General features: G+C 39.5%; 1 protein-coding gene and 1 long non-coding RNA gene across 6 annotated transcripts; both read right to left on the bottom strand.

The window, feature by feature from the left end:
- Positions 1-28,332: 28,332 nt before the first annotated feature.
- pcdh10a (protocadherin 10a) lies at positions 28,333-50,728 on the bottom strand. 4 transcript variants are annotated; one of them, XM_065254412.1, is made up of 5 exons: positions 47,739-50,727; positions 46,372-46,430; positions 45,647-45,753; positions 33,784-34,101; positions 28,333-29,265 (listed from the first exon to the last, which is right to left on the bottom strand). In XM_065254412.1, the coding sequence occupies exons 1-5, from the start codon at positions 50,226-50,228 to the stop codon at positions 29,246-29,248; spliced, it is 2,994 nt and encodes a 997-aa protein (XP_065110484.1). In that variant the 5' UTR covers positions 50,229-50,727; the 3' UTR covers positions 28,333-29,245. The 4 variants fall into 4 exon arrangements, 3 of the variants coding, with proteins under 3 accessions (XP_065110484.1, XP_065110485.1, XP_065110483.1); XM_065254413.1 differs by having other exon boundaries at positions 33,944-34,101; positions 47,739-50,726; XM_065254411.2 differs by lacking the exon at positions 28,333-29,265 and having other exon boundaries at positions 31,610-34,101.
- Positions 50,729-68,110: 17,382 nt separating this feature from the next.
- LOC135735500 (uncharacterized) lies at positions 68,111-69,601 on the bottom strand. Of its 2 annotated transcripts, XR_010527618.2 has the most exons (4): positions 69,065-69,601; positions 68,903-68,987; positions 68,759-68,830; positions 68,111-68,677 (listed from the first exon to the last, which is right to left on the bottom strand). It is a non-coding gene; the product is annotated as an uncharacterized lncRNA (long non-coding RNA). The 2 variants fall into 2 exon arrangements; XR_010527617.2 differs by having other exon boundaries at positions 68,903-69,601.
- Between the last annotated feature and the right edge of the window lie 2,488 nt (positions 69,602-72,089).

Below are 72,089 nucleotides of genomic sequence, written 5' to 3'. Positions count from 1 at the left end.
AATACAATGTGTTTGGTGGTTTATGGTTAAAAAACACATTATTTTCCACAAACCATACATTTTTGTAGATCCAGATTTCACGCATGGATTTGAAAAGCTCTGTGTCCTTGATTGGCCATAAATCTGTACATTGTGATTGGCCTGAATACCTCTGATGTCAGCCGGAAATGTGACGCTCCTAACCATGTTTAAAAGATTCGCTCACAATGCAATGCTAACAGGAGTTAACTTACAGGCTGTGAGTCCAAGCGAGATGAATTATGATAATGTCGGTCTTGTCTACATCACCAATTCCAGGAAGTAAACTGTTGCCTACAATCTGTGTGTTTGTTGTAGTCCAAGAAAAGAGATTTATGTTGGAGACGATAACTCGCGTCATCGTTTACTTTGGGATTTGTACCTTTTGCATATCGTTCACATGTACTGATACACACCTACACACCAAAGAAAATTTTGAATCTGACCATTGGTGCTTTTTAAAGCGATACTTCAGCCAAGTGTCCAAATTACCCCATCATTTAGTCCAGGGGTGGGGAACCCTGGTCCTGGAGGGCCACTGTCCTGCGTAGTTTAGTTCCAACCCTAATCAAACACACCTGAAATTAATTTCGAAGTAGTCCTGAAGACTTTAATTAGATTTTTCAGGTGTGTTTGATTAGGGTTGGAACTAAACTCTGCAGGACAGTGGCCCCCCAGGACCCAGGGTTCCCCACTCCTGATTTAGTCACTCTCAAGCAATCTGAGATAACATATGTCTATAATCTTTCAGATGAACACATTTGGAGTTATTTTAGGAAATGTCCTTACTCTTCCAAACTTTACAATGGTAGAAAACGGGGATAACGGGTGCATCCCTCATTCACAGAGGTAGTCCGCACGGCTCCAGTGGGTTACTAAAGGTCTTCTTCCAAATATCCAGCCTGATCTCACAAGAATTCGTACATATTTTACGCGTTGGCTAATGAATGAATTTGAAGTTAATTGTGCAAAAACGTATGGTTCTCATAAAAAAACTACAAAACCCAACCCTTAACCACACCCATAACCTTGCACGTAACCCCAACGTCAGAGGGTTCAAGGCAAATCGTCCAAAAACGTATGAATGTGGTCGTATGAATCAATACGAATTAGCCAACTTGTAAAAAATGTACGAATTCTCGTGTGATAGCGTTGAAATATCTATATTTTAAACTTTATAAACTGTAATAACTAGCTTCCAGTAATGTCGTCATTTTGTATTCAACCGATTTACGAGAGAGTTTTCGGTGTAGTGAGTGTTTTGGTTGCCATAGGTTTGTTGCGCAGTGACTCTTCAGAATCACGTTTGTCCAAGATGGCGTCGTTACCGAAAGCTATAGTTACTATAGTTTACAAAGTTTAAAATATGGATATTTTTCGTACAAAATCGCATTGATTATTCGCCGAGGAGCCTAAAGGAAGGGTCTAATGGTATTTCATGCATTCTTACTTATAAACACAATTAAAGGGTTGGATTCCTCAAATAAACATGGGAAAATAATCATTTGGACATATGACGGAGTAATCCTGTTCCGAATGCACTCCATCAAGGGGTCATGTAAGTTTCTGAAAGTTTTTTCTACTACTTATTCTGTTACATAACAGAATCCATATATGGGCACTTCTCCCGGAATAGCGCACACACACACACCAACCAAGAGCCGACATGACATCATTATCACCAAAGAAGTTTGTTTTTGTTTGTGAGGGAAATTTAAGCTTGATTAGCTCCCCAAAGAACCCAAAATTTTGGGAACACTGGATGCAGTTTGTTCTTTTTGAGGTAAAACAATCGGTCATAAGTCGCAGGCAGTAAGTAAAACTACAAAAAAAAATTTTTGTTGACAGTCTCCGTGTACCTGTAGTGGGATAATGTTTTTTTGTGTGATGCGTGCTCTTGACTCACTCCGCCCGCGGTACACCTCCAGGAACTCTGCTTTTTCAGAAAGTAATGGTACAGCTGATCTGTCTTTTATAAATCTAATAAAACGAAATAATCTTCTGAGATATGAATCATGCAATACTACACTGTAGGTACTCAAGATTAACATAAGATTAGCAGAAACAGGGTTATGTGACCTTTAACCTAGTTGAATTACCAAACAAATTAGAGTTGTGCTGCAATTAGTACAAATTGACTTTTTTGTACTTTTTGTACAAATTTTTTTATTGTTTGGGTTTTGGTATGTTTATGACGCCTTTACATTGAAGCACAATTGGTAAACTGTAGCTTCGTGCTTGCATTATAGCTTACAGAACAAGCACGTTTGTTGTCTCATTCTCGGGTTTAAGACTGTTGTTTTGAATTTCTTCTGCTAGCAAATGGTAATTGATCATGTGAAAACGGTTATTGCCTACATTTTGTCACTGTTAGCGGAAACGGCTATAATTTTGCCCTTAGTGTTTTAGTGCATGTTTTTGATACACTTTTCTTTTTCTTTTGTATTGCATTGAAAAGCCTAATTAAAGCAATATTTCCAGCATAATTTCTGCAGCGCCTGTGGGATGCTGTCCTTTAATATAGAAATTCATTTTGAGACAACCCTCAGTTAAAAACTTTACATTATCACAAAGGCAATAGAATCCCAACGAGCTAATGTATAGCCACAGGATGTAAACAATATAGTCATTAGAAAGTGTGGAAAAAACAAAGTCATATACAAAGTCATATCCATGTCATAATTTTTTAATATCCTGCCATGACGTCAACGTCAAAAAATAAGCTCTGTTATTGGTTTAAAGACACCAATAAGACATGCACTGTTTACACCCATCCACAGAAATAATAATAATAATAATCATCGGTGGCGGCCGTTGACGTTCGATGCAAAGTTTGTCACAACATGTATGTAGCCCGTCATGTGTGTGGTTCCTTTTTTCAAAATATGTGTTCTGCGCAACGAGTGATCCTATGTTGTTTTTATCATAAACGTTTTTTAGGCGTGTGCAGCAGGCACTTATTTTGACAAAACATGTGATGCACATGGTTCACAAGATGCAACAAACTAATATTTTGAAAACGCAAGCAACACACGAGACACTCCAATAAAGGTATTTTGAATTTGCACCCCTCACGAGCCGCCACTGATAATAATATTAATAAACTATAATAGTAATAATAAAATAATAATAATAATAATAATAGAACTGTGTTTATGAGTGGGCTACAAGACAAACATTTTGCTTATGTTTACCTTCAGAACATTTCCACACAGGTTAGCATTTAAATGGTTTTGTTTAAACCATCTTTGTTCTGGGTGTGTATTTGTGTTTTGAGGTGTTTTTAGAGTCTTGACCCTCTTATCTTCATTCAAATGACATGGGTCAGTGTAAATGTTTTGAGGTAAAGATAAAGGGCTTATAGTCTGGTTCACAGGGGCATTACGAGGGGGGTGAAGGCATCTGGCCTATCAGGAGGCTTTCTGGCATTCTGGTGCGACGGTCGAATCAGTTCCCCGACAAGGTTGACCTCACCTGGCAAATTAAGTTGAATAAATCGGATCTGAGGCTCAGTGCCTCTTTGGGTGCCCCGAAAATTGAAACACGCAGTGGAGTTGTCACCAACTGGACACGCATTTGCAAATATATGGATACACACACACATACACGGAGCTATATTTATTTTCAATTTCTTTGTACAGGTATTTTTTCAATACATATTTTTTCAAAGCAGCTTTATAAAGGATCATTCCCGGTGCGCAAAATGTGACAGCGGCAAAGAAAACACCCTGAAATATTTAAAGTGCACCTATTCATTGCTAAAAAACAACGTTATTTTGTGTATTTGGTATGTGTTTGCGTGGTTTATAGTTAAAAAACTACGGTGGCCCTGAAGTGCAAACCACAACAACAAATAAAAAAACACTGCAACAAATTAAAAAACAACAACAAATTTAAAAAACACTACAGCAAATTAAAAACCACTACAGCTAATTAAAAAAAACACTACAACAAAATAAAAAACAAATACAGAATAAAAAACACAACAGCAAGTTAAAAAAACACTACAGCATATTAAAAAACACAACTACAAATTAAAAAACACTTTTAATTTGCTGTAGTGTTTTTTTAATTTGTTGTGGTGTTTTTTAATTTGTTGTTGTTGTTTAGTAATTTGTTGTTGTGGTTTGCACTTCAGGGCCACCGTAAAAAAACACATTATTTTCTATATAACGTACATTTTTGTAACTCCAGATATACAGCTTTCCTCAAACGCTCAGATTTTGTACAAAACTCATCGATTTGAAAAGCGCTGTGTCTCTGATTGGCTGGCTAATCTGTACATTGTGATTGGCCTGAATTGGCAGGAAATGTGACGCACCTTACCATGTTTGAAGGATTCGCTCACAATGCAATGCTAACAGGAGTTAACTCACAGGTTAAGCAAGAATTGTTGTATAATATTTAGCATGCTATCGCATTCCACATATGTCTTTAATATCTTCCAACCTTAGTCAACATACTGAGAACAGATTTGTGGTATGATGTAACTGTCATGACTGGGAAACAGGAATCAGGACGCAAGTGCAGGGTTCACCATGAAATAAATAACATTTAATATAAAATGAACAGAAACAAAACACGAGGAGTAAAACAGCAACACAGGAACATCCAAAATGTGACACGGGGAACAGACAGGGTAGTAATGACAATGACAATGATCCGGCGACAGGTGAGAAACAGACAGCAGTATAAATACACAACACTTAACGGGGAACAGGTGTGATGAATCAGTCCGTGAATTGTCCAGGTGACGTAATCGGAGAGACAAACAAAACATGACACGGATCACCGTGACATGACCCCTCCCTCTAAGAGTGGCTACCAGACACTCACCTAAACAAAACAAACACAAAAGTCTGGTAGCGAGAGTCCAAGGGAGGGGTGGAGGGCTTGGGGACCCTGGCGAAGCCGGCAGCCGCCGGGATGAGACCAACAGGAACGGTAGGCCGGACTGCGCCAGGAGAACCGGAGCGATCGCTCCGAGAACCGAGGCAGACGAATTACCCCCCTCCTGGGAATCGCCGACGATCAGCTGCCCCCGGAAGTCATCTCCCATCCCCTCGCGGAAACGGAGACCCTCTCACGGTAGCCACCCCGGGGAAATGATCGGGCGTGGTCCGTTCCGGATCCCCCTGCGAGCAGGATGGTGGTTCTCCGAGGGACCGTCGACGACGACTCAACCGTTGGGGGACCGCCTGGGCCGATCCTCCTCCCGCATGCTCGCAGGAGCGAGCGATCGCTCACGGTGGTCCCCAAGAGACATCGGGGCTGATGGGGAACGAACCCCGATGTCACTACTCCCCCTCGACGAAACTCCTGGGGGAGCCGCCCTCCGTGAACCCGCTGCGTCCAGTCTGGCCGGATCATTCTGTCATGACTGGGAAACAGGAATCAGGACGCAAGTGCAGGGTTCACCATGAAATAAATAACATTTAATATAAAATGAACAGAAACAAAACACGAGGAGTAAAACAGCAACACAGGAACATCCAAAATGTGACACGGGGAACAGACAGGGTAGTAATGACAATGACAATGTTCCGGCGACAGGTGAGAAACAGACAGCAGTATAAATACACAACACTTAACGGGGAACAGGTGTGATGAATCAGTCCGTGAATTGTCCAGGTGACGTAATCGGAGAGACAAACAAAACATGACACGGATCACCGTGACAGTAACATGTAAAAAATTGACTGAAGCGAGTGCAACAAAAATGTCAGACACATTCTTGCCTCCTAAATGGAAGCTTGTTTATTGGCCTAATAATTATGAAGGTGAAGGGTCTCTTTCTCTCTCGTTCTTTCTTGTTTTGCTTCTTAAATTGTTTGTCCTTGCTACCTCTCTCGCTCCCTATGGGAGGTTTAAATGTTTGTCCTTGCTTCCTTGCTCTCTCTCTCTCTCTCTCTCTCTCTCTCTCTCTCTCTCTCTCTCTCTCTCTCTCTCTCTCTCTCTCTCTCTCTCTCTTATTCATTGGCCTGGCAGTGTTTCTGTATCGCTAATGAGACAGTCCTGTCCTGCCACAGCAACTTACTTCTGGCTAACCACTAATGAGCAGTATGAGGTGCTCCAGTTGTTTATTTACACCCTCCCTCTCTCTCTTTCTCTCTCTCAATGTCTCTCTCTTCAGCATCACAAACCTTGCAGTGGTTTAGTCGAGGTCAGAGGGGGAGAAAATAAAGGAGGGTAAATAAATGATAGGGTAGGTGGAAGTGCCCCAGGAGTGATTATCCATGAGTCCTCAAAGATACAATCATTTCTGATTGGCCTGCTGAGATTTTCCTCACGAAAAGGTTTTCCGCTGTGTGTTCTACATGTGTTTACTTCTTGTGCCCACCAAGAGGCAATAACTCATGTATTTCCTTAGCTTAAGGGCAGAACCGCTTCTGACGTTGGAAAATTAATTTGCCAAAAAAGTTCTCCGGGCATAAAGGAACCTGTTTCTTGTTGACTGCAAAATTTTAAGTGATATTGTCATAATAAATTAGACTGGAAAGTATTCGTCTGTAAAGTGTGTCACTGCTTGAGTGAACATGTGCAAAACACAACGTGAGCAATAACAGACAATTGCATTGATGTACAGTATTTGGCATTGATGAAATGCTTGCTCTGCGATTAGTCAACACAAGCCAAATTGGTCCATTTATTACATCGTTCTGAATGTGTGTGCACCGTTCCTGGTTTAAAAATATAGCAGAAAAAATTGTATCTTTGAATGCTTTTAAATTCCCCATGAAATCAGAATTGAAGTATTCAAGCCTTCAGTATGAATGTGTTAGCCTTACACTGCAATAAATGACTTTCTTACTTAGTATTTTTGTCTTGATTTCAGTACAGATATAAAAAAAAAAATGAAATAAAGTATTTTCTTGATGAGCAAAATGACCTAAGAAAAAGTCATTTTTTATACAAAAAAAATCTTATTTAAGTAAACTTGTGCTCCAAACAAGCAAAACTGATTCAAGCTGATAGAAAAGCAACTTTGACTGAAATAACCACTCGTTACAACCGAGGTATGCAGCAAAGCATTTTTGAAGCCACAACACGCACAACCTTGAGGCAGATGGGCTACAACAGCAGAAGACCCCACCAGGTACCACTCATCTCCACTACAAATAGGATAAAGAGGCTACAATTTTCACAAGCTCACCAAAATTGGACAGTTGAAGACTGGAAAAATGTTGCCTGGTCTGATGAGTCTCGATTTCTGTTGAGTCAGAATTTGGCATAAACAGAATGAGAACATGGATCCATCATGCCTTGTTACCACTGTGCAGGCTGCTGCTGGTGGTGTAGTGGTAAGTTGAAAAAAGTAACCTAATTGAAGTAATTTTTTAAATCCAACTTTTTAATGTGTAAGAGGCAACAAAACTTTAAAATCTTCACGTAACCTAAAATAAACAAAAATTAGCCTTCATGAATATATCTCACCCAGTGTGTACTTGTGAATGTATATTTGTGTTTATCACCTACTGAACGGTAGCATATTTATTCAGCGTTGCTGTAGGTCTGTCTCAAGAACCTAATGTGTGTGCGTGCATGCGTGCGTGTTTGTTTTGTGACGGCATCCCAGCACTTTCTACTTCCAATGCAAATGCATGTAGTATATGCATGAAATGATTTAACCGCATGCAACAGATTGCGAGTTGCCCAGCAGTTTACCCACCCCACAGTTCTGCTGTTCCCTTTCAGTCGGTCACTACGACGTCACGTCGTGACCGACGAATTGGGAACTCGCTTAGAGAGACCAATCTGCTTCGAATACTACTAAAACGCCAATGAACTTGGCATTGAGATATTTGCATAATGCTGGCGCCGCCCCGCCAGGTGCGTATATAAGCAGCAGGTGCAAATGAGGAAATTAGCTTTTTATCGCTTCGAAAGCCGGCAGTATCTGCTACTGAGAAGCTACTCTACTCTGGTGGGATTCGATTGCTGAAGTTGGTTGGACTAGCAGTACCACAGCGGACGCTTCGCTTAATTCCACGACTCTACATCTTTATTTTTGTTTTGAGTTTAGTGTGTGCGTTGCCTTCCTGTGCGCTCATCAACTAAGCATCTGAGTGAATTTCCCTAAAAGAGTGATACGAGAGAGCTTTGTGCCTTGTTAAAGGCAGCCACTCTCTCGTATATCCGGACATCAGCGTCCTTTTCAGGATGGCTTTTCGTCCGTGCGATCTTGGGTGCGGCAAGTACATGGGTCCGAAGGACGGTCACGAGCGTTGTCTTTCGTGTTTGGGCATCGAGCACGCAGAGGCAGCGTTCGCTGGGGGTAAGTGTTCTCACTGCGAGAACATGTCCCTTGTGGATTTGCGCAGACGGTTGTCTTTCCTCCGGGAAAAACGCAACCCTCGTCATGCGAGTGCTGAACGCCGCCACGGTGCGGCTGTGAAGCTCTCAAAGGACGACCTGCGCATCACTGTGCTGAGCCGAGCGGGGGATTCGTCCTCAGGCTCTCAGCCTTCTCGTCCACAGCCGGTTGATGTGCCGATGGAGACTTCAGCGTCGTGTTCTACGATGACTCTAGAATCCATCGTGCCGCCCTCCGGGTCCACCGACGCCGCAGCATCCGAGGGTGGGCCTCCTCCCCCTGACGTGGACCCCGACGCCCTTCCTCCCTCTGGTCGGGTTGGGACGCCGGAGTTCGATCCAGAGATGGTGGCCGTGCTCGCTCGAGCGGCGGAGACCGTAGGGTTAGAGTGGGTTCCCCCCCCTCAGCCCGAACCGTCCCGCCTGGATGATTGGTTCTTTGGAGCTGCCCGGGTTTCACAACCCTCTCCACCGGTGCCTTTCTTCCCCGAGGTGCACGAGGAGCTGACTAGAACCTGGAAGTCGCCGTTTTCCATGAGATTACGGCCGTTTCAGCCCTCCCCCCTCACCTCCCTCACCAGCGGAGCCGCTAAGGGTTATACGGGGATCCCTCCCGTGGAGCGCGGTGTCGCGATGCAGCTGTGTCCGGCACACGCTCCCTCTTGGAAGGACCGCCCAACCCTCCCCTCTCGTGCCTGCAGACAGTCCTCCGGTTTAACGGGCGCTGCCCACCAGGCATGTGGAGAGGCGGCTTCAGCCCTGCACGCAATGGCGTTGCTGCAGGTTCATCAAGCGAAGGCCTTGAGGGATCTGCACGAGGGAGGACACGACTCGCCTGTCCTTTCGGAGCTCCGGGCTGCCACTGATCTGGCTCTTCGCGCTACGAAGGTGACAGCGCAGGCGATTGGTCGTGCCATGTCCACGATGGTGGTCCAGGAACGCCACTTATGGCTATGTCTGGCTGACATGTCGGAAGCGGACAAGAACAAGTTTTTGGACGCTCCAGTGTCACAGGCTGGCCTCTTCGGTGAGTCGGTGGAGTCCTTTGCCCAGCAGTTCTCCGCCGCCCAGAAGCAGACAGAGGCGATCGCACAGATCATGCCCCGGCGCAAGCGACCTGCATCTCGCCCTCCAGCGCCGGCGGGCCCGTCTGCTCCTCGCCGAGGGCGCCCTGCGGCGGCTGCCTCCACCCCCCCCACTAGAAGATCTTCCAGGCCACGGAGGGGGAACAGCCGTCGACAGCCCGCCCCGCCCGCCCCACCCGCTTCCCGTGGCAAACGGAAGACGAAGCGGCCCTGAGACGGGCGACCTGGGATTGGATGGGATCACTCTACGGGAGACGGTGATGGCATCGCTCCCTCCACCGGTAGAGGGCCGGGTGGAGAATCTTTGGTTTCCTTTTGTTTCTGTTCCGCCGGCTTCTCAGCCGGCACCCACAAAACCACAAAAAGAGTGCATTCCTATTCCTCCCCCAGGTCTTCAGAGGATCGAGAGAGATGTGAGCGGGCATTCACATGCTCTTCCTCCCTCTCCTCTATCGCCAGCGGGTGTTCTGAGGAGTTCCAGCTCTCCGCTGAGGAGACGGGACCACCAGCACCCTCCTCGGAGTCTGTGCTCTCCGCTGAGGAGACCAGACGACCGTCACCCTCAGCGGGCTCAGGTCAGTGTCACACACACACATACTGTAGATACTTATGCTGCCTCAGCAGACGTACCGGCAGTACCACCTGTCCCGTTCAGCCGCCCCACCGCGGGTACCCCGACAGTGCCGTTAATTCCCCTCGTACGGTCCCTGGGGGCGTGGCTTCAGCTTCCCAGCCCGTCTCGTTGGGTTTTACGCACTGTTCGCCTCGGTTACGAAATTCAATTCATCCGGCACACACCCAAATTCTCGGGCATTCGTTTCACCACGGTGAAAGCGTCCGATGCACACGTACTGCGTGCAGAGGTCGAAGTCCTGTTGGCGAAGGACGCGATCGAGCCGGTCCCTCCAACCGAGATGAGATCGGGCTTCTACAGCCCGTATTTTATAGTACCCAAAAAAGGCGGCGGGTTGCGACCGATCTTGGATTTGCGCGTTCTGAACAAATCTCTGCAGAAGAGATCCTTCAGGATGATAACACCGAAGCAAATATTCAATTCAATTCGCCCCCAAGATTGGTTTGCGGCAATAGACCTGAAAGACGCATACTTTCACGTATCCATAATCCCTCGTCACAGACCGTTTCTCCGGTTTGCGTTCGAGGGACGGGCATACCAGTACAAAGTTTTACCGTTCGGGCTATCCCTCTCTCCCCGTGTGTTCACGAAAGTAGTGGAGGCGGCGTTAAAACCCCTCAGAGAGAGCGGCGTTCGCATATTGGCTTACCTCGACGATTGGCTTATAATAGCGCATTCTCGACGGACGCTGTGCGAGCACAGAGATTTAACGCTTCGGCATCTCGCCCGTTTGGGTCTTCGGGTCAACTGGGAAAAGAGCAAACTCTGCCCCACGCAGAGGATCTCTTTTCTCGGGATGGAACTGGACTCGATCGATTTATCGGCGCGTTTGACAGAAGAGCGCGTCCAGTCAATTCTGACTTGCCTCGGTTCATTCCGAGGGAAGAATGCGGTCCCGCTGAAACAATTTCAGAAGCTCCTGGGGCATATGGCTGCAGCAGCGGCCGTGACACCGCTCGGACTGCTCCATATGAGACCGCTTCAGCGTTGGCTTCACGATCGAGTCCCGAGGAGAGCGTGGCGCGCCGGCATCCATCGTGTAACCATTACACCTGCGTGTCGCCTAACATTCCCCCCGTGGTCGGACCCCGCGTTTCTCAGGTCCGGTGTGTCCATGAGACAGATCGCTCAGCATGCTGTTGTACACACAGATGCGTCCGACACGGGCTGGGGTGCCACGTACGACGAGCTTACGGCTTCAGGGGTGTGGACAGCACCCCAGTTGCACTGGCATATCAATTGCCGAGAGTTGTGGGCAGTATATCTGGGACTCGTACGCTTCGCTACGGAGCTGCGAGGGAAGGATGTACTAGTACGCACCGACAACACTGCGACCGTTGCGTATATCAACCGTCAAGGCGGTTTGCGCTCCCGTCACCTGTCGCATCTCGCTCGTCATCTCCTCCTTTGGAGTCAGAAGCATCTGAGGTCCCTTCGTGCCATTCACATTCCGGGCTCGCTCAATACAGCAGCGGACGCGCTTTCTCGAGCTGCGCGCCCCGGCGAATGGCGACTCCACCCCCAGACGGTTCAGCTAATTTGGAAGAAGTTCGGTCGTGCGCAGATAGATCTGTTTGCGTCGCCGGACGATACCCACTGTCGCCTGTTTTATTCACTAACCGAGGGCAGCCTCGGCGTGGACGCATTGGCACACAGCTGGCCTCGGGGGATGCGCAAATACGCATTCCCCCCAGTGAGCTTAATCGCACAGACACTGTGCAAGGTCAGGCAGGACGAGGAGAACCTTTTACTGATCGCCCCATATTGGACGAGCAAGAATTGGTTTCCAGAGTTAATGCTCCTCGCGACAGCCCCTCCCTGGCGGATTCCCCTGAGGAAGGACCTTCTTTCTCAAGGAGGGGGCACATTATGGCACCCGCGCCCCGACCTGTGGGATCTCCATGTGTGGTCGTTGAGCGCGCGCAAGGTTTAAGTGATTTACCGCAAGCGGTATCTAACACAATCAACGCGGCACGAGCTCCGTCTACGAGACGGGCTTACGCGTTTAAATGGAACCTTTTCGTCACCTGGTGCTCTTCGCAACGCGAGGACCCCAGAGAATGCCCTATTAACACCGTGCTTTTATATCTTCAACATAGGTTAGACGGTAGGCTGTCACCCTCCACCATTAAAGTTGATATCGCCGCTATTTCTGCTCATCACTCACTTATTAACGGCAGAACAGTTGGCCAGCATGATTTGGTTGTTAGATTTCTAAGAGGCGCTCGCAGGCTAAACCCCTCGCGCCCTCCTTCTATTCCTCCCTGGGACCTGTCCATGGTGCTGAAAGCCCTGCAGGCCCCCCCGTTCGAGCCTTTGCAGTCTGTGAGTCTGAAGCTTTTATCAATGAAAGCTCTGACCCTGCTAGCATTGGCCTCAGTGAAGAGAGTAGGGGATTTACATGCATTCTCTGTTGACGACTCGTGCCTTCAGTTTGGTCCTGCTGCCTCAAGCGTAACATTGAGGCCCAGACCAGGTTACGTGCCCAAAGTTCCCACTACTCCTTTCAGAGATCAAGTGGTGAGCTTGCAAGCGCTGCCTCCGGAGGACGCAGACCCAACCGTGGCTTTGTTGTGCCCCGTACGCGCACTGCGACTCTACGTGGATCGCACGCAAAGCCTCCGGACCTCAGACCAGCTCTTTGTTTGTTATGGTGGCCAGCAGAAAGGGAAAGCTGTCACTAAGCAGAGGATGTCTCATTGGATAGTTGATACTATCTCCCTGGCTTATAATCTTCAGGGTATTCCTTGCCCCTTTAATTTGAGAGCGCACTCCACACGGAGCGTTGCCTCATCTTGGGCTTTAGCTCGTGGTTCCTCGCTAACAGACATCTGCAGAGCTGCTGGTTGGGCGACACCTAATACGTTCATTAGATTTTACAGTGTTCGTATCGAGCCTGTATCCTCTCGTGTTCTTTCCTCACCAGGGAGGGCACGGAGAGCAGACTCGCAGGTCGGCTTGCAGCCTCCAACTGATGCTTCATAACTGTGTCAGTATGGAAGGCCTTCAGAGCAAAAATGCGTAATGGTTTGAATTGCTCTTCCTCCGCTGCCTTGGCAGCCTTTGTTGCGGAGCATTGGCTGTCAGCCTTTCACTAGCTGTATCCTCGCGAACCTATGTGTCTGGCTCGGGCTCCACATTGTGTCCCACCGGGTTCCATTGTGAGTATTTTTCCGTGGGGTTAATCCTACTAGCCCACGTTTCCCTTAGCAGAGCACTGCTTTGCTTACACAGCCACGGCTGTCATTTTACCTCAACTACGGTTGACTTTCGCCCACCATTAACCCTTAAGACGGGTGGTGGCTTCCGCAGCGTTCCTATCCCGCTCAGATAGGGCGCTTCCCAGTCGCTGGCACTACTGTGGGGTTAAAGGAACATCTAGTGCCCGGCCTTCTGCCTTAAAACCTAATTCTCCTCCTCCTTAAGTGGAACCGGAGGGCTTTACGCAGACACTGGAAGAGGTCAGCCCCTAGTGGCGTTTTGATAGGGATTCCCAATTCGTCGGTCACGACGTGACGTCGTAGTGACCGACTGAAAGGGAACGTCTCGGTTACGGATGTAACCCTCGTTCCCTGAAGGAGGGAACGGAGACGTCACGTCCCGTCGCCACAGGTGCTGCCACCTGCTGTTACGGCCGGTCACACTTTCCGGCTTTCTCAGCGAAAAAGAAGCTAATTTCCTCATTTGCACCTGCTGCTTATATACGCACCTGGCGGGGCGGCGCCAGCATTATGCAAATATCTCAATGCCAAGTTCATTGGCGTTTTAGTAGTATTCGAAGCAGATTGGTCTCTCTAAGCGAGTTCCCAATTCGTCGGTCACGACGTGACGTCTCCGTTCCCTCCTTCAGGGAACGAGGGTTACATCCGTAACCGAGACGTTTTCCACAATCACTGCTTCAGTCTAACAGTCGGAGGCAGGTCTTCATACATTTGGGTTCACAGAAAGAAATGCATGTGCAAATGTATTTGTGCATGTGCGCATTGAGTTTAAAAATAGAGACAAGACTTGTATCATCTTTGTTTGTTGTGTAATCGTTGTGGAAAGCTGTCAGAGATGGTTGGAGTTTGTTGTATTTTTTCCGTACAGAAGAAAGACTCCCAGTTTTTATTCCTTTACATTCTTTTCATCTTGAAAATTTAGTTCCTGTTGATCTCACACGTACAAAAAAAATGCACTATTGGAACCATGGACCACAAAACATCAGTACCACAGATATATTTGCAGCAATAGCCAACAAGAAATTGTATGGGTCAAAATTCTAGATTTGTATGCCAAAAATCATTAGGATAGTGAAAATATTTTGTAAATTTCCTACCGTTAATATATAAAAAATATTTATTAGTAGTAATATGTGTTATAACTTTAAAAGTGATTGTCTCCATTTTTATATTATTTGCACCCTCAGATTACAGATTTTCAGTACTATATTTGTCAAATATTGTCTTATCTTAACCAACCATGCATCAATGTAAATCTCAATTTAAAAAAGTGCCCCATTAGTTATATAAATAGCATGTGTTAGTGTATTTGTATGAATTTTATATCACATGATTTTTTATTATTTGTTCGTCAGATTTTTTGTATCCACATCCTTATACAGTAACAACTAATACGTTTTTAGGGATAAATTGTGTGTTAGGGTAAGGGGATTAAAAAACATCCATATCCACCTTTAGTTTCCTTCTGATGTGTTTCTATAGTTATTTTAGTAGCGCTTTATTTTAAAGTACATATGCTTACCATAAGTACTATACACTTACCATATACAGTACATGCAATTTGTAAGTACAGTGATGTTTGTTATTAGATATATGTACACTATAAGTACCTGTCATTAACCCACACTTGCCAGTAAGTACTAAATACTTATATTGTGCATTCATTTGTAAGTACAGTAGTGTTTTTGTTAGTTACAGTATACCTACACTATAAGTATGTATCTGGTATTACACAGTACTTACCTACTGTAGAGTTACATAATAACTACCAAGTATGTACCACTGGTAAGTACAGCAATGATACAATTTAATTACCTTGTAGATACTCAAATGTAAGTACCAAACATATCTCTGTAAGTACAACATATTTACCATATATGTACAAGGTAAGTACACATACTGTAAAATAAAGTTCTACCAATTTTTTCTAATATTTATATCAATAAAGAAAGACATGTTTTCCTGCTAAAAGCTTAGACATTTCTGTTTTCAAATATTTTTGAAAACCTTGACCTCCTGGTTAGCACTGTGTTTGTTTGACAGATGTTGATTAAATACTGAAAAAAATTGAAGATCTAGAAGCTTGTTTTTGAATTTAGCAAAATACCAGTAACTATATATGTGTGTGTGTGTGTGTGTGTGTGTACTGTTTGTAAGTGGATATGTGTTTGTTTGTCTGTGTGTGTTTTTCACACATCTTACTATCGCTCTGTGGTAGTGTAGTACAACCGTTAATTGTACCCTAAGAGAAACACAGAACAGGTATAAACCGAACCTGTCAGACATGCTCATAACACATCGACACACACAAATAAGCTTTGTGCTCATTAAAAGCATGTTTTTGATTTTACGACACGCACAAATGTTTCCATGTTTGTACATCTGCTTTCTCATTACTTTGCTTTTATCTTTTTTTGTCGCTTTTGCTGTGTTTGTGAGTCTGTGGACTACAGTGGTAATAAAAGGAGAGAGAAAGGTAATCAATAAAAATGTTGTTGTGAAGTCACAGTAGTTGGTAAACAGTAACGGCAAAATTTTATTTTCGTTTTTTCAAAATTATTACAATGCCATATTTGCTCTCTGAAGCTAAAAGAAATCATTTTATATTAAAACTACACAAGTTTTATATTGTTTTGATGTAATATGTACACTTACGTGTACTGTGTATGGTGTGCTGCGAGAGTTATTTTTGTACATCTCGGTCACATATCACAATAATTAAATGTTTGTGTTCTCTTGCCGTACATCTTCACGTGTGTTGCGCACTCCCGTACACTTAAAACAACAAACTAATGAGCTGTGTTTACTTTGTTTGTTTGGTTGTTTCACAAATTCAACTAGATCCAATTTTAATTAGTAATGACTGATAAAAAAATGCAATTAAAATGTAAATATTGTCCATGTCTCTGTGAAGGATGAAATGTAAGTGCATTAGTAAAGCTCACCCTGTGACTTCCTGTCATAAAGTAAAATATAAAAATAACAGTTCACATATGGCGGCGCATTAAAGGGCACATATTATGCACGTTTTACAAGATGTAATTTAAGTCTGAAGTGTGCCCAGAATGTGTATGTGACAGCTTTCAACTTTTTCAGCTCAAAATACCCTGCAGATCATTTATTACAGCATGTCCATAATGCCCCTATTCGGGTGGAAGCAAAAAGCACTAATTTCTGGCTGAGACAATACTATCTTTAGCCGCATTAGCATTACAACGTGCTAACAAACACTTTTAGGGCCCTACCCGGTGCAATTCGGCGTAATTATCATTTTCACGTATAGTGCCATGTTGTTTAAATAGCAAATGCATTTGTGCCCATGGGCGTTCTGGTCTGAAAACGAGGTGTGTTCAGGAACATTGTTAGTGTGTTGCTATTTTGAGGCAACTAAAATAGAGTACGCCATTGACCAACAAAAAGCTAAAGTCAATGGTCAATGTTTTTGTTATTTAATGAGCGCGTTAGAAATATGAGGCAATAAAGGGACGACAATGCTGCTTATCACACACTTGTATGCACAGCAGCACAAAAACGCTTTTAAATATGGAAAATTAAATGATTCAAATGTAAAAGATTATTATTGAGTCTCTTGGTCATAAATGAGCACCGATTATGAGACGTTAGAAGGCATAAAGAGCTGCTTCACCTGTAGCCTGGTAAGTAAATAAATGCTTTGCTTTAAACAAATAAATCTGTTGTTAATTTTTTTTTGTACCTGTGGATATGATGAGTAACATTTTTAAGTAATGATTTTAAAAAACCCATGGCGCTGTCTGAGTGCTGAAACGGCTTTCTGCACGTTTGTAAATTCTTTATCTCCTGTTTGTTACAAATAAAGTACTTTTAGAGTACAAACCTTTTCTTGCATATTTGCCAAATTATTTTAAAGGTTATAATAAAAAAATTATAATTTCAATACGAATAAAAACACAATTTTTTTATTAACCTTAAACTGGTGTTCTTCTTCCTTCGCTTAGTTTTTCTGTTTACAAATTCCGCCATCTAAATAAGGATAAGGCATGGCGCCAGGCGCAACTTGCTTTTAAAGGGGATGAGAGATAAGAGTCTCATTGGCTTCTTGCACCTTACGCCCAAAACACTCCAATAACTCATTACGAGAATAGGAACAATCCTTTTAGGCTGTGCGCTTGGAGCATAAACAATTTTTCCTGTTGTTAAATTAGCAAAAGTGGGTTCGGACACTCCCATTTAGACCATGCGCCGTGCGCTTTAGACAATACGCTTAGATTGTAAAAATGGGGCCCTTAGAAAAGCTTTTGGGTAAAACTAACCAGTCAGTCAGTGGCCATGGGCAGGGCCTTGTTTGTGTGACATCACATTAACAAGAGAATCAAAACTGCATGTCTAATGAGTCTGCTTTGGTTTATAAAAGTAGGAGTGAGTGGATTTTTTTTCATTGTAGGATTTATGTCCATAAGTGGATTTTGCATAATATGTTCCCATTATATTGTTTGACTCTCATTGGTTCTCATGTCTTGTGACAAACGCACACAAGCTTGAAATATTAATAATTTTCTCTCTCAACTGTACTGTTTTCCTTCAGAAACTTTTTTATCCCTTTGTCGTCATTCGGATTAAAGATAGATGTACAGTATGTAAAAAACGGAAGCACTGGTGACCCGCAATGCATTGCTCGTAATAGCGTTTTAATTTGACAGCACAGTAGGTTAGTGTTGTAATTTCTTTTTGACTGTATAGCATTTTTACCGTGCATATGGCTGCGTGTAACCAGAATCAATGTACAGGTCCTGTGTGCACACCAGGTGTTTGTGAATTAGCTGATATGCTTGTCCTCAGACTGACTCGGTCGGCACTCTTTCTGTGGTGCTGCTACAGGGGTTATTTCTGCTTTCACCTGGCTATTCTTGTCCTTGGACAGTGCACTGCATCATGGACCTGCTTGTATAATCTCTTGGGAAAATACAATGTTCAAAAGATCGTCTCTCTCTAGAATAGCTCCCAACTCTGTCTCTCAATTGTCTCTGTCAAAGTTTGCAAAAATAATGCAGACAGGTTGATATTGTCGGAAAAAGTTTAAGTAAGCAATAAGGTACGAGAGGCTGTGCTGTATTGTGGAATAAGTCAATGATAAAGGGTGTTTAGGGTGACTACAACCCCTTCAGCCTTGATTTATTCAGGATTTGGCTCAAGCCTGAAGTTGTATTGCTTTTATAAATGGTAACTGCACAATACAAATATTAAAGTAAAGAAATATGTATCAATGCAACTGTCATGGAGTAAAATCACTAAAAACTTTCCTTCCGCCAGAAAAAATAGCCCCTGACCACCTGTTAACAGCAACAGAATGTTTATGTTTACATTGCTGGGTGGTTGCTAAGGGTGCTACACAGTGACCCAAATATAATTTTAAATATATATTTGCAAAATACAAAAATGGCCAAAAAATATATATATTGAAACATGTTTACAACACAAATGTTTCACCAATATATTTTTGGCCAGTTTTTTGTATATTTTGAAATATATTTAAAAAAAAAATACATTTAAAGCATTTATATTCATGTCGCATTTAAAGAAAAACTTTGTATGTTATAAACCTGTAAACATAACAGGTTTGAAAAGATTAAAGGGACACTCCACGCTTTTGAAAATATGCTCATTTTCCAGCTCCCCTAAGGTTTAACATTTGATTTTTACGGTTTTGGAATCCATATTTTGGATTTTCAGCTAATCTCCAGGTCTGGCGCTACCACTTTTAGCATAGTTTAGCATAATCCATTAAATCTGATTAGACCATTAGCATCACGCTAAAAAATTACCAAAGACTTTTGATATTTTTCCTATTTATAACTTGACTCTTCTGTGTACTAAGAACGACGGAAAATTAAAAGTTGCGATTTTCAAGGCCGATATGGCTAGAAAATCCTTGATTATCCTTCTGGCGTAATAGGACTTTGCTCCTGTAATATAGTTTCAATAGCATGGGACTATTTTCAGGTGCTGCATAATATCACTACGCCTCCTGCAGCCATGTTACAGCAGCAAAGTCCTTGATTATTACACCAGGATGAGAGTATGGTTCCTAGCCATATTGCCTAGAATAGCGCAACTTTTAATTTTCCGTCAGTCTTAGTACGCAATGTAACTACAGAAGAGTCAAGTTTTAAATAGGAAAAATATCTAAACTTTTTGTTTATTTTTTAGCGCGATGCTTAAATTAAATGTATTTTCAACTGCAAAAATATATCAATATTTTTATATTTTATACATACTTACACATATTACTTTACTTTTATATTTTGGCCATTTAAAAATATATTAATTTTTCCGTATGGGTTGTAAAATTAAAAAGGTATTTGTTGCCCGAAATACATTTTGAAATATAGGCCTATGTTAATATATGAACTAAATATATTTTCAAATTCAAAAATATATTTTATTAAACTTTACTTTCTACAAAATGTATTTAGCATATAATTAAAACATATTTTTGGTCAAAGAAGTGTATTTTTTGCCATATGGGGATACACAGAATCATTGGGTGCAGCGGTCATAGATAAGTTTTATCTTAAATTAAACACTGAACAGCATTAAGAAGAACCCGGAAGTTGAGCAGAAAGTCCATAAACCAATCAGAATAAACGACTGGAACTAAACATTGTGAATGTAAAATGGTTGCTTGGTTTGTTAGTATCATTATTGTTTTTTTGCTGCATGTATTATTATTAAACCCGGTAAATATTTTTTGGCCATTTTCACAGATATTTGGGCATTGCCTGTCTTTGCAAACTATTGACTAATACGGATTGAGCCATGCTAGTAAAGGTACCTTTTTAAATTATCTTAATATGTACCATAGGTATTTACCTGCATTACAAATATTGAGGTGATAATATGCACCCATTACAGTAGGTAAAACATTGTGCTTTTTAAAAGGGTACCGCCCCATCTTTACCTTTTTTTCTAATAGTGTAAGTAACAGTAAATGAAAGTATATGGGGTGACTTAAGACACAAACAATGATGTCATTGTCATTGTCTTTGGTTACCACCTAGCTGCTAACATGCGCAAGCCCTTCAAGAAATGCAAATGTAGCTCTTTACTTATGCTTTATGCATGTACTCACAATACACTTGGATGTAAGTCCAAACATCCTCTCTCTCTCTCTCTCTCTCTCTCTCTCTCTCTCTCTCTCTCTCTCTCTCTCTCTCTCTCTCTCTCTCTCTCTCTCTTGGCAGAAATGAGGTCCGCCCAGGTGTTCATTAAGTTCTAATCGATTCATCTCGGGCTAAGCTGATATTATATTTCCCTCAGAAGGTGCTCCTGATGTGCAGCATTATTGAGTGTTTTAGATGTGGATGAAGAACAGCGGGACTGTTTTCTGTTTACAGTACAGCATAATGAATGATCTGATAGCGCTTCATAAATATGTGCGCAGACGAGCTTCATGTTAGCTGATGTTAAATTCTGAATAACATGACACCAACCCTGGGTCTGATAGCACACCTACTGAATTTAATGCATTAACTTTTAGAATTTGGCGACTCTGCTTGTGTGGGCTCATGAGGTAGAAAAGTGTCTTGCATACCTTTTTTTGCATACTAAGGTGTCGGACACAGTACTTATTTTGCATACTTGCACCTTTAAAATTTGTTGATTTCGGATGCAAGTCATTTCGTTTTTTTGTGGATAGGAAAATGTGATTCATACTAATTGGAGACTCAAGCAGCGTTGAATGCCGGAGGTGTCAATCGTTAGCGTATGTATCATTTGTTCCGTTATTCCGTGAAGGTGTGTTTCCTGTTTATGTTTATGCATGTCGGTAAATAGGTCTGTTTTGTGTCTTCTGCCTGTTTGTGACTATATAATGAGTCATTTATCAGTTAGTATCAGTTAGTCAGAGGTCTGGTTTGGTTGCTACAGTATGGTCACATTATGGCTCTGATTTACTGTACTACTGTGCCTCGCTTACTGAAATAATAAATAGGATACTTACCTCAGTCACATTATTTGAAAGACTTTACTTTTTGTGTTTGATGCAAGATAAATGTTTTTCATATATCAGCAAATTTGAATGCCCCAATTCATCACCATGACATTTTAAAGGGTCATATACTGTAGTATAAGTTATGCTTTCTTTGAGTCTAAAATGCTTTATACTTTAAGATTTGTTTGGCCTCATTACGCTGTCAGAAAAAATGGCCCTGGAGCAGTACCCTTAAAAATGTCCTAATATGTACCATTTAGATACAGCTATTTGGAGACAATATGTTACTTAAAGGGGGACTTTTTAAGATGTAAAATAAGTCTATGGTGTCCCCAGAGTACATTTATAAAGTTCCAGCTCAAATACCATATACATAATGTATTATAACATGTTATACAACAGTTCTTTCTGGTTCTCGAATCTGATTGGCTAAGAGCTATGCGATATTGTGCTGATAACGGCACTGTAACCGCATCACCTTTCGTATCATTCCGCCACCTAGTGAATGGAGGTCCTAAGCAGGCTCATCTCTGAATGGAAAAACACAGACGCGCTGTTTTGAATCACTCTCCGTGTGTCTCATTAGTTTACTAGCTCATAAATCAGTCTGTGAATCCCCAATCGGAAGTAATTATTCTGTCAAAGATCAACGCTCTTGGATGTTACGTTAAAGTTAATGGGAGAAATGTCTTGTCACATCGTGTGGACGATTAACACTTGGAAAGAGGAATATAAACACTCGTTTTTTTTCTGGAGCTATATCTTTTATCAGAACGCGAAAACACCGTGGAAATGCAGGTAAGCACCGCAGCTTTTAAATGTGGACATTGATCATTTACTTTATCGTGATGTGACTATTAAAACATGTTATGAGATATCGCCACTGGTATATTTATAAGCAGCATGCAAAAACATCTCTCTGACACTTATAAAAAACCATTTTGTATAGTACTGACAAGAACAAAGTTTAATAATAATAATCGAGTGCTCGTATCGCGTTAAGAATAAATGAGAAAGCAATAGTAACGTTATACAAGTATAGTTTTATTAACTTTTACCTCGCGCCAAAACAATAACAACACAAAAGACACTAAATATGAATAAAAAAACAAGTAATCGTTTGATCATGACACCACATACTGCTGATTTGATCTCATTTTGACGATCTTAAACAAACAAGGCCAACATGAGAGCCTGGGTATCTCTGTCAGAGATGTAGCCCAGAGAGGGCGGTGGTCAGCGGGGCGAGTGAACACTCACGTCCGCTCATGCTTTGGTTCTCATTCGTACCGAATCTCAGTAAGCACTCGTTCAAACAGGCGCTATCTTTACTAATCGACTGCAAATTTAAATATAATACATATACATTCTCGACTAAACTAATCTTAAAACTACACTTTGTGACCAAGAAACGGTAATATAAAGAAACGGCTTTTCCGTCCATTGAGTTGTTATGAGCTTCAAAGCAGCCGAAAGTTTTACCTGTCATTCTGGCCGCCCTCAAATCCGTGGCGGAAGAAGTAGTTCTCAAACAAAGAGGCTTTTAAAATAACTCCGTTGTTGTTTTTTAGTTTTCGTTTTTCAAACGTGTGCCGTCGAACTGTTGTATAAAAGCAATATCGCTCTCGGAGTCGTGTGATATAGCTCTATATCATCACGGCTGTGATTGCCTCCGGCACTCGGCCTACGGCCTCGTGCCTCTGGCCTAATCACAGCCGTGATGATATAGAGCTATATCACACTCCTACTCGAGCGATATTGCTTAATTAAAATTGCCACTTTGTACTTGAGGTGTGAACAAAAAGTCGTTTTTGAGCGTATCCTTTAAAATGCAAATGAGCTGATCTCTGCACTAAGTGTCGTGGTTGGACAGTGCAGATTAAAGAGCGGTATTATTATGATAAGATCCCCTTCTGACATCACAAGGGGAGCTAAATTTCAATAACCTATTTTTTCACATGGTTGCATAGAATGGTTTACAAAAACTAATTTACTGGGTTAATCTTTTTCACATTCTCTAGGTTGATTGAAGCACTGGGGACCCATTTATAGCACTTAAACATGGGAAATGTCAGATTTTCATCATATGTCCCCTTTAAAAGTATTAATATGTACATTTAATGTAATTAAATGCACTCTTTGGTACCTATTACAAACTCTTTAGGTACAAAGTTGTACTTTTTGAAAGGGACTGCCCCGGTGACAGCTAGGGATCATGTGTGTATATGTGTATATATATGTGTATGTATGTATGTATGTATATGTGTATATATGTATGTATATATGTGTGTATATATATATATATATATATAGTGATGACCACCAGTCTAATGTATGCAGTGAATTGACCTTTGATATATGAGGTGGAGACATACACTTGTTTGAAAACTTATCAGTAGTCTCTCAGATTAAATGATAAAAAATCCTTTTTAAACAGCTAATTCTTTTTTTGACTTTGCCACTGGGACTTGTGGGTTTTTTCAACATGTTGAAGATTTTTAATGGGCTTTTTGGCCTTTAATGGCTGGAAAGATAAAGAGTGGAATGTTATGAGGACATTACACGGGCTAGAATCACATCCCCTTGAAAACCACACCTTCATTTTCAAATCACTTAAAATAACATCATGAGCCCATGCACTACCCCTGCTCCAACAAGGCTTTTCACTTGTGATCCATCAGTTTGTTAAATGGATGTTTGTTCTTATTACGATCCACCCCTCCCCTCGCCCATCACATGCTGATCACTCTGTTTATAAAGTAAAGAGATTCTTTCTGGTCTCTGGTGCGTCTCATGACAAAAACCAGAGCGAAACCTGATATCAAGAGCCCTTACAATCACTTACTTGTTGGTTTGATCTTCTCCAGCTCTGCCAGTGTCTATGTGGAATAGTCCTGCCCAGAGGAGAAGGAGGAGGGGGGTAGATTGGCTGATAGCACGTCTTTGTCTGTGGTCATTCAGTGTTTCACTGATATCTCTTGACCTCGGGTTTTATCTCGGTGCTGTGCCTGTTTGACATTTTGTAGTACCGGCCCCTATTTAAAGCCCCCCACCACCTATTGCCCTGTTACTTGAGAGAAAGCAGATATCTTGTTCTTGGTTTTTTGAGAATGTTAAAACGAACCCCGTCATTTTTCATCGGACTCGCCACTGTGTTCTCAGAAGCACACGGTTCATGCGCAGATATCCCGTAGTCATTACCTCAGACAACACAGGCAGGTCCTGAGAGAAATTATCATGAATCTATATTTGTCACAGTTCTCCAAAGGCCGGTTTCCACTCGCTAATACAGTAAGACTTGTGGCTTTGTGTCCAATCTCTGTCATTGAACTATAAAACTGTCATTAAATTAGCTAGAATTTATGGCATGCAAAGACCCAGCAATTTTTGCTGTATTTAGTAAAATCACTGTTAAACTAAATATGTGACCCTGGACCACAAAACCAGTCATAAGAGTCTTTTTATAAGGGTCTATTTATTTATATTTATACTTTTGAAAGCTGAAAAATAAGCTTTCCATTTACTAAGCATGCATACGCACAAATTTGTTTGTGAAATGTGCGTACGGATGTTATAACAAATCATGAATCAACAAAAACGTTCATACTAACATTTATTTTAAATGTATGCAAAAATGTAAGTAAAAATGTTTTTTTTACCTTGTTAATGATTATTGCGTAGGTGTGGTGTAAGTTGTTGTTACGTTTTTGCATACATTTAAAATAAATTTTTGTATGAAAGTTTTTGTTGAATCATGATTATTAATTTGTGCATACGCATGTTTAGTGAATGAGACCCAATATTTGGTCCAGATAAAAAAAATTGGAATCTAAGGAATCAAAAATCAAAATATTGAAAAAATCGCCATTGTTGTGCTTAAAGTTGTCCTTTAAAGTTTTCTAATGATCAATATGTTTTTTTAATATATTTATAATACAAAATTTACTAAATATATTAATGGAACATGATTCTTACTTCTAATATCTAATATCCTAATTTTGACCCATACAATATATATATATATATATATATATATATATATATACAAATATACACTGTCAAAAATGCAGCATTTTGTCAAATAAATATGTTTTTTGCTACTTTAACTTAAAAAATGTAGTTAAAACAACTTCAACTAATTTTTATAAGTTATGTTAACTATTTACAGGTCAAAATTTAAAATAGTACATTAAATTGCAAAACTAAGTTGTTTTAATTTAATGCTGCATTTTTTTGTATGTTGTGTACCAGTGTACGACTTACAGTATGACTGGATTTGTGGTCCAGGGTCACATGGTAATTTACAGCATACTGTGTATTGATTTATTTAGAGTGTAAAAACCTTGTTTTTTTTTCTTTTGAATGATTTTGTATTTTTTTATTTCTAAGATTATGTGTACATGCATGTGCACAATTGTATGTTTGTATTTGTAAGTCTTATGCTTTCCTGTGCAAAATGATGCAAATGAATTGCTTGTTGACAAATAAAAACAAATAAAAATGTATAGTATATTTTATAGTTTATTTATACCAATACATTGCTGTAAATACTCCATAAAATACGTCCCAGGTTAGTTTGCAGAGCTGTAACCAAGCCAATAGATTTGGAATTGTGTAACCTTTCCATCTATTTATGTTTTTTCTTACTCCTAATGATGCATGTATGTATTATTATGAATAAACGCACAACATGAAAACATTAAAATCTTTTTTTAATGAAACCATGTTTTTGGCTCATTATGTGTTTTTTTGGCCTTACAGCAACAAGATTAAACCAGCGATGCATGCGTAAGCCACGCACAGAAGCCAGTCTAAACCGAGAGCTCATCTTTAGCTAAAAGCCCCCATTCTGCTGTTGTGAGGACTCGTTGTGTCCATTTTGTGCAAGTGAAAAGTAATTTCTACCATATTTGTCTTCTTTGTAAATGGAGAGCTTGATGTTACTCTGTTGCTGATTAGTCATGCAGGAGAGTTCGTTTCAAAGCCTTGTTTTTACATGCTGATCTTTCCAATGGCATTAAAGCGACTGCTTTATTTCTCTTTGCTAATGGCCAATCAGGAATACTGGAGACAGGGCCGGAGAAGATTCTGTTCAGCACAGCTCTCTAATCACAGCCAGTGTGGCAGGAACGAATAAACATCCGCAATCAAAGCCTTTCATACTCTTGCTTATCATTCGGGCCAAGAAGTAAAAGATCTTCTGGATTGCTTTGAATGAAACTATGAGCTTATTTATATATATACAGACATAAGCTCAAAGACTCATTTCATATTTGTGTATGTGAGGAGAGAGAGAGAGACAGAAAGAGAGAGAGGAAGAGGGAGAGTGGAAGAGAGACTGGCGCTAGCTGTCACAAGGGCTCTACATTAGATACTGAATCTCAGTGAGTTAGATATTCAATTGTAAAAATCTTTGTTGTATTTGGTGGTTGTTGTTCTTACATTTGCACATTTTCAGAAAATCTGTACTCCAAACACAAATTTCCAATATAATCATTTAAAAAAAAGTGTAAAAATTGCATCTGCATATATTAAGACAAGGGTAAAAATGAAGGTAGATTTTAATAATTTGGGGTGTTCTTAGGACAAGGGTATTTTTTTACTTTTTTTATGTACACATTTTATAAAAGTAAAGGTTTCTGACTGGAAGGTAACCAAATATGGTTCTTCAATAATGTCGCTGTGTGTAGGGGGCAGGTTAAGGGACGCCTTAAATGCTGTCATTTTTACTTTATTACACATTATGTTAGCTAAAACAAAGCCCAGGGACGGCTCAGTGGTTAGTACTGTTGCCTCACAGCAAGAAGGTCCCAGATTTGAGTCCAGGCTGGGTCAGGATGTCTTTCTGTGTGGAGTTTCAGTTCTTACAGAATTCTTACAGATACGCATTTTTCCATGACCCTGCCGCGGACTTTCTTTTCTGTGGCATTTTCACGGATTGGTTACTCAACTGCTTTTTCCTTTTTTCAAACCATTGTCGCTTCGGTTGAGGGTTAGATTTGGTGTTTGCGTTAGTATGTCACTTTAAGTATTGGTTTATACTATTTTTACTGATGTATTCTTTTATATTTTCTAAACTTTAAACAATTGTCGCCTGGCGTTGTGGTTAGAGTTGGGTTTGGGTAGGGATGTCATTTTATGTAAATCTAACCCTAAACCGAAGCGACAATGGTAAGAAAATAGGACAAAACAGTTGAGTGACCAATCCGTGAGAATGCCACGGAAAAGAAAGTCCGTGGCCCGAAAAATGCGGAGATCCGTGAAAATGCCACGGAAAAAATTAGCAAAAAATTCGGTGAAATTCTAAGCCATGGAAAATCAGGTTGTGTATAGATCAGCTTCTGTATAGATTAACTAGTTCTCGCCATGAGTATAGCCATAGACACTGGAATGGGGTTAAAAAAAAATTATTTAAAAAAGGGCCAGATTATTTTCAGTCACCATTTTCTTTTTGTTGTTTCACAATCGTCTTACTGTTTTGCATTTTGCTGAAAGGCCATTAAACAGAGATGCCTTTATGGAACCCATGATACATTTAAATACAGATTAGTTGACTTGTTTTATAATATTATATTGAGATAATACTGTACCAAATGTCTTTAAAATGTCATAAACAGCAGGGTCCTATTGTGACAACTTATTTCATTGTTGCAATATACTGTTGCAATGAATTAAAGGGATAGTTCACCTAAAAATGAAAATTCTGTCATAATTTACTCACCATCATGTTGTTACAAACCTGTATACATTTTTTTTCTGCTGAACACAAAGGAAGATATTTGAAGCAAGAAACAAAAGCACCATTGACTTCCATAGTACGAAAAAATACTACTATGGAAGTCAATGGTGCTCAAAAATGGTTTGGTTACAAACAGTGCCCAAAATATCTTCCTATATGTTAAGCAGAACAAAGAAATGAATACAGGTTTGAAACAACATGAGGGTGAGTAAATGATGACAGAATTTACATTTTTGGTTGAACTATTCCTTTAACTGTGTATTATATGTTTTAAAAATTTTCGAAAGAGAATTACATAACAAAAACATTACAGCATGAAAAGTTTTGTACTTGAAGACAGAGAGGCCACACAATTTGAAGCCCCACTTTTAATGCAAGTCTTATCAGCACTTTGTATTGGTTTATGGCAATATGGTGTTTAGGAAACTATCCAATGGGCTACACAGGTTCAGAAAAAAGTATATTTATATATATATTATATATGTATGTTTATACATATATATATAGTTATAGATTTACAGTTATTTGAAACTTTTAAAGAGAACAGTACACACTTGCACACGTGAATATAAGCACAATGTCTGATGATGTATTCATAGGCCAATGAGAGGACACAATCGTCTTTTTTGTCCTCCGCATCCACTCTTTTTCTAAAGATAGTAGATCCAGAAGAACACTTGACCACACTGATTAAGAAGAAAAAAATAAACGACTATAGAAAACAGTCAAGTCTAAAACGGATAGTTGAGTTTATAATGCACATTGTTGGGCTGCTCTTTGTACAGTTAGTTTGTACAGTATACATGTGTGTGTGTGTGTGCATGTATGTGTATGTTGAAACAGGTAAAGGGCTCAGATAGTTAATATAGTTTATAGTTGACTGTAAACAGACACACACTGATCACAGCGGAGAGATTGATAATAAACAGCCACGTCCATTGATATTTCCATCGTTCTTCTTTTTGTCTCTCCATCACTTTTGATATGCAATATCCTGTTCCCCATTCCTCCCTGTGCACATCCAGTTTTTTTGGAGGGATTTGTCGAGGTTTCTCAGTCCTGCTGAGAACTCCCAGGGTCCTTACGTCAACGATTGAATCGTTTTCAGCAATCCGTCAGAGCTGGGAACGACCGGCTTGGTCGCGATTATTGAGTTCGGTAAGAAACGAACGAAGGAAAGTTTTTAAAAAGAACAGCTTGATGCTTTTGGCCGCTCACGTAACTGTGCAAACTCACGCTTTTTCAGGAATGTCCACGCGGAAGGTGCTAGGAAATCCTTTTGCGTGCTGAAGAGAACAGAGAACAGGCAGATAACATTAAATGAGATCTCACTATTGACTCATCTGACATGGCTTTGCTGTAATTTAGCTCAGTCTCACAGAGCAAATATCGTGTACACACATTTATGCACAAGCCACCAAATCACTGTTTTGCTATTGTTTGCTCTTCATTTCGGGAGGATTTTGTAAAGCCTTGAATATCTTTGGATGTCATTATGCGTTGGACTAATTCATTGTTATACAAATTACATAAATCTGCATGAATTCGTATTATATTTGACCATGTGGTGTGCAGAAGAAATACGAAAAGCAAAAGAAAAGGTTATACTGTATATAAAATGTACAGATTAAGAGTTTAGTTCCAAAACGCAATAAATGCCTTTTTTTATTTGTTGCAACCAAAATCAGTATTGTATCTGGTTAGTATTAAAAAATAAATTCCTAATTTTACGCAAAATTCGATATCCGCCCTGTTATTCTGTCATCTTTTCTTCCTTTTTTCCCAAACCGCGACAAAACATTTAATTATTTTACTCGAAATCAACGAAAATCGAGCAGGACCAAAACATTTTACAGCTTATCGCTTACAAAAAAGTTGAACGACGACATCCCAAGGATAACAGCAGCAATGACAGTGTTCTTAAAGGGATAGTTCGGCCAAAAATGATATTAAACTCATGATTTACTCACCCCCAAGCTGTCCGAGTTGCATATGTCCATCGTTTTTCAGACAAACACATTTTCGGATATTTTAGAAAATGTTTTAAATCTTTCAGTTAAATGTAATGTTACGGGGTCCACCCATAGTCCACGACCTTCAAGTCCAAAAAAAGTGCGTCCATCCTTCACAAATTAAATCCAAACGGCTCCAGGATGATAAACAAAGGTCTTCTGAGGGTAATCCGTGCGGTGTTGTTGTAGAAATATCCATATTTAAAACTTTATTAATGAAAATAAATACCTTCCGGTAGCGCCGCCATCTTAGACTCCTCTGTATTCAGGAGAGAGTATTAGCGTAGTGTACGCACTTTTCTTAGTGACGTATGACAAATTCGGAGGGCGGGCGCACAGAGCAGCAGCAGAGTAGCCTCCGTAGGCTGCGTAAGCTCTCATCCTGAATGCGGACGCGACTAAGATGGCGGCGCTACCGGAAGGTATTTATTTTTGTTAATAAAGTTTTAAATATGGATATTTCTACAACAACACCGCGCGGATTACCCTCAGAAGACCTTTGTTTATCATCCTGGAGCCGTTTGGATTTAATTTTTGAAGGATGGACGCACTTTTTTTGGACTTGAAGGTCGTGGACTATGGGTGGACCCCGTAACATTACATTGAATCAACTGAAAGATCTAAAACATTTTCTAAAATATCCGAAAATGTGTTTGTCTGAAAAACGATGGACATATGCAACTCGGACAGCTTGGGGGTGAGTAAATCATGGGTTTAATATCATTTTTGGCCGAACTATCCCTTTAATAAGTGTTTTGATTAATGCTGTTAATGTTTATTTTTTTAATCAGTGTATACCACTAGTCAACTAAATGAATATAACATGGCAAAGAGGAATGCACATTTATATATTGATTAAATAGATTTATAGCATTTTGAAAAAAAAAACTTATCAAAGAAATTAAATAATAATCAGTTTTTGTAATAAATCTTTGAAAATCAAATTACGGATTTGAATTTTTTATGTTATTATAACCTAAAGATGCTATGTGAAAGTTTGTAAAAGAAAATAATGGTTTTCATCTTGTCACTTTCTTGGTATAGAAAACACGTTTTTACCAAAATTAGTTGAAATGGATTTATTGCGTTTTGGAACCAAACTCTTCAGATGATTTATATGATATATATATATGAATATATTATACAACCAATTGACCTGCCATTGTAAAAAAATATTGTTGGTGCAACTTAACAAACTAACTTAACTGGTTGCCCTAAAAGTTTATTTCAACTCAAAAATATTTGTTGACTATATTTTACACCATTAAACTTTTTTGAGTCAACTAATATTTTTAGGTCAAATCAAGTCATAATTTTACGGAGCCCCTAAGGGGACATGGAGAAAAAAATTAATAAAGTTTAGTTTCACGTGCACATGTGAAACTATCGCGTTTAGTTTGCGTGCACACGTGAAAGTATCGCGTGCACACGTGAAAGAGAAAGTTTTGCGTGCGCATGAGACAGTATCACATGCGCATGCGAAACTAAACGTAAAAAAAATCTCCACATGAAGGTTTCACGTGAGCACATGAAAGTTTCACCTGAGCACGCCAAAGTTTTACGTGAGCACGCAATAGTTTTACGTGAGCACATTTAACTAAACTTTTGATTTTTTTACTCCAATGTCACCTTAGGGGCTCTGTAAAATTTTACGCAACCATGTAACTTTTTTTTTTTACTTGAACAACAAATTTTTGTGTGTTCCTCCACACTGTCAGAAAAAAAAGGTACAAAAGTTGTCGCTGGGGCTGTACCTTTTCAAAAACTACAATTTTGTGTTTTAGGTTCATATTGGCTTCTCAAAAGTACACATTGGTACTTTCGAGGTACATAATGGTACTGTTCCTCAAAGGTACATATCTGTACCAAAATTATAATTTTTTTCTGAGATTGTCTGTATTGTGATTGGACAGTGCTTTCAGAGCGCACAGCAATTAAGTGTAACACACTTATTTAGTTAAGTACACTATTGAGGACTCTTGTATTACTTTGTTTTAGCTCACTGTAAAAAAATCACAGTATTTTTGTCAAATCAACACAAATTTTTATGTTACTTTAACTCAAAAATGTTAATTTCAACTTGAAGTTATGTCAAAACTTAAAATAGTAGGTTGAATTGACTTGCAAAATCAAGTTGTTTTAACTTTGTGCTGCATTTTTTTTACAGTGTGTGCTTTGTTCTGATCGATGTTGTTATGGGTAAATGTATAAAACTTATCTATATAAAATTGTCATAAAAGCAATACAAACAAGACATCCAAAGAGATTTAAAATTGATGAAGATCTCTGAAACAATAACCACGCTAAAAATGCTGTGTTGTTTAAACACATGGTTGTGTCAAATATTGAACTTGTTCTAGCTGGGTTTGTAATTTTTGACCCAACCGTGTATTAAAAGAAAACAACCTGCTGTTTTTAAAGTGCACAGGCTTACAGAAAACACATTCATTTTAGCAAGAGTAACATTTGCTTGTGAGAGTGTTTAACCCAAATTTTAATTAAAAAACAATTATGCAAATATTTGTGAAGGTGGGGCTTGTGGATATAAGGTCTGTTATATTCACATGTCTCAAAAAAAAAATACATGCACATTTAGTACACATAGTACAGTACACATCCCCATGCTTTAGTGAAGTGCTACATACAATATCCGTTATTTAAAAAATGAACACAGTCAAAAGTCAAAAGTGCTGAATGTCTCTGGCTGCAGTGAGCGTACTCCGCTACAGTTTGCATGCTATAATCTCAGACAAGAAGGCGGACCGCTTTGACTGCTGTCACAAGTGCACTTACAGTATAACGGTGACATATGGCAATTACAACCCACATGGATACCGTACATGATGACAGACACATAGCCAAACACTGAAAGATTTTATCACCTATGTATATGCATGCTGAAAAATGCATATGACAGTGGGATAAATGTGCTTTGAAGCTTTAATCCATAATGCATGTAGCCATTCCATATGACATGCTGTGTATTAGAACATAAACATGCTCCATAATGCATACAGCTGAAGATGTGCTATGAGATCCATGATTACAACCATGTGATGTGGTTAAGGTTATGCTTTACTTAAGTACCTCATACATGCTGCATTCTGAAGGTATTTGTTGTGCTTAATAGTAGACATTGTACTAGTCAATTATATGGTATCTTACTAGTAATTATTGCATGGTTATTGTAATAAATTAAAATACTTAGAGCATAATGCATTGCATATAATTGGTCATGCATGCATTATAATGCAAATAGCATACCTTCGTAACACATCATATAGACGTTAAGTAAGTAAAGCAATGGAGAGCGATGTATTGCATACCATGCTTATGTGGTTATGATATTGATTGTTCTCAGCTAAAGGAAAAGTCACAGCACACAGTGTGTATTGTAGTATGTAGGGTAGTATGACTCATTAATAAAGTATTTATGAGCCGATAAAGCAAACTTATAATGGAGAATAGTGTAACCAATGTCATTGGATGTTTGGGGTGGGAGAATTTAGAGGGTATTGGGAGGACAAAATGTTGGACACAACTGCACAATTTCAAAAAAGTACTTTATTGATATGTCCATATATTATACATAATTATGTTTTTGAAGGAAAGGGGAAGACAAATTGGAGAGCGAGAGAAAATGTAAAAAAATGGTGTTTTGAGGAATGGGATTACATTATTTATAAATAGGTATATGCACAGAGCCATGGGTTAGATTCAGAACAGATGTCTGTGAATCGGTGAATCAGATCAGGGGCTTTCAGAAATCGTACACTTTGAGCGAGTACTCACACAGGTAGTTGGGTTTGTAAGGCGCTCTCGCGCTTGGTAAGAGTGTGTGTAGCTCGTGACGTGTGAGCGTGCCGTGGTGTGACTTGTCTTTGCCGAACGTAGAGAATGATCTATCATCAGGCCCGATGCACGCATCGCCCGGAACCACGCTCTCCTGTACCTCAGTGTCCGGGACCGCATCCATCCCCGGGACGTGCAGGTTGCTACGGTAATCGGCACCCTGACGACTGTCGCTGGGCATGAAGGAGGGCATCCAGCAACGGTCAGAATGACCCAGAGCCTTGCACTCCTCCGTGCAGTTGGAGAAAAGATCAGCACCTGAGAAGACACAGAGCGAAGAAGCTTGTTTGTTAGCTTTATAACATAAAAAGGAACATTTTGCATGCTTGCTAAGGCAACTATTTATTAATATAAATGTGACCGTGTCTGTAAAATACAGGATTAGGTCTCATAATCTTATTATGTATCAAAGTTTAATTTCAATCATTCAATTATTGAGGTTATTTTTCAAAGAATGTTTTTTACATAATTTTTTTGTAGAAGGTTTTTACAGACTGGGCCACAAATACAAATTCTGCATGTTACTCATACCCAAATATTTGTGCTGTATGTGTGAATGCATAGTGTGGCTTGTTGGGAAGCAGCATGCTATTCTTTTTTTCTATCATTTTCGGCTATTGGACAATGAAAAGGTGAAATATGTGCCAAAGATTTATATTGAAGGATGAGTCCAAGGAACCACAATATTATTCACTAGAGCAGTGATTCTCAAACTGGGGGTTGCCAGATGGTGCTGGGGGCAGCCCACTTTTGTGTCATTTTATGAAATAAGTAAGGAATAATTGACGACGGGCCATTGAAAATAATGCACACCCAAGGTGGTAATGCGGCACAACGCGAAGCGGAAGACCTTTCGCACATGTCATTTTCTTAATGAATGTTTTCGTCTTCGTCCTTACAGGGCACCTATTATGCGAAATCCACTTTTACAAGGTGTTCGGACATAAATGTGTGTTGGCACTGTGTGAACAGAACAACCACACAATGAAAAAAATTCACCGCCTTCTTTTTTAATCCCCATTAAACCAAGGCAAGATCATTAAAAAAGCTGTTTTGATTTTCTTGTTAATATGACATCACACAAACAAAGCCCCGGCCACGGATGGTTAATTTTACCCAAAAGCTTTTCTAAAAGTGTTTGTAAGCGCTAATGCGGCTAAATATACTATTGTCTCAGACTGTAAGTATTGTCACAGGAATCAGATCTATTTAACCAAAAGCGCTCACTGTCTGTTGGAGGGTAAGACAGGATCTGTAGCTCATTTGCATTTAAAGGTACACGCATGAAAACAACGCTTTTTCGCTCCCACCCAAATATGGACATTTTGGACTATATGTGAACCTGGACCACAAAACTAGTTTTTTTTCTATTATTTATAAATCATCTGAAAGCTAAATAAATAAACTTTTCTATTGATGTATGATTTGTTGGTATAGCCCAACACTGAAAAAAATATTCATTCAATTTACTAAATCTTTTTAAGGTAAGTGGTTGCAATCAATTTATTTTAAGCTACATTTAAACAAAAGTTTATTATTTTATTTTACTTTACTAATCTTTTTGTTTAAATGTAGCTCAAATAAATTGATTGAAACCACTTACCTTAAAAAAATTGAGTAAATTTAATAAAATAATTTTTTTCAGTTAATTTGAAAATCTGGAATCTGAGAGTGCCAAAAACAGAATACTGAAAAAATAGCATTTAATGAATGGGTAGCAACGTGAAGTTTGGAGGCGAATTTCTGGCCAATTTTGATCACGATTTTGCTGCATCCACTCACAATAAGTTTGAATATATTTACGGTATGAAATTTACAAAATATCTTCATGGAACATGATCTTAATATGGCATAAAAGATAATTTTCACCAATAACCCAATGCATTCTTGCCTTTTTTTTTACAAATATACTCGTGCGACTTATTACCGGTTTTGTGGTCCAGGGTCACAAATGATCTGTGGGTTATTTTGAGCTGAAACTTCACAGAAACGTTCTAGGTACCCGAGACTTATAATACATCTTGTAAAATGGGCATAATAACTTAGTAATAGTAATAACATAGTAACTTCCGGTAAATTTTGCTAAGAATAAATAACAACAAAGTTCTTTAAACGTAGTTTATTTATATAACAAGCAAAAAAATAACACATAGATTACCTAGGAAACCAAAACATTTGTTATTTTCGACGAGGCTTTCGTTCAAGAGATCAGTTTAGTAACTAGTCAGACCATTACAAAAACGAAACCGGAAGTAAGGTTCGGATCCAGACGTGTATCACGTGCGTCCGATGAAACCGTTATGTTTTTATTACACTAGAATGAGACTTTTTATCTACATACACCGGGCGTCCCCTTACAAGGAAGTCGCCATTTTGTGCCGCCATGTTTATACAGAAGTTTTTTTTCTAAATTGTCTCCAACGATGACAGTGTTGTCCGGTGGCGGATACCGTAGCTTCTCTATGCGTTTCGGTGAACGGTGGACTGAAATGTTGGTTGCAATTTGCAACCTCACCACTAGATGCACTAAAATTTACACACTGCACCTTTAAATGAATTTACATTAATGTGTAGTTTTGTATTACTGCAAAAACTATAATTTTAGATTATACAAAAGCATAACAAAGAGTTAAATCACACATCATGCTAAAACGAACTCAATAATTATTTACCCAAGCGTTAAATCATCTGTGTGCCTAAGCTCGGCAGATGCCTCACACATTCACAAGCTTTAAGATCCCCTGCTCTCACTTCAGCATCTGCTCTCTTGCTTAGCAGTTCAACAGTAACAAAGACAAACAGATAAAGGTGAAATTATTATGAATTTTCCGCAGCATAGCGTATGAAATTATTCATATTTGAATGGAGATGATTATTTAAACCTACTGACAGAGACGCATTGCTAGCTTTTACTCGTTTTATAATCAACTGCAGTCTTGATGCACTGTAATTGACTGGAAGGCAGCCCGCTGGAAGACAGATAGTTATACCCACAAAAGCAGTGAACCCTCCAGCCTTTTGTTTATCCTTTTTCTCCTGTGCGTGTCCCTCCCACCATACGAAATTTTACAAATCTGCTGTGATATTTACATGCGATTAATTTCATCTGCGTGTCTCTAAAGTCCTTCAATCAGACACTCGGCAATACGACCAAAACACACAGCACGGGTAGAAACCCTCTACCAAAACACAAACGCTTGCGCATTTTTGGCTAATGACTACACAGAGCGTGATAATTAGCCGGTTTCAGAGAAGAAAGAAGGGAAGGGTTGAAAACAAATATATGAAAGAAAAGGTCAGATTGCATTGCTGTGTCACACTGAACTAAATGAGGGTCCAGAGCTGTGAAAAGCTTGGAAAGTGGCTGTCTTGCTAACACATTGACCCCAGGGGATCTTATGAAAAACTTTCCATTATTTTACTTAGTCAACGAAAATCAAGCTTGACCAAAATATTTTACAGCTGATCGCTGTCAATAAAGTTCAGTGACGATGTCCCAAGTATAACAGCAGCAATGACAGTGTTCTTAATATGACAAAGTAAGTGTTTTGATTAATGCCATTAATGTTTATTTTTTTAGTGTATACCACTAGTCAACTAAATGAATATAACATGGCAAAGATGAATGCACATTTATACATTGATTCAATAGATTTATAGCATTTTTGAAAAAACTAATCAGTTTTTATTATAAATCTTTGAGAATCAAATTATGGATTTGAATTTGTAATGTTATTTTAACCTAAAGATGCTATATAAAAGATTGTAACAGAAAATAGTGGTTTTCATCTTTTCACTTTCTTGGTATAGAAAACACATTTTTACCCAAATTAGTCCAAATGGATTTATTGCATTTTGGAACCAAACTCTTCATTTCTAGTTAAATCCATAGTGTTTTTGCAACAGTTTACTGTGTCCTGTCCAAAGAAGTAGTGAATTTTTAGAAGTAGAGGGTTTGTTTGTAGCCAAAAAAGCTTGCATGCACTGCATGCACTTAGAGGGTTTTGCAGAAAAAGACAAATTTGTTAATAACCAATGAAAAGACTAAAGTGACATTTGTGAAAATAAGGCATTGCAGTTACAAACTAATAATCTTTTCATTGCCATTACAGTTAAATTACTGAAACCAAACATAACAGCCTGATCAAAATGCTTATTTACAAGAAAAAGTGCCAGAGGTTTTGCATCTGAACTCTTCTTCATTTTAAAATTTGTAGAAACTGTTCAGCAAACTACATTTGCACCCCTAAACAATAAGTAATTTCAGCTGCATCAAGGTCAAACTCAGCAGGTAAAACCAAAGAAATGCTAGAAATGGGAAGAATGTATATAGAGGACAGGATGAAAGCGTGTATAGGTTGATCTAAAAGATGAGAGGGTCAACGACAGGCAGAAAGAGATGGGGGTGGATGCATGTCAGGCCAATCTTTAATCTCTTGTGGCAGAAGGCTTTTCTGAGTGAGATCAAAGGACCCAGTTAGACAAATCTGACCTACTGATAAACCTCACCATATTGTGTGTGCGTGTTTGTGTGTGCGCATGCAAGCATCCCTAGATGAAACACACATGGGACTAATGTTTTATTAGTGCAGCACACTTGTAATGATTTACGTAGGTGACCGGGAAACATGCTGTTAGTGCTGTTGATATATATGCATAACACTGGTAGATTAAATACACTCACCCAAGGTTCAGTTCTGATTAACATTTATATAGGGAACACAGAAGCGTTCAGTGATAGAAGTGTTTTGTTATGTTGTGCATTTGCAAAATCAGCTTGTTTGTAACGCCTCATTCATTTCCAAGAAAACAAAGCAAAGCAGGATAACTGGTAATGTGGCCTGCTGGATTATAGGCTTCGGGATAATAGTTACTCTCAACGCTGTGTAGTGAACAGAAAAAATACAATCATACTGGGCTCGCCAGCAAGCCAAGCTTCCACACAGTGCACTAAATTATTGTACGAGTTGTACAATTGTTTTGTGCTAAATCACACAATAGGTATTGCTGACTGATGATTCATTTTGCGCCCGGCCACTAGGTAGCGCCATTCACTATTGCAATGAAATACGGCGCATTTCATTGTAGGGCGACACACTGGTCGTGGTCGAAAAAATCCAGCGAATCGCACGCAGACTTCGTAGGCATCTATTGTTTTCATTATTTTAGTGCATCACCATGTCTCACGTTTGTGTCGCTTTAACGCCCCCCATAAACCTGTTACCCCTTGTTCAGACAGCCAGCAACGTTATCGCTGTGTGTCGCCTGTCTCTTTCAATGAGGTGTTTCTAAATCTGCTTTCCATAAACAAATGAGCACCATCCACGCCAGTAACTGACGAGAGAAGGATGATGTGAACTCCACTGCTTCATTCTCATTGGTAGTCGCTCCCGAAATTCGCTCGACATTTGCATAAAGTTAATCTTTTCTTAACTTTCTCGCGTCGCTAGACACGCCCATACAGTCGCCAACGGTCACTTTCACTCGTGTCGCCGGAAGTCGCCCAGTTTCCATTGAAATGAGTGAGATCGCGTCGCTCTACTACTGCTGGTGCGTTAAAGGTGCAGTGTGTAGATTTTAGCGGCATCTAGCAGTGAGATTGTGAATTGCAACCAACGGCTCAGTCCACCGCTCACCGAAATGTATAGAGAAGCTACGGTAGCTGCCACAGGACAAACATGTTGTTGTTTAAGACATAAAACAGTAGTGACTGCTCTAAAGAGAAGTTTGTCTGTTTAGGGCTACTGTAGAAACATGGTGGCACAAAATGGCGACTTTCATGTAAAGGGACCCGCGGTGTATGTAGATAAAAACAGCTCATTCTTAGGTAATGTAGTTATGTATATTATATTGCATTTCTGTCAAGAAATCCTTTTAAATTTTACACACTGCTCCTTTAAGCTTTATATATATATATATATATATATATATATATATATATATATATATTGTACAACAGGTTACCATTACAGATGCGCATTCATTTATAGAGAACTGATTTTGAATTGAACTATAATTCGTACTTAAATAATGTAAAATGCATTCCCAGAGGACAATTTTATTACTCTGGTGATTGTCCTTTAATACACCATTCTCATTCGACTATTGAGAAATAACATTAGACAGATGAGGCAATTGGTAATGTACAATAAGACTGCAGAGCCGTATATTATTTCGGTCTTTTGCTGAGAAACGTTCGAGTTCACATTAATACATCTTGACGTTTCTCTATATATTTTTATCCAAGCACAAAATCCAAGATTTTGATGCGGTCGAGATCTCTTTTAAACTTGGAGACATTTGAGATATTTAGGGTTTATGGGAGAAATCTGAGAAGCAGGAGGCTAAAGCAAACCCTCCATTTGCAATCCATTTAATCCCACCGATGTCAAGGAGCGACTATTGAGAGATCTCATGCATGATGTGTCCTTCTTACAAGTAAGCAATTCTTCTCATCTTACACTTTTAACATCTGAAACCGTACCCGGATCGCAAATCTGCTCTGTTGTCTCATGAAATCCATATATCATTTCTACAACCTGCCTGCATTTTGTATTTCTGAATTAAGTTTATTTGTGAGGGTCAAATGTCCTCTCTAACATTTAGTGAAATATCAATATCAAGTCCTTACTAAATGAATAGGCTCATGCATCAACCAAATCATGTTTTTCTTTAAATCTAATGCTGTGCACATTGATTTGACATTCTGTAAAAGGGTTATGGTTAGGGGTAGGGTTAGGCGATAGAAAATCGTATTAGCCTGATATAAAATTAATGAAAGTCTATGAAATTACCTCACTAATATAGTGAAACAAATGTATGTGTGTATATAGAGATACACATGTGTACATGGAGACGAGACTTTATAAGGCAGGGATCCATGGCCACATCAATATCAAGTACACAGATAAACATGATAGAATACAGTCGAACTTAATGTAATTAAACGAACGGTCTTTAAATATCCGTACAGAGCCAGCAGACAGAAGCTCGCAGCGTGAAGTTCACATCGATATCACGGTTACACACAGAGACGTGTGACGCATACTGTAGGTCTCGATACCATCTGAGTAAGGCCCGCTTTTGTAGGTGAAATTAACAGCCTGTGAAAAACACATTAAACTGCAAGTTTTGCATGCTCTGAAGGAAATACAAGTGTTTGAAAAACAGCATTGAAAAGTGTTGAAGACATAATGCTTCTGTGTCACACTGCAAAGAGTGTAAATGTATTCGCAATGCTGTTCGCACGTAAATGGAAAAAGAGAGAATTGCAATGTAATAATCATGTAAATATTACAATGACATAATGCTGGTTAGAAGTCTGCCGGATATTTTCAAACTTGAATCGTAACGTTTTTTTGTAGAAGTATGAAGCGTACCTAACCAAACAATTACAAAATCAAAGGTGCTGTTTATTTGACAAGGAGCAAATAAGTGCAAATTCGAGCTAAGCAACCGTATTAAAACATAATAGCTATTCAAAGAATTCGAAACTGCACATACACACCTAACAATTGTACTATTCAGTACATTTTTTACATCAAAAAGTCTGTACTGTTTTACTATTTTACGAGGTTGCTAACTTATCGTACGCTGTGAATTGTATAAAAAACGTACAAATAAAAAAATTGTAAAGAAACTGCACGTACACATCTAACAATTCTATTACTTAATACATTTTTGACATCAGAAAGTCTGTACTGTTTTACTGTTTTACTATTTTATGAGGTTGCTAACTTATCGTACACTGCAAATTGTACAAAAACGTACAAATAACGAATTTGCAAACAAACACCTAATAATTCTACTATTCAGTAAATTTTTGACATCAGAAAGTCTGTACTGTTTTACTATTTTACGAGGTTGCTAACTTATCGTACGCTGTGAATTGTATAAAAACGTACAAATAAAAAATTGTAAAGAAACTGCACGTACACATCTAACAATTCTATTACTTAATACATTTTTGACATCAGAAAGTCTGTACTGTTTTACTGTTTTACTATTTTATGAGGTTGCTAACTTATCGTACACTGCGAATTGTACAAAAACGTACAAATAACGAATTTGCAAACAAACACCTAATAATTCTACTATTCAGTAAATTTTTGACATCAGAAAGTCTGTACTGTTTTACTATTTTACGAAGTTGCTAACTCATCGTACACTGTGAATTGTACAAAAACATACAAATAAAGAATTTGCAAAAAAACTGCACGTACACACCTAACAATTGTACTATTGAATACATTTTTGACATCAGAAAGTCCGTACTGTTTTACTATTTTACGAAGTTGCTAACTCATCGTACGCTGTGAATTGTACAAACATTTACAAATAAAGAATTCGCAAAAAAACTGCATGTACACACCTAACAATTCTACTATTCAAAAGTAAATTTTTGACATCAGAAAGTTTGTACTGTTTTACTGTTATGAGGTGGCTAACTTTTCGTACGTTGTAAATTGTACAAAAACGGAAAAAAAGTGCAAACTGCACATACACACCTAACAATTGTACTATTCAGTACATTTTTGAAATTAGAAAGTCTGTACTGTTTTACTATTTTATGAAGTTGCTAACTTATCATATGCTGCAAATTGTACAAAAACATACGAATAAAGAATTTGCAAACAAACTGCACGTACACACCTAACAATTCTACTATTCAAAAGTAAAAAGTCTGTACTGTTTTACTATGCTACAAGGTGGCTAACTCTTCGTATGTTATAAATTGTACAAAAACGTACAAAAAAAGAATTTGCATGTGCACACCTAACAATTGTACTATTCAGTAAATTTTTTAACATCAGAAAGTCTGCACTATTTCACGCAGTTGCTAACTCATCGTATGCTATGAATTGTCCAAAAGACACATAAAGAATTCGCAAACAAACTCCACGTACACACCTAACAATTGTACTATCAGTAAATTTTTGACATCAGAAAGTCTGCACTGTTTTACTATTTCACACAGTTGCTAACTCATCGTATGCTATGAAATGTACAAAAGACACATAAAGAATTCGCAAACAAACTCCACGTACACAACTAACAATTCTGCTACTCAATAGTTTTTTGAAATCAGAAAGTTTGTACTGTTTTACTATTTTACGAAGTTGCTTACTCATCGTACGCTGTGAATTGTACAAAAACATATAAATATGGGTGGTGATGGCGCAATGGATAAGACACACGCCTTTTGTGTGAGAGACCGGGATTCGAATCCCGAAGTGAGCAAGACACTTAACCCCTACTTGCTCTCATCGTACCCTCTAAATTGTACAAAAACTTACAAATAGAATTCGTAAACAAACTGCACTTCTTTACTGTTACTATTTTACGATTTTACTCATCGTGAAATGTACAAAAATGTACAAATATTACATACAATAATAATGAACGTATGAATGAGATAAACCAAATTTGTACGAATTAGCCACCTTCTAAAATAGTTATGCATTGCCATGAAAGTCAACGCTCTATGATCAATCAATACATAAACAAATAAATACAAATATTCAGTCCAACCACACTATTTACATAATTGCCCAACAAATCCTGTACTATTAGATTTGTATGTGGTTACATATTGCATATCCTTAATGTGGATATCTAATTGAAAACATTAATGAATGCTAGGGATTTAAACATCAAGGGAGAGATGCAGCTTTGAGTTCAAACACACTAAGCCAGTGGTTCTCAATGTTATTCTTGGAGGCCCACTGCTCTGCACATTTTGTATGTCTCCCTTTTTTTACACACCTGATTCAAATCATCAGCTCATTAGTAGAGATCTCTATGAACTGATCTGATTGTGTCAGATGAGAGAAACATAAAAAATGTGCAGAGCAGTGGGCCTCTAGGAACGGAGTTGAGAACCACTGCACTAAGCGTTACTCCATCAGGAGATGCTCTTCATCCAACTGTGTTTGTGCGTGTGTTATTTTCAGCCGTTTTTGCCTTTCCTGCATTTTCCCTTCTGGAGACCTCATCACATATTTTATCAATGGTGTGCAAAAGTATCAAACAAGAGAAGGAAAAAAACATTGGCAAAGCCCTGATAAGCAAATTTCCTTTCAGATGTGTTCTTAAAATACAAATAGTCAGTGTGTTGATCATCTCCAACACGGTTAAGTACTTTTGACAGTGATTAAAAATGTCTGATGTCTTTTAGCGGCTTAAACTGGCTAAGAATTGCTTTTTTGTTTGTCACGGTACAGTGAGCCAGCTTTCCTGGTTAAATAAAAGTAAATGATTTACTTAGATGATTTATTTAGACATCCATTTATAACAGTTAAGACCCTTGTTGTTTCTGTGCCAGATAAATATTGTTGAGATTTTGCATAAAGTAAATTAAATCATCTCAGAGTTATGTATTTAAAAAGGTTATGCTCCCATCAGTCGACTTTAATTTAGTTATCTTCCCCGACGCATCCTCTTACTGTTGCCACCATCAACTGTGTGTGCGCGCACGTTTGTGTGTTCCTGATGCCGATGTGATAGCATTAAATTACGGCGACAGGAATGATTTGATTAACGTCATCACCGCTCGTTCCTCATTTATAGATAATCATCAATCTATCGCTCACTCATGTTGATCTAATTGTGCAATTTGTCACGCCTCTATCCTCACCACAAACAAATGCAGATATAACAGTCATCCAAACAGGCTCCACAGGCGCCGCTCTCCTAGCTTCAAACACTTCACTCTCTCATTGGCTCTGTCTTTCTCTCACTATCTGGCTGCGTTTCTTGGCCGGGCCTTTCTTAATTTAGACTGATTTTTTCAAATTGATGCTGTAAGAACAAAGGGAGCCGAGCTAGGCATGTGTGAAGGAGATGTGAGTGCTTTTCCCCGTCAGTGTCCCAGGCCTTCTTCTTAACCTCACTGTGATAATTGGCTACGCAGAGACAGGCGGTGAAAGGAAATTGCAGAAACTGTAAGCTTGCCAACACACACCCAGAGGAGAGCAGCTAAAGTGGAAGGACAGGCACGCATCATCTCGTTTTACCTCTTCAAGATTTAACTTATTTTCTCCTCCTTGCCCTTCTCGGTTTTCCCGCCCTCCCACAGACGGTTGCCTCACACACCGCGTGATCTCCGAACCCACGTTTGCCACGCTCGTTCAGGCCAACCCGATTGCATTTGTATTCCATTGTGTGCAGCGCATATGTAATATCTGGCAATCCATAGTCTAGCTGTTTGCCAAACTGAAGGCTGAATGTCACGATTCCTTGGAAAGAAAGGTCAGAACCAGATCCAGTCAGAGTCGTAAACTTATTCCCTTGCTTCACCTTGATCAATAATCAAGAAGAAATGAAACGCGAAGGCTAAAAGTAATAAAAGCTGGCGAAATTGAATATGAATAAACAAAACCGAATCAAATTTGTCTAGGACGAACGATTGCCTATTCTTTCCGTTTACATCAAACGTTGGCATTTGATATGGATGAAAGAATAATTGGGTTTGGGGGTGGTAGGCAGCTGTTTGGGTTTGTTACCAGGGAAGCTTTCAAATACTCATTAAATGCTTCAGAAAGCCTGTCCATCAGACATGTTCGCGGCATCGACTGAAATCCGTTTAGCTCTGTTGACAGATGTGTAATTTCCACGCACCTCCTTTATTGATCTTCTCGAATCGGCTGAAGCCTTGTCACGTTTCTTTTAAGGCACATCGAGTACTAGGCACTCCAATGTCTGTCTCCCTACTGTATGTTAACCCTCAGCATTCAACTCCCAAGGTCTTTAGCAAGACCTCAAGGTCAACGGTGGACGTATTAACGGTAATTACTGTACTCACCTGCTGTGTGGCCCCGGTTGGTGGCATCGTGATCACTGTCACCCTGTTCGCTGTCTCCGTGTCCACTGTCTTTAGAACTGACTATATCTGCCTCTTGAAATGCTGAACTGTAAAACATTATAAAACCAAGTCGTTGTCATTTAGTAGCTTCGTTAGAAGTGTAGTTTTTCATAGTTCATGAGTATCGATTGTTTGGTTATATTGCACTTTTGGCAGGCGCTGTTTAGACTGCTGATTAAATTCGATATTAAATCTGAATTACTCTTCTAGAATGTACAATGCATTCTGCAACATAAATATGACACGGATAGAAGCCGAGTCAGATTTTGGCCAGGGGCCACGTTAGCAATGCTGCTCAGCTTTATCACTGTGTGTGGGGTGTGTACCAACTTAAGCATATTTTAGGGACAAATGTGTCCCTGAAATTTGGGGACATTTTTTTTGGGATGTACTTGTTTGTAAAAATACTATAAAAGTATAGTATACTATAAAAATAAAAGTATAGTGTATATATATATATATATATATATATATATATATATATATATATAATCATTATTATTATTATTATTATTATTATATTAATAATTAATTATATTTTTTATTTTTTTGAGTTATGATTATATTATGGTGTTTTCAACTTTCTGTATTTAAAAATGTTAATAATATTTAGATAGCTAAGTTAGTGTGTGCGTGTGAATGGTGGATTAGGAGAATCATCGCACCTGTTGACTCGTCGAGGTCTATCCACCAGGTAGCTGAGCTCAGTTCTCTGGTGTTTGGTCTAAAACACAAGAATGACATTAATAATAATGGAAATAACAATCTGTGTCTCACATTAAAACACTGATCAGGTCCCGGTTCTGCTCTGACCACACACTACAGCACCTCAACCATAGAACCGCCTTTGTTCGGCTGATACCCAGCGAGTGTGTGCTTGGCATACTTAAAACTCTCAACCAATACACTCCCCCTCCCAACTGAGACTTACCCCAGCACGGTACACCCTTACAGAGCGTGCCAAAGGGTAGTAAGGTAGAACTTGTTGGATATGGGGGCTTACTTAAGATAACCTGGCTCATCTCCTGGCTCAGAGGAAAAGAGATGGGGGAAGAAGAGGAGCTGTGTTGGCAGGTAGCGCAGCATCATATGTAACTGACCCTGTAGTGTAATTAAAGCCTCTGAAAATAGAACGTAACAGCCTGGAGCAACACCGTTGAAACCAGTACATGAGTCACAAGCAGGCAGATGATTACAATCTGACATTACCAACAGCGGAGGCTGCTACTGAATTACACAGGAAAAGTACTAAATTGCTTTCTAAGGGGCATGTGTGTATGAAGAGAAAATTTGGGGAATTTCACACTTTTCTTTCTATCTTTTTTTTTTGCCTCATTATGGGAATATTGTATAGTAACATTAATAAAGTTGTTGCGTTTTGTATAATGGTAGCTCAATTGGTAGAGCACTGTGTTGCAACGCAAGCATCCAACACACATACTGATAAAAATGCATGCACTCTTAAAAAAAAGGTTCCTTTATCGGGCAGTATGGTTCTATAACAGAACCTTTAGATGCACTAAAGGTTATTTGTAGTGAAACTGGTTCAAAAACGAAATGGTTATTTTAAGAACCTTTTTGGGGAACCAAAAATGGTTCTTCTTTGGCATTGCTGTGAAGAACCCTTTCTGGCACCTTTACTTGTAAAAGTGTAGCTTTCACTCTACAATTTAAAAAAATGGTGTTAAATAGCACTAAAAGCTCATAATCATATGGAAAACCATTTTTGTGCTATATAGCACCTACATTGCACCTTATGGTTTTACACAGGTGCTACATATGTGCTATATTGCACTAAAAATATTTTCACTCTGATTATGATCCAGTGAAGCACTTTTAGTGCTATTTAGAAGTTGCTTTGGATAAAAACGTCTGGCAAATGCATAAAGTATTTGAATGCACATTCACTAATGACATTTACATAAAATATAACACATTTATGCATTTGTATAATAAGTTAGGGTTTGTAAACGTTATTAATGAAATTTTAAATAAAGTGTCACTCAAAAAGGTAATAATATATGCGTTTTACCTCGCTTGATAGAATGCTTCCGTTGGAGATTATGTCTGGTTGCTGGTCCGCGTATCCGGTAACGATGGCCCCGCACGGATTGTGCTCCGTGTCTGTACTTCGGGACGGGCTGCAGGGTTTGAGGAACATCAGATCAGTTTTGGCGGACTCCGGTGTCAGGCACACCTGGTAGCAGTAATTCTGGTTTTGGTGGTGGGAGCCGAAGCTCCCCGACTCCTCCACGGGTACCTGCGCGGTGCCGGCCACGTTGGTGCTTTGCACGAGCATGATGTCTGACTTGCTGAGTTTCTTCTTGCGCCCTCGCGCTTGACGACTGCAACATTGGCAGCACGATTCTCCAGCCATGCACGTGTAGATGTTTAGTTTCTTGTCTTTTTGACAGCGCACGGCCAGCACGATCATGGCGAGTAGGAAGATGAAGGACACGGAGCCGAGCGCGATGATGAGGATCAGCGTCAGGTCCAGCGAGCCCTCTTTAGACTTTACGGACCCCCGGTCGCCGCTCCGGCCCTCCACTACACTGTCCACGAGCAGCACGTTAATGCTCGCCGAGGACGAGAGGGGTGGCTGGCCGTGGTCGCGCACTTCGATCAACAGGTCGTACGGGTGCGGCGGGTCTCGTTTGCTGGACACCCGACGCGCGGTGCGCAGCTCGCCGGTTCTCCAGTCCATCCGAAACATCCCAAGCTCGTTTCCGCGAATGATGCTGTAGGACAGGCGCGCGTTTTCCCCGTCGTCCCCATCTGTGGCAACGATACGGGTCACCAGGTATCCCGGTTCGGCTGACCGGGGTAAATGTTCCCTCGCTGTACCGTTTTTGCCCAGAGGCGCTATTACAGACGGCGCATTGTCGTTCTGGTCCACTATGATGACATTAACAGTGGCGTTGGCCGTTAACTCGGGTGATCCCGAGTCCTTGGCGTGCACCATGAAACTGAACTCTTTAATTTGCTCGTAATCAAAAGAGCGCAACGCGTACAGGTAGCCGTTCTCGGAGTTGATGGACACGTAGGTTAAAATGGACATACCCTGTATTTCGCACTCCAATATGGAGTAAGTGACATATGCGTTCTGTCCAACATCGGGGTCCACGGCGCTTACCGCGTAAATGTACGCGCCCGGGACATTATTCTCCGTCACGTACACGTCGTAAGCCGACTGCATGAACCTAGGTGCATTGTCATTTTCGTCCGAAACGTGAACTTTGATGGACTTGGTAGTGGAGAGAGAGGGCACCCCCTTATCTTTCGCGACCACCGTGAGCGTGTACGACTCCGCTTTCTCGCGATCCAGCGGGCCGTCCGTGACGATTGTGTAATAGTTTTTAAAAGACGATTTGAGCTTGAACGGCACCTCGCCGTGCAACTCGCAAGTCATCTGTCCGTTCTCACCGGAGTCGCGGTCTGTCACGCTCAATAGCGCGATCACCGTGCCCGGGACAGCCTGCTCGCTCACCGAGTCTGTGACGGTGCTGAAACTGATCTCCGGCGTGTTGTCGTTCACGTCTATCAGCTTAACCAAAACTTTGCAGTGCGCGGGCACGGCGTTCGCTCCCATGTCTTTCGCCTGCACGTAGATTTGATGCGTGCTGCTCTCCTCGTAATCCACCTCACCGGTCACTTCGATCCTCCCGGTGCGCGAGTCAATGTTAAACAGATCCCGAATGCGCGGGGGATTGTGACTACTTAGCGAGTAAACAATCTCTCCGTTTTGGCCCTCGTCCATGTCGGTGGCGTTCAGTTGGATAACGAGCGTGCCAACAGGAGAGTTCTCACGCAAGCTCACGGAGTAAACGGATTGGTCGAACGTGGGCGCGTTGTCGTTTGAGTCCAGCACTTTAACCACCAGCAATGCGGTACCGGTCCTTTGAGGTTGCCCTCCGTCCACGGCAGTGAGCACGTACCTATGCACCGCCTGCTGCTCCCGGTCCAAGGGTTTATCCAGCACGAGCTCCGCGAATCGGTTGCCATCGCCCTGCGTCTGTACGTCCAAGTAAAAGTAGTTGTTGGTGGTGATGGCGTAGGTGCTCAGGGCATTAGTCCCTACATCTGGGTCAAAGGCATTCTCCACCGGGAACCGGGTGCCCGGCGTGGCGCTCTCGGTGATCTCCACTGTGATGTCCGTCTCTGGAAAACTCGGCGGATTGTCGTTTATATCCATCACCTCGATCTCGACGCGGAACAGTTCCAGCGGGTTCTCCAAAAACACTTCGAGGTGCAGGAGGCACGGAACGGTCTGGCGACATATCTCCTCTCTGTCGATGCGCTCGTTCACCACCAGCGCGCCGTTTTCCAAGTTTACCTCCAGGTACGGAGTGCGCGAGCTCGGCACGGTCTGGAAACGGCGCGCGGAAAGTTTGGTAATGTCCAACCCCAGATCTTCGGCGATATTTCCCACGACCGTCCCGCGCTCCTGCTCCTCCGGAACCGAGAAGTGCAGCTGCGATAACCCTCCATCCAAGATCGAGAAAAAGAGAAATATCAAAATCATTTCCAAACAACAAGTGCGCTCCTCTCTATTCCCTCTCGCTCGCTCTCTCCGTGTCTGTCTGTGCCCAGTTTCTTCTCCGATCTCGGCTTAGGAATTACCCATTGCCTTTGTCCAAAAATACATATGCGATGTGTAACTTTCCAAATGAACAAGAAGGCTCCTGTGTGGTATGTCAGCCTGAAACCATGTCGCCATACGCGCAAAGTCCATAGCCATTTGATATCTCAAGGAGTGCGCGATGTAGTAGTCCGTGCGTCAGAACAAGACATTGCAGAATCTACAGATGACCCAATCCTTAATAATGGGGAGCCAAATCTTTCCAAAACTATTTTGCCCGGTACATGAACCAGTCAGTTCCTCTTGAACAAAAACATAAAAATCCTCAAATGCGAACTACTGCATATAGATAACACTTTCTACACGTAGTTTTCTTGTGGTCCCCAATATGTACAGGATGCTTAGAAATCCATGGATGTCTCCTTGTCGACTTCTGCAAAGAGAGTGAGCGTCCGTGCGTTGTTTTGCGCAGAGCTCTTCCTACCAGCGGCCAATGGAAACCCCGGAGTGCCAGCGCTGCCACCGCTGATTGGTCCGAGGGAACGTCAATCAAAGCTCCCTCTTTAGTGCGCGCTCACAAGCTCACCCAGCGCCCCTTTCTTTAAACGGAGAATGAGAATTGATTTACATGTCTTATAAAGTCAAACAGGCACTTTCAAGGTAAATATTAGCACAAGAAAACACGCTTACCTGAGCTGTCCCTCCACATTTTTTCAGTTTTTATTTGCTAGTTTATAAATGCTTCCCTAGTTTGCTTATCTGTTATTTAGCATTTTGTTATACAAATCCATGTGCAATTTTAGGCAGTAGTATGATGAATGTGATCATTAGCGATAAATGATAAGTAATTAATAATGATGACATGCAGATTTTGGATGCAAGGAAAAGGTGTGTGCGCCTGTGTACTTTTAGTATGCGGTTCACGAGCACGCATGCCGAGAGCTCGTGCATGCGGAGGAGTCCTGGCTTCAGAAGCTAATGAGATTTTGTCATGTATCAGTTTGTTTACTGACGAGCTTCATATCGGTAAACATATCTCTTTCATTTTCTACATTTACCTCAGTTTAATTCCCGGGTAGAGGCAAGCGACAGGTTAAACCGATCGGTTGACATCAAGAAACAAACCCACCGTGTACGTTTCTCCTTGCCTCCGTTATAAACCAACGTGTGGGTGCTGTTGCGATCTTGCTAATGGTCACAAAGTTTTTTTCCGCTTCGTGTTTGTGTAGCAATGAGTTACCGGTCCGTGTAAGCTCACGCGCTGTGTGACGTGCACACTGCGCCCTCTACCAGACAAACAACGAACTGCTAGGGCACGAGACAGGCATTATTTCATTTTATTTTAATCCCAAATGTCATGCTTGTGAAAATCCTGTTATAATTTTTATGTTTTTTTTTATTATATTTAAAATTTCTGTTAGTTTAGCAACGGTCCGGTAAGATTTTTTTTAAAACGAGTTTCAGGTTTTATGAGGGATGCTGAAACACACTCAGCTGACATTGTAATATTAGCAAAAACAAAGAAAGGAACAACTACTTTATTAAAATGTGTTACATGTCACGGATGTTTAATGTTGCCAACGAGAAACACTTTACAATAATGATGTTATTGTTAATAAATGCATTTCTTAACATAAACTAACAATGGACAATATACGGTTTAAAAAATATGTATTAATATTTGTTTATGTTAGATAATACCAATACAATTGTTCACCTTAGTTCATTGTGCATTAATCAATTGATTTAAAAAAATGTATAAGCAAATGCTGAAATTAGCATCAACACAAGTAAGATTACTTAGATACAAGCATCTGGCAAATGCATACATTTATATCATCAAAAAAAAAAAACAGTCCTTGCGTTAAAAAACAGGAACTCCTTAAAGGTTTATGTTTCTGGACTGCTGGATGCATTTCATCAAACAACAGCGCCGCCCAGCGGTTAATTAAATCATTTGAACTTCCCCGTCTATGTGTTCTACAGTAGGTGTTGATTGTCTGGGCTATAAGGGGGTGTACATAATTAAGCAGCTTTAATGCAAAAATCATTTTGAGGGGCTGTAAATAAGCATTTGTGGCACCCACCTAAGGTGAAGATGATTGACAGTTTTAACAGAGAGCACCAGAGTTGAAGAAAAAAAAATACTTTTAAAAGTACTTGCTTAAAATATGGCACATTTATGCATTTGACAGATCATTTTATTCAAAACAACTTACAGTGCATTCAAGGTATACATTTATATTGATGTCTGTGCACCCTGGGAATCAAACCCATGACCTTTGTGTTGCTAACCCAATGCTTAACTGTTCAACAGTTAGAGAAAAAGTAAAAAGATGTTACGTAGAAGAAACAATGCATTTTTTTTTTCAAAAAGTTGAATTTTTTTGCTCTTTCGTTTCACGCTGTCTATCTCCCTGGTGGATTGATTTGTGTTTTGTCAATCAGTACGTCTCGCACAGCAGGAGGGTGATGGGTGTTACTCCCCTTTAGCCCCCCACACCTTACACACTAAACACATCTTTAACTTAAAATCAGTGTCTTTGTGTGTGTGTCAGAGTAGGACGGAGGTAATGATATTGCAGCATTTGGAGAAATGACGGTTGCCAAGATATGATATGATGAGCATCTGTCGATTCCCCCAGCAACCGACCAATAATTGTTCTCTTTTCATCTCTGTCTCAGTCCCCCCCCCCCCCTCTCTCTTACTCTCAGTAATATCATTCTGTAAAATGATGTCTGGACTGAAATGGGCTTCACTGTGTTTGATTTTGTTCAGATCCTATCAAACTCTTTTAAAGATTTAAACCTTGCTCATCCCTCCCAAATCCCACCTTACACTACTCAACATAAAACACTGGTGTTGTTCAAATATGATGTGAGAACAGTGAGATTGAAGTCAAAGTTTACTGACACTAAGCCGGACCAATTCTCCAGTAAATGGGCTATTACGCTCATGACACACACCGAGCATTTGACTGGCTAGAGGACTTTAACACAGATTTTCTTCTCATCCAAGGTCTAGGATCTGTAAAGCTGTCATTGATTGCGTAAATGTGCAAGTTAATTGGCTTTTGGAGTGGCACCATTGTGATTTGTGGATGAATAGCGAATCCAAATGTGTGTGTGTATGTTTAATGAATCCTGTAAGTATGTACAGGATTCATTAATGTGTATGGAGTGGGGTGTGTGTGATCGTGAGCACACTTGTTTTTACCATTTTAATGTCTATCAATTCACCTTGAAGAGAAGAAGTACTGTAGTAGAATTAGTGTGAATGTGAAATGGCTTATGGTGCTATGGTGGCCCTGGAAACATGCACACATACTAATATACTGTATGAGAGAAAGAGAGAGAGAGAGAGAGAGAGAGGGACAGCGTTAGGGGGAAGTGCTACTCTGCGATTACCTCCGCAGCTGTAGCAAACAAGTAGGAACAATCCATCAAGCGTCAACGCCTTTCCAGATTTTAATTAATTACACTAACTTGGGACAAGGTCAGAGGCGTGCCGCGGGAATGGCAGGGGATGGATCGATACGAGCATGCGCGCTCCCGTGATGCAGGGTATTCGGCTGAAGTTATTAAGAAGTTTGAGTTGTTTTGTGTCCGGCCTTTGTTCAGGCCTCACGGTTTAATTATCCCACACAGACGCAGCGGTGTATTAAAGGCACATGGAAAATACAAACATATTCATCGAATTTAACATCTCCATTATGATGAAACAATGCAGTTTTAGTCCTGATCCCGTGTGCTGCAGGGAAAAGGGAAGGGAGAGACAGGAAGAGCGCGTGAAACACATTTTTCATTCGATTGGGGCTCTTAGCAATCGACCTAATGGAAATACGATTCTTATCTTCGGCCCAGGGAGACTGGCTCTTTAATTTACTCATAGATCATCGCGCTATGCGTCCTATCCCTGTTTACTCGAATTGCTAAGTACAGTCATATAATGTAAACGACTCTCTCATTCATAACTGAATTAAAGAGACGAAACATCCAGTTATGATACTCGTTGTAAATTGCCTTTTACTCCTGGATAGCAGAGATTGTTTCTTCATTAAAATTTACTGTATGAACTCATGAAAGGTGAGGAAATTCAGTGACATTTATCAATCCATTTATAGGCCTGTTGTATATTTAAATATATTGTTCCTTCCAATGTGTGGATTTCAGCACCACGGACAGCAAACCTATTCCACCAACCATATACATTGGGCCAAAATGCATTTGGTCTACATTGTAAACGGTCTGTGTTACAACTAACCCAGCGTTAGTTTTTGCCCCGCGCACCCCTACGTACCTATATTTTCATTTTGGATTATAAATATATAATGAACTGTTATGTTTTATTACCTTAGAATGAGTCATTTTATCTACATATACCGTTTCTACAGTAGCCCTAAATGGACAAACTGCTCTACAGAGCGCATTTCGTCACTACGTTGTCTCAGATGATGACAAGTTTGTCCTTCTCTGTGTGTTTCAAAAGGAAGGGATGGGCTGTAGACTGAGCTGTTGGATGCAATCTTTGCTAGATGCCGCTAAAATCTTTACACATCACCTTTAAGGGTGTACTCACATTATGTGAACCGTACCGTACCTGAGTACACTTGACCCCAAAGTAGTGTGATCTTTCTGTGGTAGTGGGATTGCTCCGTACAGTACCAGGGTGCAGTGCGCTTTGCAGAGGTGGTCTCAGGTATAGTTCGCTTGAATCGGGGGCAGGAATGAAAAACTTCAGTGGCGCTGAAAAACACTCTGATAAGCACAGCACAAATACATACAGTCGTATGTCACCACATCACAAATGTCACCAAACGACCCCAGATAACAGAGGTGTGATTGACATCAGTTTATGACAACAAAACATCTTGAGAGTGATTGGATCAGAGCAGACTTATATGCTCCTAATATGCGTTTAACTCTTTCCACGATAGCGTTTTTTTAAAAAACGTTTTCAGCCAGCACCAGCATTTTTCACAACATGATCTCACAAAGTTCCGTGGGATTTTTTGCTCATTTTTCCGTGGCATTCTCACGGATCTCCGCATATTTCCGTGCCCCTGCCATGGACTTTCTTTTCCATGGCATTCTCACGGATTGGTTACTCAGCTGCTTTTTCTTATTTTCAAACCATTGTCGCTTCGGTTTAGGGTTAGATTTGGTGTTTGCGTTAGTATGTCACTTTAAGTATTGGTTTATACTATTTTTTCTAATGTATTCTTTTATATTTTCTAAACTTTAATCAATTGTCTCCTGGCGTTGCGGTTAGAGTTGGGTTTGGGTAGGGATGTCATTTTATGTAAATCTAACCCTAAACCGAAGCGACAATGGTAAGAAAATAGGAAAAAGCAATGTAACCAATCCGTGAGAATGCCACGGAAAAGAAAGTCCGTGGCAGGGCCATGGAAATATGCGGAGATCCGTGAGAATGCCAAGGAAAAATTAGCAAAAATTTCTGTGACTATGCCACAGAAATTCGTGAGATCAGGTTGATTTTTCATGATTTTCACAAAAGTTTAATGCCTTTCAGAAAATGTTCTTCTTAAAATACAGAAACAAACAATATATCAAATGAAAGCACAGACCCTCTGCTTTAAAAAAAAAACAACAACAAAAAAAACGTTTCATCCTACCTTCATTAGTTCTCTTTTTGTTACCTCTCAAATATGGGTAGGTTTCTTCAGAAACACAAAATATTGAGCAAAAAGCTGAAATAATTGCATTTTTTGTGATTTTTGATAGAGATCAGATCCTCAAAACTTACACAAACAAACAGCTGTTTGCCCTAGGGTGCTACTTCTGGGTTTTATAAGTTGCGGAAGAGCCCCGCCTGATGGATAATAGTGGTATTGCGGGAAGCCGGAAATACTCATTAATGGTGGGGAAAGAGTAAAATCGTTTTTTAATGTCATACGCCAAACAATCTGCGCCGTGCACATGATTTCAAACACACCTAATAAGCCGTAAATGTATAATTACAATGAACTCCATTGTGCAAATCCAGTTTTCTTCATGACGCAAGCTTACTCTGTTACGAATCATAAAATGTAGTGTGAGGACATTTTAGGGTTAAGTGTCAAGTATGAGTACATTTGGGCTCTTAACTATGTGCTTAATCATGACTGCCTAGTTAGAAGAAGATACAGAACAAGAACAAGAGATAATGCCTGTTTGCCATTTAGTTTCAGCTGGCGCTTGTGCACTGTCAGATTACAATTTTATGAAATTTAAAGGCTAAAAATAAGTCTCACTGAAATTGAATGATGATTTTAACAGAGGTTGCTGGGGAAGCAATATTAAAGTCCACTTAGTCAGAGAAGATCCTCTTTGGTAACACTGAATATATGTCAGCAAGGGAGGATGAAAAAGAGGAAGTCTTTCCATCCCACGTTTATGAGGAGGTGGTGTAGGTGGCCGGGAGGTAAAATACAGCGTATGGTTGGAACACACAGAAGTGCGCACGACATGAACAAATCTAGGGCACGCAGGGCAGAGTCTTCACTGTAGAGTCATTTCATGAATAAAAGAATAAATATGACCTTATCATATGTAGTTAACCCCATATTCACTCAAAGGTCAGACGTGTTCCTTTCATATGAAATATCAACTAATGCATGAGAGGATTTATTTGACCAGGTCATATATTGAATGAATACAGTGTGGTATATTACTAATTAATATTGCTTTGATTTGTGAAGATAAGTTGAAGTATTAGACATTCACATGTCATTAAAACAATGTTATTTTGTGTATTTGGTATAATACAACGTGTCGCATGGTTTATAGTTAAAAACACATTATTTTCCACATACCGTACATTTTTTGTTGCTTCAGATATACTGCTTTCCTCAAGTGCTCTGATTTTGTACAAAACTCATTGATCTGAAAAGCGCTGTGTCCCTGATTGGCCAGCTAATCTGTATGTTGTGATTGGTCTGAATACTGCTGACATCAGCCGGAAATGTGACGCTCCTTAACATGTTTGAAAGATTCGCTCAAAATGCAAAGTGCACAGGAGTTAACTTACAGGTTGAGTCTGAAGTGGGAGGAATTATGATAATGTCGGTCTTGTCTACATCACCAATCCTAGGAAGTAAACTGTTGCCTACAATTCGTGTGTTTGTTGTGGTCCAAGAAAAGAGATTTACATTGGAGACGATAACTCGCGTCATCGTTTACTTTGGGCTCGCACTAAGTTATTTGCATAATGTGATCTGACGCTTGAAAAGTTGAGAAACGCGAGCAACGGCAGTGACGCGACGTTGACAGATCCGCAGCACGTATGACGTCACCCATTAAAAGTTAATGAGAAGTGTTAACACTTTCGCCCAGGACAGCTGACTCTTGTTTCCTAACAATATGAAAAACTGCACTTTGAGCTTTTTAAGGTTCAAACGCGGTCTGTGTGAACGACCCCTAACTGAAGTTTTGCATGCACTTAGAAGGTTTTACAGCGAATGACAAATTTGTTCATTGCCAATGAAATGATTAAAGTAACATTTGTAAAAAAAAAAGGAATTTCAATTACAGACTAATAATATTTTCTTTGCCTTTAACAACATGAAATTATGTTCAATATCATATGTACATCAACAGAAAACTAATTTACAAAAACAAATTAGTTAAATACCAACATTTTTGAAAAGGCATTTCAATTATGGAGTAATAATCTATTAATTGTCTTTAAAGTGAACTTAGTGAACCTAAACATAAAAGACTGATAAAACATGTTCATTTGCAAGAAAACATGTCAGCGGACTCAAATTTATTAATAAAGAGTTTGAAGGGTTTGTCTCCTTGTGGCTGTCCTCCTCAGGTACGCAGTTTGTGTCAGATTTCAATGCAGTTTCTCTACTAAACAGTTGAAGCATCGAGTTCCTCTGTGCTTTGCACTGCACTTTAAAACAAAACCATTGGAGAAGCATCTAAACATCGTAACCCATTTATTTCATTTTCCATTTCTGACAAACCCCACTAACTCTTGGATTTCTCAGCTCTGTGGAGCCTTAGATTAGAGAGAAAGCACATCAGGGGTTCTTCAGCCCACCTTGGAAGTTATCAACCCCACTGATGTTGTTGAAAAAAAACATATTAAATCCTGCCTTTAGTATGAAAAATGTTATCGCTGAAGACAAATGCCGTTTTCTTTCTTGTGTTGGCGTACTTCTTATTGAAATATAAAGTTGAGACGACACATATTGAAAATCTTATCTTTTTTTACAAAAAGCCTGTAAGCCAGTACAGTAGTTTGCTAGCTATCATGAGTAGGTGGCTGGTAGTGTTAGCACAACATTCTTTAACATCTTTGTATTTGGACTAAATTTTTATATATATCCTTTAAAAACATGATCAGTAAGTATTTTCTGGTTTAGTCTATGTTGTCAGCTTCTAATCATGCTGTATTAGGAAAAGTGTTGTTAGGGTGTTGTAGTCAAGACCACCTAAACTGAGACCAAGACCAGAGGGTGTCGAGACCAAGACAAGACTAAGACTTTAAAGGGTCGAGACCAAGACAAGAAAGATAGTCAAGACTAAGACTAGACCAAGATCATCATAAAATGAATGGAAATACATCTTCAATATTGGGGGCCTTTGTATAAATTTTGTTGACAGATTTTTGGACCAGCACAACAGTAACAAAAGAAAATAAGAAATAAGTCAGCACTTGCTTTTAAAGCCAGAAGTTTTATCCAATCACACATAAATCAGACAATGCACCAGCAATTAAGTGTAATTCCCACAGTTGTGGTCTTGAGCAGTCTTGAAATAAAATCCTGAGACCACTAAGTCTGAGACCAAGACAAGACAAAACCAAGACCACCAAAAATTTTTACTGCAACACTAGTCTGAATTTTTATATAAATGTGATATATTTTTTCTTTTAAATAAATGTACACATTTCTAAATTCAATTTTCACTTTGTGGATTAATTAATTGAAACGACTATAAGGCGGCAACATATCGAAATTGTAAAAAGTAAAAGGGCGTAAATACTTTTGGAACATTGTATGGCCAGGAACTAAAATCACTAAATAAAAACGGTAAATACTTTAAGACTGATATATTGATGATACTCGTGAAAGCGTCAATGTCTTTTAAGTCCTAAAATCCATAATTACAGTGCATGATGAGATGACCATATTAGGGGTTATACAGAAGAATCAAAAGTGATTTAGCAGAAAACCCATTGTAAGAAACAAAAAGCAAAAAAAAGCAAAAGCTAAAAGCTCGTAATAGGGAACCATTTTTAGTGCTATATAGAACCATACGGGGGTGATATAGTACCACTATAGCACCACATGGTTCTACATAGCACAATATGGTTCTATTCATGAATATCAGCTGACGTCACTTAAATCTCAAGCTTGTCTTCCTCCATTTTGAGTACCTGAAGTGGTCGCAAACGAACTAGAAGCTATGCCTTCAATATGTTGTGAGCATCTAAATCGCTATTTTTACAACACTAAGGCTCGACACAACATGATACTTTGCTCGAAGCATATATATGTATAATAAAGGCTAGATGTGTTACGGCGGAGTCTCTAACGCTCAGTTTTCTACCGATTTTCAAATGGTTTGGTTTCTTTCAAACGTTATTATTTTGGCTATAATTCTGGATGCTTTAACATGTTTCACGTTTTTTTTTTTTTTTTTTTTTGTATAAGTATGCAGTGCCATAGGTACATCTTTGACGTTAATAACAAACCAAACCATTTGAAAATCAGTGGAAAATTATGCAAGTTATGGTCATTTAAAAGTACATGGACCATTAAAACACAATGCTACGAGTGCGCAAGCACCCTGTGGTAAGATGGCCGCCAAATGCGGACGTTCCACTCAATTGGCAAGCAGCGCGGGCGAGACATCTAGCCTTTATTATACAAATATATGGCTCGAAGTATCACCTGTGTCTCTACACGTAATTGAGAACATTGTTTATGTACACAGAGTTTACTAAAAAGAAGGTTTTGAACAACTGACTTTGGTTGGTTTTGCGTCCGCTCACCGCCATCTAGCCAGTCAAGATCTATAGTTCTCCGAATGCCACGTAAGGAGGGAGGAGTGTAAAGATGGATAGCTCCTAAAGCATAGTACCATATAAATGCACGGATAATTAGTTGTTTTGTCGCAAGTGAAAAACAATATTGACCTTTTAGTTGAAAATGGAGCCTCATATGAAATTCATTAATTCGCATTCGGAAATCGATTCTTTATGTCTGGCAAAGAGGGCGAGCGGACATCATTACAGCCAAAGTCAGTTGTTCAAAAAATTTCTTTTTAGTTAACTCTTTGTACACAAACAATGTTCTCAATGCTCGTGTTCATGTGTAGAGATCCAGGTTATACTTCGACCAAAGTTTCATGTTGTGTGGTGCCTTCTTATAGTGTGGTAGTTCGGTAGCAGCGGACAGCGGCTGGAAGAACGCATCAGGGATCGAGTAGGCATCACACCCTAACCAAGATATTTTGTTTAAAGTAGCGTTTCTTTTCATGACAGTCGAGGTGCGAAATGTTGTCTTTCGTAGCCATTTTCTATATCTGTAAGAATCATAGACAATAATAAAAGATAAGAAATCCGTAAATCGTAGCAGGCTAGCCAATGCTTGTCAGTAGCCTACTGGTACTCGGTAGGTACTCAAGATGGCGGCAGGCAACTGGAATGACGTAAAAGGTCACATGACTGATATTCATGAATACAGGTGCTACATAGGTGCTATATGGCACTTCAAATGGTTCCCCTATGATTTCGAGCCAGTGAACCACTTTTAGTGCTATTTAGCACCGTTTGTTTAGAGTGCATGGGTCAGAAACTGTCCCCAACACCTCCTGAAGAAACCAAGAATGAGCGAGAATTGCTGAGATAATTATGCTCTCCGCTATAGACTAAAACTCCACACGCCACTTTAAATGCTCTCAAACACATGCAATTTCATAAAGTGATATGGCAGCTCTATAGTACGTAAGATGATGAAAGATGATAAAGTGAAGTTGTTTTGCATCTCGCAGACATGTTTTCGAAGCAGCTGACATTTTCAATGATGCATGTTGGATTATGGAATTCATGTGATGAATGATAAGAGCTGTTATCATGTATATTTGATATAATAGTTTTCCAGCTTGAGACTCCGTTATCTTTCTGTTATTGTCTTATTTCTCCACTGTGCTCGAAATGACAGGGTAAAAGAAACAAGAACTTAGCACTATAGAAGAGGTCATCTGTCATTCACCAAAAATTCACTCCTTTTTCTGTATTAAAATGCACGTCGCTACCTTAACCCCCCAACCCTCAATTGTTGGTATGGGTGAGTGGTCAGCCCATTTAAGCGGCATGAAGGACATTGCACGCATGAGAGGTGGCCTTGTTCTGCATGTAGCTTTTCTTTCTCGAAACCTGCTTTTATTTCATTCATTCTCTCCTTCCGTGTCCTCTTCAACTAAGCCTAGAATTGGTACCAAAGAAAATTCACACTTTTTATATGCAGCCCACCCCCACCTGTTTTTTTTTTAGATTTAGAAGGAGAGGATAAAGGTAAAGAGCTTTATCAATAGAGGATTTATTTCTTATTCACTGAGCTCAGCTAATCCAAACGCAAACATATTACATTAAAATACGGAGACTCTTCAGAATAGTGATTGAAATTTTAATAAGAAATCCATTTCCTGTTTATCCTGCAAAATTCACTTCTTAATTCAACCCTGGAAACATTATTATCTGAGCGATAGTTACTGATGTTAAGTATCTGCATAGTTCATTCTGTCAAGGTGGGCAGTTTGTGAATTGCTTTGTATGAGTATTGTTTTTAAAGATTAATAGATGAGATGTTTGAAAGTTCATTTCTGCATAAGCACACACCTTACAATCTTGGTTACAAAATGTTACTGAAGATTTACATCATTATTGCCTAAAAGAAAATTATCTCACTTTATTACACGGCTCTCTGGAATGCTTGATTCTGATTGGTCAGTTGAGACATTTGCAGGTTCGTTCTTTTCAAATAATAACCGCTCCAAAATAATAATGCATAGCCGGACTACTTGCACGAGTAAAATCGCTCCGCGCCAATAAAGATCAATAAGATCCTCTATGATAAGATCTTTATCTGTTTGGCGCCATCTTGTGACAAACACTCGACAACCACGACAAGACACAGACAGCTCACTGAGACTGAACTTGACAAAATAGAGCATGACAGCTACGAAGCCAACACACAAAAAAATACAGAATGGGCATTAAAACTTCTCAAAGACTGGTCAAAGAGAAAAAAATGGAGACAGACAAGTATGAAGCAGAGGATCTTAATAAGGTATTACGATCATTTTATGCATCTGTGCAAAGTTTTGCGGAAGGATAAAAATGTTAATTTAAAACAAATATGCCAATAAAATGTTTCAAATTCATATTCATGTCCAGTTTTTTTTCTTATGTGGCAAGTAGCCGTGTAATAAGCGGGATAATGTAGAGGCAGCCGGTAGTTATTGGGAAATAAGCCCCTTCAGTGTGATACAAGACCCTCCGCTCCTGATCACACTGTCGGGGCTTATTTCCCGATAACTACCGGATGCCTCTACATTATCCCTTACATAGTGGGGTTTGTTGTCACAATGGAGACCAGGTGTTTACTGGGGCTGATTTGGGAAGAAATAAAAAAAATGTAATTATATTCAATATCATACTTCAATAGAAAACTAATTGACAAAAATGAAAGCATATGTGTATCCAACATGATCTCACAAAGTTCCGTGGTATAGTCATGGAATATTTGGCTCACGGATCTCTGAATTTTTCCGTGTCCGTACCATGGACTTTCTTTTCCGTGTCAGTTTCACGTATTGGTTACTCAATTGTTTTTTCTATTTTTAAACCATTGTCGCTTGGGTTTGGGGTTAGATTTGGGGTTTGGGTTAGGATGTAACTTTAACTATTGTTTTATACAATTTTTTTCCAGATTTTTAATTAATTGTCACCTGACGTTAGGGTTAGAGTTGGATTTGAGTTATGTCATTTTATGTAACAGAAAGTAGTTCTTACCCCAAACCCAAGCAACAATGGTAAAAAATAGGAAAAACAATTGAGCAACCAATACATGAAACTGACACGGAAAAGAAAGTCAGTGGTACGGACCTGGAAATATGCGGAGATTCGTGACAGTGACATGGATAAATTAGCAAAATATTCCATGACTATAACACGGAAATTCATGAGATCAGGTTGGTGTACGTGAAAATGCAATAAGAAAAATAATGTAAAATTACAGAAAAAAACTGTATTTTTGTATTACGGAAAATTTCTGTAATTTATTGTGCCTGTTATTTTATGGTATTTTTCCGGCACCCCAGCTGCCAGAATTTTTAATTTTTTACCAGTGTTTTATAGTGATAATATTTACATAATATTTATAATATAACAAAACAATACAATGTTAAAATTGATATTCCAAAAATAATAATATTGGAAATTTAGTTTGGACGATAGAGTGAAAAAATCATGACATTTGATTTAAAACGCATTAAAATCAAAATCATTACATTTCTGATCAAAATCTTATATAGCCAGGAGACAATTTCTGTGTGACAACTAGCCCCAGTAAACCTAAGAGTTGTACACTTGAATGTACACTTTAAAAATGCTGAGATGTTTTCAAGCAAAAGGGACCCAACAATTTGTTAAAAAACAGCATTTTGGGTTGAAACAAACTAATCATAGATAAAATTACAACTCAACGGGTTGGGTTTGTCCCCTTTTGACCAAATACTGGGTTAAATAAAACCCAGCATTTTTAAAATGTACACTGCTATATAAATTATAAATACATCCTGGGTTTTATTTTCTTGCATTACTAATAAAACTGTGTAATTATTATTAAATATTTGTCTTTCCCCTAGGCTTTGTGCTAGCAGTGTGTTAATGTTAACCCTGCTCTTTCTCAGCATGCCCTTTGTTCCTTTCCTATTACCCTAGCAGCCTGTGCCAAAGTACTTGTGTATGTCCTGCCATACTGTAACAAACATGCACACGCATACACAAAGCCAAGGGCAAATGTTTCATTCTGGGTGAAGGCTGGGAGGGAAGAGTCTAAGACTGTGTGCTAAACACTTTTACACAAAGCAAAACAAGATACAAGGATACTAAATCACAAAAGTGGATAGTAAATGTGTGTCTGTTAAGAATGTGTATCCTAGTGAGAGGAAAGCACAAGAAAGGGGAAGACGTTCTTATTATTGGATGTTGCGGCATTTCACCATAATTCATTCAAATTCATTCATTGAGAAAGCGCACAATTAATCGTTACAGCCCTATTAAGTAGCCAGGATTTTCTTAAAAAACATTTTAGGTTTCACAAAAGTAGAGTAGGTCTGGCAGAACATAAACATAAAAAAATTTTTGTGAACTGTTGCTTTAAATGAGGTCACACATTTCTTTCAGCGCAAGCAGCATCTTTAGCTTTAGTTGTTGCTGTGTATGTACAGTAATGTTATCATTTTGTGCTAATAATTTGGGCCATTTTCCATCTGCATTGCACATATGCTGCCTAATATTGTCTTCCTGGAACCAAACTAAGCAAACAATATGGTCCCAGTGTTAATTTGATCCTTTTAGGGTTCATCTAATGAAACAACTGTGTATTGTATACAGTTCACAAAACATTCTACAAGAACATTTTATAGGTCCAGGGATCCACAGAAAATAGTGTCTCTAAATGAAATTTCTAAATGAAGTACACCACAATAGAATCTATATAATGCTCCCCGACTGTTTTTATGGCCATCCCAGTGAGCCTTAATCTAGCACAAAGAGTTTAAAACAAAACCTGAAAATAATAGATTGAGGGCCGGTAAAAGGTTATGTTTACAATAGCACACTGCTATTATTAATCTGCAGCTTTTGCATATCATACTGTTATGCTATTATACAACAGGGCACACCATGTAAAAAACATAAGGAAAAGGGTGTTGATTGTTTTACTTCTCTCTGTTCTTCACAAATAAAATTTAATAACAATTTGAAAATAATATTATTAGTATTTATGAAAACATATGAAGAGTTTGGTTCCAAAATGCGCTAAACAAAATTTTTTTTAAATGTGTTACCACCAAAATCAGTATTGTATCTGGTCAGTATTAAACAGTAAATTCTTTATTTTACATTGAGGTTGGGGCGGGTTTTCATTTGTGTTCCTTCTGATAATTGTACGTTTTTATATGATTTACATAGTACGAATTCATACAAAATAGGCATCATGTGAAATAGGTACATTTTTTCCATGAGATCAGGGGCCCTATTTTAACGATATAAGCGCATTGTCTAAAGCGCACAGCGCAAGGTCTAAATGGGCGTGTCCAAATACACTTTTGCTAATTTAATGATGGGAAAAATGGTTTATGCCCCAAGCGCACGGCCTAAAATGGTTGTTCCTATTCTCCTAATGAGTAACGGGCAGTGTTGGGTGTAACTAGTTACAAAGTAACTAGTTACTGTAATAATATTACTTTTTTCAGTAACTAGTAGTGTAAGGCATTACCCGTCTGAAAATGGTAATATTATTACAGTTTTCCCGAGCTAGTTACTTAAGTTACATTCGCCAGTAGCACCTTCATCACACAAGGCACAAAACACAGAGAACAAAAGGGAAGGGGAGGAGGGCGTGAATGGAACAGTGATTGGTCTAAGTTTGGCACAAGGTATCATTTACCATCACCGATTGGTCGACACCCGGCAGCCAGCAGCACAGAGCGGCAGCGGCACACTCAAAGACAGATCGGGTAAATGGAAGCGTCAACAACGGCAAGCTCTTTTTCAGAGAAAGGTTCCCAGCAACAGAAAGCTAGTTTCGACGGGTGGAGATTCGGTCACATTTTTTTATGTTCAACGGAAGGAAAATAACTTGACGGTGAAGTGCACACTCTTTAATGTTTTTCCAAACGCTGTGCCCCACGTCCAGAAGCGGGTAAGGAAGCCAGCATTTTCTTGGCCGTGGCTTGCCCAAATAAACATTCTTGTCCAGAAAAAAAATGTAACTAGTAATATAACTAGTAATATAACTAGTTACATTCTCCAGGGAGTAATAAAGTAAAGTAAGGCATTACTATTTTTGAGAGTAATATGTAATACAGTAATATTACATATTACTTTTTTGAGTAACTAGCCCCAACACTGGTAACGGGTGTGTTTTGGGCGTAACGTGCAATAAACCAATGAGAGTCTCAGCTCTCATTCCCTTTAAAAGCCAGTTGCTCCTGGTGCCATGCCTAATAACTATTTAGAAAGGGGAATTTGTAAACTGAAAAACTAAGCGGAGGAAGAAGCCCACCAGTTTAAGATTAATGTTAAAAATATGTTATTTTTATTTGTATTGAATTTTTTGGGATTTAAACCTTTAAACGCTGTTTTCTTTTAGTCATGGAAGTAAAAATAGCAGGCTTTTATTTTATTTAAATGTATTCTATTTAAACAACGTGGCGCTAAACGTGAAAATGATAATTGCGCCAGGTCGAAAAAAGCAAAAGACACTTGCATCGCGCATTGCGCTGCATTGTGCCGGGTGTATGATAGAGCCCCAAGTTTGGTATAGGCCGCCTACTCTGTAAAAAGTCAAAGTTTTTTAATTTTTTTTAATTTTTTTTTTTTACCAATTGAAGTAACTTTTTATGTAGATCCAACTTTCACTTTTTTCAGGTGTTACTAATTTTTTCACCTTAAATTTTTCACTTAATGTCAGAAAATGTAAGTTTAAGGAACTTAATGTTTAAGTGTTACCATGTTGGGGTTATTTTTTAAGTAGATCCAACTTTCACTTTTATAGTGTAGATGGTTTCAGCAACAACAACATAAACAAATGGCTTTTGTGGCCCAAACTTATCTTCCCGACAACTTTTGCATAGAATCAATACCAACAGAGTCTCTAGATTATTTCTGAAACAAGCAAAATAAATAACCAGTAAATTAACTGCAAATCATAGCTAAAGCATATCAACTACACTGAGCTTACGTTATTGTGTAAAATTAATGTACACTAGCTACAGATCCCTAAATTCTTGAATGGCTGTCAAACCTTTCTTCACCCAGCAGTGATCCATGCTCCCCTCGTCTTTTTTTCATTTTCGACAAGACATTTGTTCCAAATGTCAGTTTAGCCACTAGCCAGACCAATAAACAATCACTGACCGGAAGTTAACTTTGGGCTAGGTGCTTAACCGTGACAACGTGTGTGTGTCTGAAAAACCCATACAGTGTCTACAGTGCTACGCTTCCATACATGGCCGATGAGGGATCTGTATTTGCGTAAATGCATTTGTGTGTTCTAACCAGCATGTGAACTTCAACTTGCTATCCAGGAGGTTAACATCAGGTTTCCACCTCATGACCTATCCATTTAATCACCAGCTGCTTCATTTGACTAATTAACCTCCACCAGTCACCTCCATTACACTTGTTTCGTGGTGACACAACCTTTTTGCTGTTCATTTGCACCTGAGCATTAACAAGCAGTGACTTGGCACTCACAAATATCTTGTTGACACACACACACACACACACACACTGTGACATTTTGTCACTTTTGTCGTGTCTGTTCTTGTAGTTTTCAACTCCGTTCTTCATGCCTGGATTACCAGGTTGGCTGGATTTAATTGTTGGTTATTTGACAAGATTCTGGATTGTTCCATTATTAAAGCTCATCTCGGATTTGTCGTCATAGCAACAAGTCTGGAAGCCCAAACCTTTTTTGGAAGCAAGTTTATTAAACATATACAGGATTTATTTATGGCTGAATAAGTGTAGGTGATGCAGAAAATCCATGCCACCCATGGCTGCATCATTTTGTAACCAACCTGACCTGGCCGGTATTTAAATATATAAGTTAAATGCCACAGACGGTAATAGCAATGATCACTTTTACAAGCAGTTTTATTTATAATACAAAACTTCTAATTCCACATAACATGATAAAATATTTAAAACACTATGGCAAACCTCATGATGTAGAAAAATATTTATACTCTCATGACAAAATCACAGGGCTCCTTAAAAGGCACCACTGGAATTGTGAAGGATATACAACCACTGCAATGCAACCCCACTTCAACACAGCAATCACAGCACACAATAAAAGGTGCCACGTCACAAGAATATCCCACCACCGCACCAGTGCCAGTCGCACCCACAAGGGAAGCCCCTGTGCTGCCGAGAGTCAGAAAGGATGAAAACTACAAAAAGAGGAAACAAAATTAATCATACATTTCACAAAAATAAAATAAAAATAATAATGAATAAAAACACTCAAATCATTACACAAATACTAATAATAAATCATAAATCACTTATATAATGAGAAAGGGGAAATTCACCACAAAAATCAAAATATAAAATAGTAACAATAGTCGTGCTTGACCTGTAAAACAAACACTAAATATGAATTCCTTAAATCAACCCTTAAATTAAATTAGGAGGTTTTACCAAATTAAGAAAATACCTTAAAAATATATCTGGATCTGTGAAAGACAGAATTAAAACCAACCGGTTGTTTCTTCTATTAAAAAGGAACCTACAAAACAACCTTAAATGAGCAAAAACTTCTTTTAGCATATAAACAGAAAGACTTATTAATACTCATTACCTCTAACAAGCATTTCGCTCATACATCACTCATACTCTTTGAAGACTCTGTCGTCAGGCCAATCACCATTAACACGCACGGTTTTCTGAAAGATGACAACATCATAAAACACTTTTCTTTCTACCCCTTTAACCTACCAATTTCTTTATAAATTCTCATTACCTTAACAATAAAATCCGTACATGAAGATGCCTTATACCCGCATTAAATTAAATGAACAGTAACCTATAAACACACAAACAATTCTAAACATAAGCGATCAACTACTTGGCATTAATTAGCTGGCATACTTAAAATATACCCTTCCATAGTCATAGAGACCCATTACCTGAAGATCGACAAGCTTGTTTGTAGACCCGACAAATGAGGTGAAAGCAATCCACACTACTATGAGTCTATTTATAGTACCTACAGACAGCGTGAAGCGCAAATCACTTAGTAAGCAAATACTTGTATACATCATCAATGCATAAATGAAACGAGAGCATGTTATGCTACTGCACACCCCATATAATTACACAAGCAAACACAATCAAGCACAAATACCTTATAATAATGTTTGCTTGTTGGCAGAATCAATGAATGAAAGAGGAGGACACGCTATGCTACCGTGCGTCTATTTATAGTGCGTGCTGACGTAAACATTACGCTACTGCATAGCCTTATGGGAAATGCAGTCTCGAACTCATATCACCCCGTTACAATTTTAAGAAGACCCTGTTGTGCATATAGTTCATAAACTAGAATGTACTTGACATTTGCTTTGTGCAAGTGGTGTGTTTTAGCACCGGTTGATTGACATACGAGTTAGGCGGTCTGTATTAGGACAGATTGGCATGCACTTTACAAACCCAATGTGGTCACACGCAAGTGGTCAGATCAAAAACCAACTATAGCAATGAATATTTGTGACTCAATCTGTAAAAGCCCTTCTAAAGTACTTTTTTTTATTTATTGTTTTCTAAAACCATGTAATCTAAAGAATTTTTGTGAAAACATAAAGGATTAGTCAATTTTCTTTAAAAAAAATCAAGATAATTTACTCACGACCATGTCATCTAAAATGTTGATGTCTTTCTTTGTTCAGTCGAGAAGAAATTATGTTTTTTGAGGAAAACATTCCAGGATTTTTCTCATTTTGGACTTTAATAGAACCCAACACCTAACACTTAACTCAACACTTAACAGTTTTTTTCAATGGAGTTTCAAAGGACTCTAAACGATCCCAAACAAGGCATAAGGGTCTTATCTAGCGAATTGATTGTCATTTCTGACAAGAAAAACACAAAATATGCACTTTTAAACCACAACTTCTCGTCTAGGTATAGTGGCGCCCCTGAGAAGAAGTAAAAACTTTAAGGAGAGAGGTAGGTGTTATTTCCTCCTCTGTTTTCATAAGTAAAATATCATAATAATTTGAAAACATTATTCATTATTTTTGCAATTTCGTGTTTTAGTGCTAGATACACATTTCATCTCCTGAGCTCATATAAGCTCTGAGCACAGCTTTTGCGTCTGGGTAGAATTTCATAGGCAGAAAATATATTATTGTTATTGTTGACATGACACATTTGGCATCTTACTGGACGTAGAAATAAAGCTAGGGTCCATGTGCGAAATAGAGCGAGAGAGATTGACAGTACCAGGCACCCTCTTTACTCTTTGACAGAGATTAAAATTGGAGTGCTCTTTTGATCTCTCCTGTATAATCAGTGGTAGTAAAGCACAGGGCAGATCAGAGTTTGTGTGTGCGTTGTCAAAATGTGATATGTATGATCCTACGAGATATTTAAAGCCTGTCTCTAAGGATCTGCCTGGTAGATTTGCTGATGTCAGTAGCAAAGATGGATAGCTGTCAAAGCATCTCTCTCCCACACACACTCGCACATCCAAATTTAAAGAGGCTGGTGGCTTTAAGGCATCTGATGTAAATACACATCATCTTCGTTCTAGAGATTGTTTGTATTGCTATTGGTGCACATATACACTCTTTAGTAATTGTCTTGAGGATGGTGTATTTTTGCACACTTAAAATAAATGTAAATGCACATTGTGGAAGTGTTAATGTTGGAGTTAATTTTAAGAGCTGAGCCAGAAGGCGACCGACTCGTCGTCACTCAGAAGAAAGCTGTGATTGATGGAGTGGAAGAGAAGTGGATTATGGGAAAGGGGCGTCACACTCTGTGGAAGGTCATTGATTTGAGGTTTCTGTGGAAAAGATGTCACAAGGTGACGATCTTTTGGGCGGAACCGAAAGTCGGGAAACTTTGGTTCCGCCCGGATGTTTCCGCCCAGACCGGGAAGAGGAAACACCGGACATCCGGTAGCATCACGAGGGCTGTAATCAGCGAAATAGAGTGCAGCTGTGGGCGTTTAAGAGAAACGCCGGTTGATTGGAGGATTACAGCACACAGAAGAGTATTTTAGACCAGTGTAAATCACAGTTTGGGTGTCTAGTGTGTGAGTTGAGGTACGGAGCTGTGCTCGTCCGGTACACGTTGGCAGTTGGTTGCACTTTCTCTCTTTCTCTCTCGTAGTTCTCAGTGGATGCTATCGTAAGAGGAAGCCCTGTGGGTAGAAGCAAACACGAGATTGTGACACGCTTGGAGTAACCAAGGAGGAAGGAAACGAAGCAGTTTGTAAACTATTTTCCAAGAGGACTGCTGTGAGTATTGGCTCTGGATTTAACTGAAACATAACTACTAACCTGCGTATTATCGAACGCCTCCAGGAAGGCGGCCCTACCCCTGATCTAGCGTGGTAGGTGAGCCGCAGGAATAGGTGGATTGAGCAGCCGTAGCAGCAGAACCAAAAGCTCCGACCGTAGTACCATCGCCCCCATCCGACCTTAGTGAAGTGGAGGACGTCGGACGTCTCGTGTGTACACTTGTAGTGTGGTGGGTGAGGCTATGTCATTTTGAAAAACCTTTCACGTTGAAGTGGTGCTGTGTATTTGCTGTGGGTTGCTGTGCAAGTGCTGTGTGTCTTGTCAGACGTACCCCGCATCATCCTTCTACTGAGGAGGAGACGGAGAGGCTGACGGTTGTGAGTAACCTTAATTATTGTGTGCTGGGTGCGATTCAAGTGTAAAGTGACGGCGTGGGCTTTGGAAGGCGCCCCGTCTGTGTGTCGACAGTTACAGAGTGTGGCGGTGAAGACTTGGAAGCTGGCAGTGCATGTGTGAGTA

Source organism: Paramisgurnus dabryanus, chromosome 4 (assembly GCF_030506205.2).
Source record: "Paramisgurnus dabryanus chromosome 4, PD_genome_1.1, whole genome shotgun sequence".
Classification (NCBI taxonomy): domain Eukaryota; kingdom Metazoa; phylum Chordata; class Actinopteri; order Cypriniformes; family Cobitidae; genus Paramisgurnus; species Paramisgurnus dabryanus.
The sequence above is the reverse complement of the archived record's forward strand: the minus strand, read 5'-3'. Positions and strand labels throughout refer to the sequence as shown.

Coding starts and splice junctions, on each gene's coding strand:
- pcdh10a (XM_065254411.2), bottom strand. CDS start 50,228: ATGATTTTGATATTTCTCTTTTTCTCGATCTTGGATGGAGGGTTATCG. Junction 46,431..47,738: donor GAAGCATTCTATCAAGCGAG/GTAAAACGCATA, acceptor CTTGTGTTTTAG/ACCAAACACCAGAGAACTGA. Junction 34,102..45,646: donor CAACCGGGGCCACACAGCAG/GTGAGTACAGTA, acceptor GTGTCTTCTCAG/GTGCTGATCTTTTCTCCAAC.